The sequence below is a fragment of the Nyctereutes procyonoides genome, unplaced genomic scaffold (assembly GCF_905146905.1).
Source record: "Nyctereutes procyonoides isolate TBG_1078 unplaced genomic scaffold, NYPRO_anot_genome, whole genome shotgun sequence".
Classification (NCBI taxonomy): domain Eukaryota; kingdom Metazoa; phylum Chordata; class Mammalia; order Carnivora; family Canidae; genus Nyctereutes; species Nyctereutes procyonoides.
In genome coordinates this window covers 29,473,405-29,545,493 of record NW_026575082.1, presented here as the reverse complement: position 1 = coordinate 29,545,493, position 72,089 = coordinate 29,473,405, and positions in this window count along the sequence as shown.

The following is a 72,089-nucleotide window of genomic DNA, read 5'->3' as shown; positions in this document are numbered from 1 at the left end:
TTAGCTTTCCTAACTTATTTGTGTATAAGGAAATCAGGTATATGTTATAATTCCAGTGAAAATCACTCCTCCAATAGCAGAAAATGAAGATTCTGAATCCAAGAACCTGAGCCATGCTGTGCTTATGCAGGAGGTGAAAGGGAGTACACAAATTTACTGGGGCTTCTTTAACAAGTGTTGGCAACCGTTCTTCTGGTTATCAGCTCATTTTTCCTCTTAGCAGCCCTGAGTGGGATAGAGAACTGCTTGTTTAGATAGCCCTCGGTACTCATTCTTGGCATCTCTTACATCAGGACTACCAAATGTACTTGGCAAGTGAGGTGTACTCCAGTTTATACTTGACAAATAATGGAACCAGCTCATCTTAGCAAGAGGTGCTGATAAAGCCATTATACAGCCAACTCTTTATAGCCATCTCTTTTTCCCAGCCTACACTTTCTTGACCTTGAATAACTTTAGAGATCTATTTTAAAAGTTTAAAAACATATTTTTTGGAACTGATTCCGTCTGCTTATTATCTTACAGACATCACTCAATTGTTTTGGTCTGAGAATAACACCCCATCTAGTTCTGTGATGCCAATGAAGTATTATTTTTATATTGCTGCATGCTATTTTATTAAAACTTAGATATGAACAAAAGGTAACATGTGGTAAGACAACTATTTTGTCCTGAAAATCTTCATTTGTTTGTTTTTGGAAAAAGTAAAGACATACTGTACTTCAGCTCTATGACCTCGTGATCAGTAGAAAGAACAAAAAGATGATATGAAGGAGATGGGAAAAGAGTAAAAAATTAGAGAGCTATTGTTAACGCAAGAGAGAAATGTAGAGGAAAGGGATTTAAAATAATAATTCATAAATATAAATATGCCCTTAACTTCACAAGGAAAAAGATAGCTAGAGAAAAATAGAAAAAAAAAAAGGAAGGGCAAATATAGAGGAGAAAATTGAAAAGATGTCTTTAGATACAAATGGAAGGACAACGATGAAAGACACACACATGCAAACACAAATACACACGTGAAAGCACATGGCATGCAACCAGCTACGTGGAATGATTTAGCAGCACATCAGGCATTTCCAGGGTGAGAAGTTCATTTAAGACTTACTCAGGTTCATGGGTGCTAAAAAGTTTAATACCAGCTGTTGTTTTGATTTTTTATTAAAAAAAAAACAAACTGAATTCCAGTAGGGTTTAACATACAGTGTTATTGTTTCAGGAGTACAATATAGTGACTCAACAGTTCTATATATTACTCAGTGCTCTTCATGATAAAAGTACTCTTAATCCATTTCACCTATTTCACCCATCACCCCACCCAGCTCCTTTCTGGTAACCAACAATTTGTTCTCTATAGTTAAGGGTCTCTTTTTTGTTTGTCTCCTATTTTTTTCTTGGTTTATTTCTTAAATTCTACATAAGAATGGACTCATATTACTTAGCATCTTACTATCTAGGTCCATTCATGTTGTTGCAAATGGCAGAGCTCATTATTTAATGGGTAATATTCCATTGTATATATCCATCTATCTTCTTCCTCATCTAATCATCTATCGGCGGACGCTTGGGCTGCTTTCATAATTTGGCTCTTATAAATAATGTCACAATAAACATAGGGGTGCACATATCTTTTCAAATTAGTGTTTTTGTATCCCTTGGGTAAATACCCAGCAATGAAATTGCTGGATCATATGGCAGGTATTTTTAACTCTTAGAGGAACCTCCATACTGTTTCCACAGTGGCTGCACCAATTTGCATTCCTACCAACAGTGCACAAGCGTTCCTTTTTCTCCACATCCTCACCAACACTTATTTCCTATGTTTTGATTCCACAGGTGTGAGGTGATATCTCATTGTGGTTCTGATTTGCATTTCTCTGATGATGAGTGATGTTGAGCATCTTTCCATTGTCTGTTGGCCATCTATCTGTATGTCTTCTTTGGAGAGATTCTGTTCAGGTCTTCTGCCCATTTTTTAAATTGAATTATTTGGTTTTGGGTTGTTGAATTGTATCAGTTTTTTAAAATATATTTTGGATACTAACCCTTTACTGGATATGTCATTTGCCGCTATTTTCTCCTGGTCAGTAGGCTGCCTTTCAGTTTGTTTCCTTTGCTGTGCGGAAGCTTTTTATTTTGATGTAGTTCCAATAGTTTATTTTTGCCTTTGTTTCCCTTCCATTAGGAAACATATCTAGAAAAACGTTATGGTCAATGTCAGAGAATTACTGCCTGTGCTCTCTTCTACAACTGTTATGGTTTCAGGTCTCCCATTTAGATCTTTGGCCCATTTTGAGTTTATTTTTGTGTGTGTTGCAAAAAAAATAGTGGTCCAGTTTCATTCTTTTGTATGTACATATTTTTCCAACACCATTTGTAGAGGAGACTTTTTCAATGATTATTCTTACCTCTTTTGTGGAATATAATTGACTACATAATTGTGGATTTATTGCTGGACTTTTATCCTGTAACTTATGTGTCTATTTTTGTGCAAGTGTCATATTGTTTACTACAGCTCTAGTATATTTTGAAATCTGAAGCTGTGATACTTCCATATTTGTTTTTCTTTTTTTAAGATTTTTTCACATTCATGTTCTTTTGTGGTTCCACAGAAATTTTAGGATTGTTTGTTCTTGTTCTTTGAAAAATGCTGTTGGTATTTTGATAGGGATTACACTAAATCTGTAGATGGCTTGGATAGTATGGACATTTTAACAATATTGAGTCTTCTGATCTGTGAACGTGACATGTATCTCCATTTGTTTGGGTTGTCTTCAGTTTCTTTCATCAATATCTTATAGTTTAAAGTGCATAGGTCTTTCACCTCCTTGGGGTACTTTTAGGTATCTTATTATTTTCTTTTGGTGCAATTGTAAATGGGATTGTTTTCTTAATTTTCTACTTCTTTATTAGTGAATACAAATGCTACAGATTTGTGTACATTGATTTTGTATCTTGTGACTAATGAATTCATCTATCAGTTCTAGTGGTTTCTTGCTGGAGTCTGAGGGTTTTCTAAGCATAGTAACATGTGATCTGCAAATAGTGAACATTTTACTTCTTCCTTCCCAATTTGGGTGCTATTTATTTCTTTGTGTTTTCTGTTTGCTAAAGCTAGGACTTCTAGTACAATGTAGAGCAAAAGTGGTAGAAGTGGACATCCATTTGTTGTTCTTGACCTGAGGGGAAAAGTGGTCAGTTTTTCAATATTGAGTATGATGTGAGTTTGTAATAAATGGTCTTTATTATGTTGAGGTATGTCCCAGGTAAACCTACTTTATTGGCTTGTGTGTGTGTGTATGTGTGTGTATGGATGTTATTCTTTGTAAAATGCATTTTATGCATCTATTGAAATGATCATGTGGTTATTTTTTCTCATTGATACGATGTATCACATTGATTTGTAAATATTGAACTATCCTTGCATTTGAGGAGTAATTCCTACTTGACTCTGGTGAATGATTTTTTAATGTGCTCATATTTTATAGAAGATTTTTGTATCTATGTTCATCAGAGGTATTGGCCTGCATTTTTTTTTCTAGGCTCTTTATCTGGTTTTGGTATCAGAGTAATGCTGGCTTCATAGAATGAATTTGGAAGCTTTCCTTCTACTATTTTTTGAAATAGCTTGAGAGAAAGAAGTATTAACTCTTCTTTAAGTGCTTGGTAGAAATCACCTATGAAGCTGTCTGGTCTTGTACTTTTTTGGGAGTTTTTTGATTGCTGATTCAATTTCTTTGCTGGTGGTCAGTCCATTTAAATTTCTATTTCTCCATTCAGTTTTTTAAAAAATTTTATTTATTCATGAGAGATGGGGTGGGGGCAGTTGGTGAATGCAGAGACACAGGCAAATGGAGAAGCAGGCTCCATGCAGGGAGCCTGACGTAGGACTCAATCCCAGGACTCTGGGGTCATGCTCTGGGCTGAAGGTGGTGCTAAACCAGTGAGCCACCCGGGCTGCCCTCCTTCATTCAATTATGAGAGGTTATAGATTTCTTGGAATTTATCCATTTCTTATAAGTCTTCTGATTTGTTGGCATGTAATTTTTCATAATATTCTCCTATAATCCTTTGTATGTCTATGGTATTGGTTCTTATTTCTTCTCCTTCATTTCTGATTTTAGTTTCTTTTTTTTTTTTTTTAAATGAGTCTGGCTAAAGGTTTATTGGAGGGTTTTTTTTTTAATGTCTTCAAAGAAGTAGCTCTTTGTTTCATTTATCTGTTTTATTGTTTTGTAGTTTTTAAACTTTATTTATTTTTGCTCTAATCTTTTTTTTTCTTTCCCTCCTTTATTGGTTTTGGGTCGTTTGTTCTTTTTCTAGTTCCTTTAGGTGTAAAGTTAGGCTGACATTTTTCTTGTTTCTGGAGGTAGGCCTGTATTGCTATAAACTTCCCTTTTAGAGCTTTTCCTTTTTAGAGTTTTTAGGACAGCTTTTGCTGCATTCTAAAGACTTTACATCATTCTTTTTTCATTTTCATTTGCTTGTCTTCTTTAAAATTGCCTCTTTGGTTTGCACATTCAGGTTAGTAGCATATTATTTAACTTCCATGTATTTGTGATCTTTGCAGATATTTTTCTTGTGGTTGACTTCTAGTTGCATATCATTGTGGTCAGAAAAGATGCATAGTATGACTTCAATCTTTTTTAATTTGTTGAGACTTGCTTTGTGGCCTAAAATATCTCTTCTGAAGAATGTTCCATGAGCAGTTGAAAAGAATGTGTATTATGCTGTTTTAGGATGGAATGTTCTGAATATATCTGGTAAATCCATCTGGCCCAGCGTGTCACCTTTTTTTTTTTTTTTTTTTACTTTTCTGTTTGGATGATCTGTCCATTGGTTTAAGTGGGGTGTTAAAGTCCCCTATTATTATTGTATTACTATCAATTATTTCCTTTAGGCTTGTTAGTAGCCACTACATGTATTTGGGTGCTCCCATGTTGGGTACATAAATATTAACAATTGTTATATCTTCTTGTTGGGACGTCCCCTTCAATTATAATATAATGTCCTTTGCCTCGTTACAGTCTTTGTTTTACCATCTATTTTGCTCAATAGAAATAATGTGCCTCACCTTTCTTTTCACTTCCATTTGCATGATCAATGGCTTTCCATCACCCCACTTTCAATCTGCATGTATCTTTAGGTCTGAAATGAGTCTCTTGTAGACAGACTATAGATGAGTCTTGCTTTTTGTCCATTCTCTAACCCTATGTCTTTTGATTAGAGCATTTAGTCCATTGACATTCAAAGTAACTATTGACTGGTATGTACTTATATTATTTTTTAAACTTGTTTTATGGTTGTTTTTGTATTTCTCTGTTCCTTTGCTCTCTTATCTCATGGTTTGCTGCATTTCTTTAGTGATACACAGGATTCCTTTCTCTTTGTTTTTTGCATGTCTATTACTGGCTTTTGGCATGTGGCTACCAGCAGGTTTATATATAACTTCTAATACCAATAGTAGTCTATGTTAAGTTTTTGGTTGCTTAAATTTAACCCGTTCTTTTCTCTCTCCCACCCCATGTTTTAGGTATATGCTGTCATATATTACATCCTTTTATTTTATGAAGCCCTTCACTGACTTTTATAAATATACTTAATTTTACTGCTTTTGTGCTTCCTACTTTTCTTATTCCTCTTTGTGGTCTTTACTTTCCACTCGAAGAGTCTCTAATATTTCCTGTAGGGCTGGTTTAGTGGTCATGAATTACTTTAAATTTGTTTGTTTTGGTAAACTCTTTACCTCTACTATTCTGAATGATAGCCTTGCTGGATAGAGTATTCTTGTCTGCAGTTTTTTCTTTCAGCACTTTGAATATGACCTGCAAAATTTCTTGTGACCTGAAAAATTTCTCCTGAAAAATAAGCCTTATGGCTTTTCCCTTGCATGTGTTTTCTTTTCTCTTACCAATTAATTTTTTTCTCTATCATTACTTTTTGCCATTTTAATTACTATGTTTCTTAATGTGGACCTTCCTGGGTTGATTGTTGGGAGCTGTCTGTGACTTGTGGATCTGGATTTCTGCTTCCTTCCCTAGATTAAGGAAGCTTTCAGCTATTATTTCTTCATATAATTAATTTTATGCCTCCTTTTCTCTCTCTTTTCCTTCTGGGATTCTATAACCACAAATTTTATTACCTTTGGTGATGTCAGTGAGTTCTCTAAGTCTATCCTAACTTTTTGTTATTTTTTCTCTCTTGTGTAGCTTAATTGCTCTTCATTACCCTTTCTTCTAGGTATATGATCGATTCTTCTGTTTCCTCTAGGCTACTATTTATTCACTCTAGTGTATTTTAAATTTCTTTTCTTTTCTTTTCTTTTTTTTTGTATTTTAAATTTCAGTTATTGGGGCACTTATGTAGCTTAGTCAGTTGAGCATCTGACTCTTGGTTTTGGCTCAGATCTTGATCTCATGGGTCATGGGATTGACCCCCAAGTCAGACACTGTACTTAGTGGTGAAGTCTGCTTGAAGATTCTCTCCTTCTGCTCCTCCCTTCACTTGTGTGCATTCTCTCTCTAAAATAAATAAATCTTTAAAAAATAAATTTCAGTTATTGAATTCTTCATCTCTGATAGGTTCTTTTGTATGTTTTCTGTCTCTTTGTTGAGGGTCCCATTGAGATCCTCTACTCTTTTCTCAAGTTCAGTGAGTATCTTTATGATCAATATTTTAAATGTTCTATTGGGCATATTACTTACCTCTGTTTCATTTAGGTCTATTGCTATGATTTTGTACAGTTCTTTCATTTGGGACATTTTCCTCTTCTCATTTTGTCTAGTGTCAGACACTCTCTCTGTGTCTGTTTCTATATGCTAGGAAATTAACTACATTTCCAGCTCTTAAAAGCAGTATACTGCCTTATGAAGAAAAGGTCTTGTAATGCCTGGCATACAGTGTCACCATTTACCGGAAACTGGGCCTTCAGTGGTATCTCCTATGTGTGCTGTATGTGCCCTACTATTGTGGCTGTACCACATTTGCCTTTAGTCCAGCTGTCTGCAGTGGCTCTCTTTGCCTATTATGGGTACAATTCCATATTTCTTGTTAGTGGGTCAGCCCAGGGTTTTCTTGGTCTTGATTTGAAACAGACTATGTTTACCAGAGATGCAATAGCACCGAACTTCAGGACACTTTCCTTGTATTGTTTCCTGAGATTCTTTCATTGGTGTGTAGAACCCACTGCTGTGGTCACAGCTGGAAGGGTGTGAATGGTTATCTTCCTCTCTCTCCAGGACAGGAGTCACTTTTGAGTACTATGGCCCCTGTCAGGGCTGCTTGCACACTGACAGGCATGTGACACCATGTTGGATGAGCTCCAGACAAAGGGTATATTGCAGGGGGCAGGTCTGCAGAATAATGATGCCAGTGAGAATTGCACTGGTCACTGCTATTGGGGACCAGTAGCCACCCAAACTCCTGCTAGGCTGGCATGTTGGAGGGTGTAGATCTACAGAGGATCATGGGAACGTGAGTGCTGGTACAAGTTAGTTGAAAAATTTTGATCCTGTACTAGTTCCCACAGGTGTCTGTGTGACTAGGCTGGGGATTGAGGGTGGGAAGAGAATAGGTTCCTGCCAGCTTCTTTGTTCCTGAAGAAGTCTCCAATGATCTCTGCCCCATAAGTACATGCTCTGAGATTAGTAAAAAAATTTCCCTCCTATCTGCCACAAGAGATCTTCCACACTGCTGCTTCTGTGCTGTATCTCAGCAAGGCTAGTTGTTGGGCTCTCTCTTTAACGGTGGGGACTCAGTTTCCTCTTGTCCTCTTGGCTCTACCAGAGCCAAGCCTGCTGATTTTTGAAATTCCACATATTGAGACACACTGATTATACAAATTTGCAAAATTATGCTCCTCTAATTTTCAAAGCCAAATATTTTGGTGGTTTGTGTTCCCCTGTGCCTGGAGAGTATGATGTATTTGTTTCTTTCCCCTCTCAATGCCTGTGGTGTTACATTCAGCTCCTGATCATGTCTCTGCCCTTCCTATCCTCTTTGATGGGGCCTCTTCTCTATATTTATAGCTGTAGAGAATCTGTTCTGCCTTCTTCAGGCTGTTTTCTGGGTTATTTACACTGATGTGGGTATTATCTAGTTTTATCTGTGGGACAAGGTGAGCTTAGGATCATCCTACTCCACTATCTTCCCTGGAAATCCTAGGCTATTGTTTTACTTTTATTCTCCATGTTAAACTGTAGAGCTTTTTAACTTCAGATTGTCAATATGAAAGAAAATGCAAAAGGAGACGGAAGTTGTTAAAATCATTGAAAATAACAGAGTAGTAGAGATAAGGAATCACTAAGGCATTTTCCCAGCGGTTTTTCCAGATGTTCCTTGTGCATCCAACAGTGATCCATCCAGTCCCTAGTGCACTCCCCACTGGTGATAGGAAATTCCCTCAGGATCTGATACATGGTTCCATCTGTAGCATAGCCACATGATAAGGAAGATGCTGGGCCTCTGATGGTTAGGCAAATTATGTGCCACTGTCACCAGCAATACACATGTATAACCCCAGTGTTTTTTTGTGGATCACTTTTTGTACTTTATAGGAGGTGGGGAATCAAAGGTGTGTTCATCAAAGGCTGGTTACCTGGCCAGTGTCAAAAGTGAATAATAAATCAATTATTGGCTGCAGCTGTGTTCTCAGAAAGCACTGCACATGGAAATTAGATAAGAGAAATGGGAGAAGATTAATGTAGAAAGTAGATGTTATTGTTGGTTGTACTACATATTCCAAAGGTAATCAAAATATCCCCAGGGACTGCAAAAGTAGATCCATACATTAAAACCTCAACTACAAAAGCAACCTTTCTCTCATATTTGGTGCTAAGACATTAAATCCATTTTCTTAGGAGTGTGTATATTTACAGTCCAGGAGTGTGTATATTTAATATAGGAACAGTAAGGGGAAGATTCAAGCATCTCCTGGACTAAATACATTTCTGTCTTTTGGCTACCTTGTTTCTGTTTGCAATAACAAAATGAGAAAGTTTCATATAAAAGAAAACCTAAAAACAGCATACAGGTATAGATTCATTTCTTCCTCACATAAAAGAACTCTGGAGCTGGGCAGTCCAGAGTCAGTTATCACCTCTGTGGTTCTCAGAGACATAGGCTTGGGTTTTACTCAAATCATCTTCAGTATGTGACTTTTAATCTCATTGATATTCTAGAATAACTGCTGGAGCTCCATCCATTGCATCTACATTCCAAGCCATAGGCATGAATTATAGAGGCTATGCGTGCAAACGCTTGCCTTTGACTTTTCTTAACCTTCCTGGAAGCCATAATTAATTAATTGATTAATTAATTTTATTTTTCTTTTCAATGGTCAGATTTAGTTATATGGCTACTACTTCTTGTAAGACTGAGAATTATAGCCCAAAAGGCCCAAGTAGCACTCCAAACTATATGGTAGATTTGTTACTAAAATGAAAAAGAGATGAAAGTCACTGTTATATTATCTGATTAAAAAACATGAAATCAGGTTTAAATTTGATCCTAGGTTGAACAATGCAACTTCCTTAAATATAAAATCTGTATTTCAGGTGAATTTGAGCTTGGAAAAGAAAAAAAAAAGGACTGTTCATATAGTAGATTCTTGATTTATTTAGAAAGTATTCTAGTAACAATTCAAACGAGGAGACCATTAATAGATGAAATGTATCAGTGCAGCGCTCTTAGGTGTGCCACATTCAACCTAACGGAAGGGACATGGTAACCATCTATGCGGAGTGGTGTGGCAAGACTTAATTTTGTGATTTGTCACAGTCCTTTTACACCTTGAGCTTATATTTCTATTCAGAAAGAATTTATATAATCTATGCCCTAGACACTTGCATTTAAGGTTAATAGGCATGACATTTGCTTGGTCCTGTAACCAAACTTATAGTGCTTGGGTATCACACCCTTATGAGAGCAAGGGGGAGGAAAAGTCATCATCCCATTGTCCCTGATCTCATTCTCAGTCTCCAGTTACCTTCCTCCTGGAAAGCATACCAATTCAAATAATCCAAACACTACTCCTAGCTTTAATGGCCTTGGAAGTAAGTAAAATGAGAAGACAGGGTATTGGGTATCTTATGAAGATTCTACTTCTACTAACTTATCACTCTGCCAACCCTAGGATTCACTATATAAGAAGTCAGACCAAATTAATGACATACATAATGGCTTTTGACAGAATCTGATAAATGTTTTATGTTAAAGTTTATATACTTCTTCATTAAGCAATGAAACAGTTGCACAATGATGGGAAATGGAGAGTATAACTTAGTAATGACCATCTCTTAACAGGTTTCAGTCCAGAGATTTGAGTATATAAGATTAAAAAATATGAATGGAACACTTAAATAGGATAGCCACATGAGAAATGGTGAATTGACCATTAAAATATTATATTAATATATGCAAATAACAATATATTAATGTTTGAATGCATAATACCATTTTTTTTCTTTCTAAAGATATTTCATTCTCTAAGAGCTTCAAATTTTGTTATAAATCATTTTTCACACCATCTCTGAGAGACATGCCCTCTCAGGATTAATAGACTCTGGGCTTTTCCTAAAGTTCTTTTAGACAAATGACAGAAGATCCCCAAATTATGCCACTAGCACAATTAGTATGTTAGGCACAGAAACTGATACTGAGACAGAGTTAGAGCTATGCATTCGTAGATCATTTGTTCTGAATGTGTATTATTTAGCTGGTTGTTATGGAAATTTTAGTGGTAATCACAGCTTGGATAATTTTGATATTGTTTGTATCAGAGATTATTCTATCAATTAGACCTAATAAAGATAACCAGTCAAGAGGGGGAAAAATCCTGAAAGAAACTATTTAAAAGGCATACAATAAAGGATTAATAAATGTAAAACATAAAGAAGTCCTAAAAATAAAAAAATACATTTGCAATATTATTCATTTGAGCATTGTTTATGGTCATAAAAATTGGAAACAGTCCAAATATTTATCAACAGAAAATAAGTTTTAAAAATAAAGAATGGTCATTCATACTATGTAACATGTAAACAGTAAGGATTTATGGGGTTTTCTTTCAATATTTTAGCTTAAATAAAATTCAAGTTCATTTATTTATCACTTTATAGAATAGTCTCTAGAATAAATAGCTATCATAAGCCCACACTGATTCATAAATGTTAATTTCCTGATATGCAAACAACATGGAACCAAAAATATGACCTTGATCACAAAGTAAAGGGCATAAGGTATGAAGTTGTTTTTTTCAGTCTTGATGAGAAATAAATCTCTTCAAGTAGAAAACATGACAAACTTAGCAATGATGAATCCTCAAGAGGAAATTTTAAGAAATAAAATAAAATCTTAAGAACTGCCCTGATAACTGCCAAGACTACTGAAGATTTTTGTTCAAGCATTCCCAATTATCTACCAGCCCAGTTGCCACCTCTTACTGTTCATCGCATGTTGAAAGGACTGATCAGAAATGTTAACTGAAAGTACAATAACTTAAGAACCCCCAATTGGGTAAATTGGCATCTCATGAAAGAGAAAAAAAACAACAAAACAACTGATCTTTCTCCCACTGAGTTTGTAATCTGGTGGAGACCCTATAAACATATAGGACACCACTTCTCTAAATTTAAATCCATTTATTAAGAATAGCTTTCATCCTGACATTAGTAAAGTAGCCAATCAATGACCCATGAGGACCATTTATCACAATGATGAAGACATAATCAAATCCTCAAGTAGCAACTGTCTTCCTAAACTGTGCTCTTATGTTAGCATATATGTATAGCAGTTTTCCACTCTCTAGGTCTTTATTCATTACTTTAGGGAGCACAGTCATAAGCACTAGTTTTAGATGCTTATTTTTTCCCTCAGTTTCCTCTTCCACTAATAGACTCAAGGCTCTTCCAAACTTTTATTCTCCTGATCCTTCAGTGCCCTGACAGCAAACTCCAGCTTCTGATATTAGTCTCATAGGCTACAGAGCAGTCCTCAAAGTTATTTAGAGGACCAGTTAGGCTCCATTTTCTGGAAAAATTATTTTCACTCCCTCACTCAATCAGAGAAACACTGACATGAACGGGTTGTTGCCTTTCCATCAGATCAGTTTCTACAATCCACCATAATATGATAAACTCAGAACACAACATCTCCATTTAGTATGGAATAGTAACATAGGGTACAACTATACTGTGACTTCTTCAATGATGGTTAAAAGAGGGTAAAAAAAAAGGAACATGCTGGTCCAATCTGTACAAGTGTCAGGTTTATGTGTCATAATGAACTGATCACACGATCAGGGTCAAACTCCCACTCTCACATACAAGTTCCCCCATCTCTGTGGAAATATACAGCCTTGTAATTACAGTAGTATATCTCTTCCCCCTTGCCTTAGTGCCTCCAAATATTCCCCTTCCTCTTAAATCTACTCCAGTTAGACCTTTGATTCCCAATGAATCCCACATATCAAACAGTTCCTTTCAAGATCACCAATAAACTGTATGTAATTAAGTCAAAATACTTAACTGTCACTCCTCATCTTGATCTATAGCAACGTTTTCACACAGTTAAATATCTCCCTTCTCTTTAACATACTTTTGAACTTTCTTCCAGGCCACGATAATCTTTTTTTTTTTTTCTCCCTCTTATCCATTTGGCCATTTTTTCTCATTCAGCACTATGGAGTTCTCCCCTTTCCCCCAGTTTCTAAGAGGTGTTGCCTAAGGCGCTGTCTTTGGTCCTCTTCTCTTTTCTATCCATACTCACTCACTAAGGTAATATCCTGAAGGCTTGTAACTTTAAAAATATCTATGTGCCAGTCTTAAATTTCTTTCTCCTCCCAAGACCACTTCTGACTTTCAGATGGTTTACTTGACATCTCCATTTGGATGTTTAATATACATCTCTAGCTTAACAAGTTCCAAACAAGTTGGATAAACATCTCCAACTTAACAAGTTCCTTCTCTCTCAAGTCACATCCCCTGCAGCTTTTTCCCATCCAATTGTGGCAATTTCAACTGTCTGCTTCCTCAAAACAACATATTTTGATTCCCTCTTGATTCCCTACCTTCTCCCCTTAACCACACCCATTCTGTTGGGAATTCCTGTTAGTTCTACCTTCAGAATGTATCCAATATCTGACAGTTTCTCACCATCTCCACTGTTTCCACCTTAGTCTAAGCTATAATCTTATCTAGGGCTGCTGTAGCCTCCTAACTGGTTCCACTGATTTCATTCTTGTCCCCTACTTATTTCAGAATGATCCTTTTCAACCTAAGTCAGTACACATAGTATCTTGTAGCAAATACTATAATCTTTCTGAGGAGTACATGGACCATATGAAAAATCTGAGTAAAAGAAGATTCCACCATCCATAGCTTTGCAGATGCCAACCTAACCTCTGGTCCTACTTATAATCAGGGAGATCAAGACAATAACCTTTGAGGTTTTAGAACTGGATACTAACAGAACTGTGAGTACAATTGGATTAATGCTTTTTCCTAGAAAAGGAAGAGCCAGCCTGTTTTATATACACAGCAATAATCATTATAGGTAACACTTCTATAGTATTTACTATGTTTTAGAAATGGTTTTTAGTACACATATTAATTCATCTAATCCATATAAGCATTCTATGAGGATGAGGAACTTGAGGTTCAGAGGGATTAATTAACTTGTCTTAGGTTACATTCATAGTAAATGATAGTTCTGGGATTAGAACTTGAAAAATCTGCTTTAGTGTTTTTGCTCTTAACCACTATACCATGCCATATAAAGCCTCATAAGAATAAGATAGTTAACAGAATGTTACCTCACAATTAAAGTGCATCGTTTATATACTAAGAAATTTAGAGAATGGGAGCAAATTAATTAATTCAGTGTTGGAAATGATTGGAGTTAGTGTTCTATACCTAACAAGTTTCACAGTTGGGAAACTAAGACACAGTAGCCAAAACTTCAGAAAGTTGATAAATAAAATCCTAACACCAATATCAGTAAACACTTAAAGCAACTTAAGATAAATTCAAATGGCAAGAAAGAAGGTCCTTTATAGTGGTATACAGGACGTGTGGTAACACGCATTTCCAAGCCGGACAGACATCTGTGGGTGTACCTGTTAAGTCATTCAAACCAAATTGAGGCAGAGAGAGTGGGCAACACCACATTTTACAATGAGGCACTAGCACCAGCTATGATGGGGTTAAAAGTTAATGCTTCAATAAGGCCTTGTTTCCCTAGCTCATTTGCCAATGTTGGACTAGTATTTGCCAGGAAGCAAGCCCTCGTTCAATGTTTCTTTGCAGGTTCCTATCAATCAAAAACTCTATAAAAACCTGGATAAGACTAAGAAGGCGGACAGGTGGGCCCTGGGTAAGACAATACTCTCCACATGGAATTTTATTACAAACTACTATTTACTGAGCAATCACCATAGCAGGGACTGCCCTTGATACTTCACTGCATTTAATCCTCACAAGAAGCATGCAGAGGACGTTTGATTATCCTTGCTACATGTGAAGAAATTCAGGCTCTTACCCTTAAGCCAAGACCTCACAGCTAGTAAATATTCAAGTTTGGATTGAAACCTAGTTTTTTTTTATTTTTTTATTTTTATTTGTGTGTGTGTGTGTATATATATATATATATATATATATTATATATATATATTAAGACTTTATTTATTCATAGAGATGCAGAGAGAGAGAGAGAGAGAGAGAGAGAGAGGCAGAGGCACAGGCAGAGGGAGAAGCAAGCTCCATGCAGAGAGCCTGACGCGGGACTCGATCCCGTGACTCCAGGATCATGCCCTGGGCTGCAGGCGGTGCTAAACCGCTGTGCCACCGGGGCTGCCCGAAACCTAGTCTTTTATTACACAAAAACTTATGCTCTTTACCACAAAGCTATTGAGAAATAATTGATTGTTGATATTAAGCGTAATTCTTTTGCCTTATTTGTTCAGAATGTTGAGGCAGAGAGGTTGAAATTTCTTTTTAAAGTATCCATTCCATTATCTTCATTCACCACCACTTAGCAATATTTGCATACAACCTTTAAAAATAACCACATATTTTTATCTCTACCCCAGTCCCTTTACTTTCCTCTGTAATATGTAAGCTGTGTAGGTTAGATGGATCTGAAAAGGATTTGTAGAATTGAAATACTTCCTGAAATGTCATTGACTTAAGCTACTGAGAACTGCCTTTATATGACTCTTGCTAAAACAGCTGTAGGCTGTGTTCTTTCATGCCATTGACATGTTTCCTAACAGAGTAGAGAACAGGAAGATTGACTGGTCTAGCATAACCAGGGTTTAGGGACAAAGGAGAGTCTTGACCTTTCTGCAGTCTGTGACTTTACACTGACGTCATGCCTCCCACCCAAATGCACCCTGAAAAATACTTTCCCAGGCAAGGTACTGTGGGAAGAAACTAAATTCTGATAGGTGACATTTCAAAGTATCCTGAAAACTATGCAGAAAGAAAATGGCTCCTCAGACAGCTCCGGTGGCTCTGTACAGAGCCGTCACAAAGTGCGTGAAAGCCCAAGGCTATGGCAAGCTTATTGTATTGCTTGGAACAATGCCGTGATTGTGTGGGTATCACTCCCTTAGGATTCATATCACAAGCAGGATATGAATGGTTCCCAAGCAGGGTTTGACAGTTGTTTCTGAGCTTTTCAGATCAGAGGCAGAAACAGATATGATCTGCACAGCCTTCTTTTTGCATTACATTTCCCGATGAGGAGGTTGCCTTTCATGTTACACAACCAATCCCAACAAGTTACCCACACGCCCACCTCATTCACACTTCTCCAGCTCCACCTTGCTAGTCACTGCCATCTTTTCATAACCATTTCCAAGATACTCAGGATCATGTCAACACCCTGAAGTCCTGCGAGGCTCCATGTTGTGTAGCAGAATCACTAACACAAATATCTGTTATGGATTAACAGAGGAAGAAAGTCGGGCTCCTAGAAATTGTCTTAACAAATTCAAATAATTCTCTGGCTATCCTGAAGGCCATCTCTTCATTTAAATAATATTTGCCTAAAGATCTCCAACAAGCTAGCTAGCTAGATGCCTGGGATACACATTAAGCAATCATAATCCCATTCCTTAGAGAGTTGCAGTCTAATGATGGCTACGCTCTTCACAGAAGCAAACTCAGTAGAATGCAATGATAGTTAAGCAAGAAGTAGAGCCAAGAAGTAGCTACAGGACTAGAAATAACAAGTCAAGAACATGTGTAAAAATATTCCTTCTGCAGGGGCTAAAACAGACAAGAAAGATAAATACTGAATGGGTTTACCAAAAGCAAGAGCTGGCCAAAGGCTGCCTCATTCTATATCCATATGACTTTTATAGCACAGATGTCTACCTCCTAGGCAGTAGGTTGTATCAGGGGAGTGGGCATCTTACAGATATCTTCGTGGTCCAAATACACTAAAAAGAATAATGTTTTGGGCAACCCCGGTGGCTCAGTGGTTTAGCACCACCTTCAGCCCAGGGCCTGATCCTGGAGACCTGGGATCGAGTCCCATGTCAGGCTCCCTGCATGGAGCCTGCTTCTCCCTCTGCCTGTGTCTCTACCTCTCTTTCTCTCTTTCTTTCTCTCGTGAATAAATAAAATCTTTTAAAAAATCTCTTGATGTGACACTTTTTTATAAGGTGTCACATCAAGAGATTATCTTGATGAATCCACTTCTTTCTCCCTCTTAAGAATTATGCTGAGTGAAATAAGTCAATCAGAAGGACAAACATTATATGGTCTCATTCATTTGGGGAATATAAAAAATAGTGAAAGGGAATAAAGGGGAAAGGAGAAAAATGAGTGGGAAATATCAGAAAGGGAGACAGAACATGAGAGACTCCTAACTCTGGGAAACGAACAAGGAGTGGTAGAAAGGAAGGTGGGCGGGGGGTGGGGGTGACTGGGTGACGGGCACTGAGGGGGGCACTTGATGGGATGAGCACTGGGTGTTATGCTATATGTTGGCAAATTGAACTCCAATAAAAAAATAAAAATAAATTTAAAAAGAATTTTAACTGAGAAAACTGGAAAGGATTTGTTACTTGGTAGTGGGACAGTTATGGAAGATATCAGAGGGAGTATGGCTCTGTGCTAAAAGTGAGCACAAGAGTGAGGCTCATGCAGTTTTTCTGAAGTTCTGAAAGTCTTCTTGAATCCAGAGTTCACCCACTGGGTGAAGTTCCTGGGAAGCCAGGCTGTACTTGGGATATTGTCCCTGGGTCTTCTGCAGTCATGGCTCACTTATTGCAAATTTCATATACATATGCTAGTCTGAGTCATTTATGTTCCTTATAATAAAGGAACAGAATATATGGGCCTGAATGAGAATAAAGTGTTCAATAGTCAAATTCATCAATAAAGATTAAGTTTTTAAAATTTTTTTAAAAAATTTTAATTTTTTTTAAATTTTTAATTTTTAAAAGATTTAATTTATTTATTCAGGAGAGACACACACACACACACACAGAGAGAGAGAGAGGCAGAGACACAGGCAGAGGGAGGAGTGGGCTCCATGCAGGGATCCCGACATGGGACTTGATCCTGGGTCTCCAGGATCATGCCCTGGACTGAAGGTGGTGCTAAACTGCTGAGCCACGGGGGCTGCCCAAATTTTTCGATTGATTTTTGTGGAAAACCACATATATATAAATAAAATCAATAACCTCTAATTGAAATTTCTTCTAATCCCACCATTATCTCTCCAAAGTAGACAACATAGAATGATCATCTATATCTTTTTCCATACTTGTAAAACATATATAAAATTATTTATTTATATACATACACACATAAGGTATTTTTGGTCTGGTTGTAGACATTGCTTTTTAAAGCATTTATGTTCATAGCATTTATATTCATAACATTTGTTTTAAGCTCTTTTTTAAAAAAGATTTTATTTATTTATTCATAAGAGAGAGAGAGAGGCAGAGACACAGGCAGAGGGAGAAGCAGGCTCCATGCAGGGAGCCTGATGTGGGACTCAAACCCTGGACTCCAGGATCACGCCCTGGGCCAAAGGCAGGCACTAAACCACTGAGCCACCCAGGGATCCCATTTAAACTCTTTTTGAGACTATTTAGGGTATTGTTCAACATGGTTAGAGCTTAAAGAAAAACAAACAAAAAACACTGCTAGGAGCACCTGGGTGGCTCAGTCAGTTGATCATCTGACTCCTGATTTTGGGTCAGGTCATGATCTCAGGGTCATGGGATTGAGCCCTTCATCAGACTCTGTGTTCAGGGCAGAATCTGCTTGTCTCTCTTCCTTTGCTTGCCCAACCCCAGCACTGTATCTCTAAAATAGATAAAGATGTTAAAAAAAAAAAAAAAAACAACCCTGAATTTTAATTCCAACTTTGTCACTGGTTCTCTAAAACAAACAAAAACCCAGAATCTTAAACATGGAGAACAAATAGTTGGTTGCCAGGAGATGGGTAGAGGGATAGGTGAAGGAGATTAGGAAGTTATTTCATAACTTCTAGTTATAAAATAAGTCGCAGAGATGCTTTGAAGTACAGCATAAGGAATATTGTCAATAATGTTGTAATGTTGTAGGGTGACGGATGACGACTACACTACTGTTGTGAGCACTGAGTAATGTATAGAATCATTGAATTCTACGTTGCATACATGAAACTATTATAACATTGTATGTCAACTATGCTTCAATAATAAATTTTTAAAAAGATTATATAAAAATCAATTCAGTTCCTCCCGAATTAGGGTTCTGATCTTTTAATCAAAGACAAAAGGCAATAAAATAGCCCTGTGCTCGATGCTGTGCTAAGTAAATTTTAACATTTCCATCCTTGTCCGTGGGCGCCAACACAGCAGAAAAACAACAATGAAGAATAACCTGAGAGTGATAACAAAACAGCATGCTCAGAAGAGCGTGGTTAGAAAGTTATACCCCTCACTTACCTCATGGAAAGAGACAGAGAGAAATACTTAACCCAGATGAGGGTCATAGCATTATAAATTGTAAGTAGTTCGAGAACTCTTTCTGGGTCCTTGCAATGAATCCACATGTGACTTAGGCAAATTGCTTATTATCTTAGAACTAAGTCATGTATGAAATTCAATTCACTAAATTTTGTGAACTAAACATCCCTCCGTGTTAGGTAATAGGTATTGAGAAAAAAAAGGTTTAAGACAGAATTTCTGCCTTAGATAGCTTGTAACCCCAGTAATGGTGGGAAAGGTGACAGAGCTGTGAACTATAATGCATAATAAAATACAACCACTACCCTCAAGGCCAAAATGAAAATGGGAAGCTCCAAAGGAGGAGGTCTTGCCTGGGAGCCCTGGAGTTGGGAAAGGCTGGCAGATGTTTCTATTGGGATGGAATAGTTTGGAAGTCATTTACCAGAGTAGAGAGCTGGGCAGAGTCTCCAAGGACCCTTCCAGCCCTGACTCTAAGCTCAGAAGACAGTGACAGAGGTTATATATGTTTCCCCATCTCCACATACACAGAATCAGAATACAGGTGTATGGGTAGCATCTTAAGTTAGGTCCAAAATCTAAGACAAGCTCTGCTCACCCATTATAGTCCAGCAGTCTTCCTTATCCATGGGGGGATACATTCTAAGACCCCCAGGGAATGCCCGAAACCAGATAATACCAAACCCGGTATACACCATAGAGTTTTCTTCCCCCCTAATACTTATGACGAAGTTGAACTTTTAGGCCCAGTAAGAGATGAACAACAATAAAACTAAAATAGAGCAATTATAATAATATACAATAAAAGTTATATAATGTGGTCTCTCTCAAAATATCATATCAGACTGTACTCACACTTCTTGTGATGACAGGAGATGAAAAAATACCTACACATTGAGATAAAGTAAGGTGAGCGATGTATGACCTGTGAGATAGTGTTAGGCTATTATTGACCCTCTGGCGATATGTCCAAAGGGGGGATTATCTGCTTCTGGACCATGGTTGTCTACAAGTAACTGAAATCACAGATAAGGGGGGGGGACTACTATATGTCAGTCCCCTCCCCATGTCCTCCTACCCATTTATCTATAAACCATAATCATGACTATTTGAGACAAGGATAAGGTTAGCTCCTTTTAGGTTCTATGCAACTCCCACTGCATTTTATTGTCTCTCATGAATGGAGAAGAGATGCAACAGAGACAGTGTCTGGTTATTGAGGACACAGATTGTAGACTAGGCTTTGAGTGACAGCTTCATCATTTACTACCTACTTACCTTTGACCAAGTTATCTAACTATGGTGAGCTTTAGTTTTATATCAAAGTGAGAAAAAAATTAAAAGCATAGGACTATTAATATATGTGTGTGTATAAACATACACATACACATATGTTTATGTTTTTAGTTTCTGGAATGTAAATGAGGTACCAATAAATGATGAAAACTGTGATGATGGTGGTGCTGGTGATGACAGCCCCGATTCCTTCGTGCACTCTCATAGTTCTCCACAATCCTCAGAAAAGCAGGGATAGATAGATCTCAGCGAGCATAGCCAATGGTTCCTCTACCTTATCTGCTTCCAGTCTTTGCTGACTTTTACCAATCACATCTAGATTTTGATCCAAACCTATCTGCAGTTAACTCCTGATTATTATACTTTGTGTCTTCACCTTCATTTCTCAGCCCTGAGTCTATTTTCCACTAGCCCTGCTACATAGGGTTACTTCTGGGTTTCTGTTAGTCAGTTCAGGCTTCTATCCTAAGCTCTCTCTCCTCATGGATCTCTCACCTACCCAAGATGGTTTTTAATTTAGCTTCAGTTCTTCCTCTTGGACACCTTCCTGACCAACACTCATTCACGTGTGCTTCTGTTCTGGTGGTTTCTTTACCAACTGCTCTTGGTTTGTGAAATCAGGCTTTAAGACCTTATATTTACATAGTATTCCCTTCAAGACCTCTAGTAGTAGTAACTGTGGAAGTGGAAATCTAAGGCTTAGCCTTTTAAATTCTCACTATAATTATCTCCCTCTAGCACTTTACATCATTGTCTCCATAGAAGAAGTTGTTAACAATCTCACAGGAAAATCAACAGGAAAGGCAAAATTTTTATCACAGTGCTGAACCAGTACATAGAACCTCCACAGCGATTGGACTACCCAGCCATCTAAACTTAAATGTCAATTTTATATTTTAGAGATGCAGAAAACATTAATTATCCTATTATGTTATTGGGCATAAAAAGTTTTTAAATTGATACCCATCTCCTATTACATATATATACATATATATATACACACACACACACAATATGTGCATACATGTGTGCATATGTACATGTAGTCTGATAATTTGATACCATATACATTTATTGTCTGTATATAGTATATGAATATTATACATTCATTTCACTATTTTCAAACCTATGGATCAATAACAAAAAAACTAGAACAAGTTTTTTAGAAAAATTTTTATATAAATTCACTTAAGAAGCAAACATGCGCTTACAACAAAACCACATCAAAATAGTGTCCGAACGAACTTTCAAACAATCTTGTATTTTCATGCTGATGACTGTGCTTGGGAAGCACAGCGTCAGTAAAGCAGAAAGCCAGGGAAGTGTGTGGTTCACTTTTAGGCTGGTGGCAAAGAGGACTACATTTGGTTTTTAGCTTATCTTCCTTTCACTGAACCCTACCCCAGAGTCCATCATCATACTTGCACATTTTCTTGCCAAGACGTTTTTTTCCCCTCAATACCAAAAAATTTGTTAGGAATTGGCACATACAGTTTTAACTACCAAGATAAGAATCATACTAAGATGCCAGGAGAAGAAAAGAGAACTTAAGATACTTTCTCTGGGCAGGGAGAACTTGGCCTGGTTCTCCTTACTGGGCCTGGTTCATAGAATTCTCTCTCAACTCTTTGAAAATATCTACTGAGAAATGGGTGTGTGGGAAAACAGATACCAAACAAGGTGTGTATCTGGCTCAGGCTTGTGATTCACCAAGATAAGCCTGTACCTTCATTTCTGCCCCGGACAAGCCTTGTTCCAGATAGGTTGAAAGGGTTTACATTGTGTAATTAATGCAAATATACACTCACTTATGCAGTAAGAACCATCAGTGAAACACAATCTGGGCGCAAAAAGGAGAAACTATTTTAATACCTTATGTAATTACTCTATTGAAATTATAATCATTTTCCTAATGAAAAATAAATACCACTACTGACTCTTACTAACATCACTTGTTTGTTTCATCAGCCAAGGTTTCCTGTACAAGAGCTAACAGTGAAAATCTCAGTCTCATGTGAATCTTTTTAATAACACTTTACTGAGAGAGAATTCACATACCATAAAATTCACACTGTTAGAGTGTAAAACTAAGCATTTTTTGGTATATTCACAGAGTAGTGCAACAATCACCTCTAACTTCAGAATATTTTCATCATTACAAAAAGAAACCCCATACCTACTAGAATGATATTTCTTCTTTCCTCAAGCCCCTCACAACCAATAGTCTACTTTCTACTTTTTTAAGATTTTATTATTGTAGATATTTCAGATACATAAAATAATAAAGTCAGTCTTTTGTGCCTGGCTTATTTCATGTAACATAGTGCTTTCGAGGTTCATACCTATTATAGCATGTTTCTGTATTTCATTCTTTTTTATGGCCGAATATTCTGTTTTATGAATATACCACTGTGATTTATCCATTTCATCAGTTGATATGAATTTGATATAAAATTCTTTCCCAATTACATGACTATAATTAATAATGCTGATAAGAACAATTACGTATAGGTTTTTGTGTGGACCTATACTGTCGATTCTCTTGATTATATAACTAAAAATTGTGGTATTTCTCAGTCATGTGGCAACTATAGGTTTAACATTTTGAGGAACTGCTGAGCTTATCTTTTCCAAAATGGCTGAACCATTTTATGATCCCATCAAGAGGGGAGGGAAGGGGTTCCATTTCTCTAAATCTTCAACAATACTTGTTATTAAGTTTTAGCCATCATTGCATTTATGAAGTAGTATCTCAGTGCATTTTTAAAATCATTTTTTTGTAAATTGTGATAAAATATACATAACATCGAATTTACCATTTTAAGTGTGTAGTTCACTGGACATTATGTTTTGTACAACCATCACCACCATCCATCCTCAGAAAACCATTAAGTTTGCAAAACTAAAACTCTGTATTCATTAAACAATGACTCCCCAATCCCCTCAGTCTCTGGCAATCACATTATACTTTTTATAAGTTTGAGTTCTACAGCTGTTTGTGTGTGTGTGTGTGTGTGTGTGTGTGTGTGTGTGTGTGGTTACTATAGGGATTACATTTAACATCCTAAAGTTATAAGACTTTAATATCAGGGGATCCTTGGGTGGCTCAGCGGTTCAGCGCCTGCCTTTGGCCCAGGGCAAGATCCTGGAGTCCTGGGATCAAGTCCCACATTGGGCCCCTGCATGGAGCCTGCTTCTCCCTCTGCCTGTGTCTTTGCCTCTCATGAATAAATAAATAAATAAATCTTTAAAAAAGACTTTAATATCAGTTTATACCATCTTAGTGTCAATATGAAAAAACTCTGCTCCTATACAGCTATCTCCTGACTCCTTTCATTGATGTAACAAAATTACATCTTTGTATGACTAAGACTAATAATGTGTTTTTTATGCATTAATCTCTTAAACTATGTGGAAAACAAGTGGACTTACAAACAAAAGATTACAATAAAACCAACTTTTATAATCTTAGTCCATCCTGGCTGCTGTAACAAAATACGACTGATTGGGTACTTGTAAATAAAATGAATTTATTTCTCACAGTTCTGGAGGCTAGAAATCTAAGATCAAGGTGTCGGCATGGTCAGGTCCTGATAAAGGCTTTATTCCTGGGTCATATCTAGTATCTTCTTACTGTGTCCTCACATGGTGGAAAGAGCAAGGGATCTCTCTCATCCCTCTTTTATAATCTCATTCATGAGGGCTTTGCCCTGATGACCTAGTATCTCCCATAGTCCTTATCTCCTAACAACATCATATTGGGCATTAGGATTTCAACATTTGAATTGGGGAGATGGGCACAAGCATTCAAGCCATAGCATAGTTAGTTGTTCATCTATTTACTTTGGCCAGAGACCTTTATTTCTTCCTAGGGCTTCAAGTTATTGTCTAGCGTCCTTTCATTTCAAGCTGAAGAACTCCTTTTGGAACTTCTTATAGGGCAGGTCTAGTGGTAACAAACTGCCTCAGCTTTTGCTTATCTGGAAATGTCTTAATTTCTCCCTCATTTTTGAAGGACAGTTTTGCTATATACAGAATTCTTGGCTAATAATATTTTCCCTTCAGCTCTTTGAATATGACAACCCATTTTCTTCTACCCTCCAAGTCTTCCAATGAGAAATCTGACATTCTTATTGGGAATCACTTTATGTGACAAGTAGCTTCTTTCTTGCTGTTCCAAAATTCTCTTTGTCTTTCAACAGTTTGATTATAATGTGCCTTGGTATGAGTCCCCTTGAGTTAATCATGCTTGGAGTTTGTTTTGCCTCTTCTATGTTTGTATCAATGTATTTCATCAAATTTGGGGAGCTTTCCACAATTATTTCTTCAAATAATTGTTTGTCCTTCTATTCTCCTTTTGGGGCTTTAAAAATACATATGTTGGTCTGGTGGATGGTATTCCACAGATCCCTCAGGCTCTGTTCACTTTATTTCTTCTGCATATTCAAATATGTTTTTGAATCCCTCTAGTGATTTTTCATTTCAGTTTTGCACTTTTTCAGCTCCAGAATTTCTTTTTTTAAATGTTTTCTCTCTTTTTAGTTGATTTTCTGATTTCTTCATACATAATTTTATTGACTTTCTCCATGTTTGCTTTTAGGTCTTCAAGCATCTTTAAAGCAGTTGTGTTAAATTCCTTGCCTCCTAATTTTACCATTTTTTTTTCCTTAGGGCAGTTTCTTTTTTTTTTTTTTTACTTTTTTTTTAATTTTTATTTATTTATGATAGTCACAGAGAGAGAGAGAGAGGCAGAGACACAGGCAGAGGGAGAAGCAGGCTCCATGCACCGGAAGCCCGATGTGGGATTCGATCCTGGGTCTCCAGGATCGCGCCCTGGGCCAAAGGCAGGTGCCAAACCGCTGCGCCACCCAGGGATCCCTTTAGGGCAGTTTCTGTTGATTTTTTTTCCCTTTAAATGAGCCATGCTTTATTTATTTGTATAGCTTGTGATTTTTTGTTGTTGTCGAAAACTAGACATTTGCATTTTATAACATGGTAACTAGAGATCCATTTCTCCCCTTCCCCAGGGTTTACCATTTTGTTTTTGTGTTTGCTTATTGTTGTAGAGTGGTTGTGCCATGGACCAGTTTGATGTATAAACTTAAGGTCTTCTCAGCTCTTCTCTGAGACCATACCTTTCCTTAGGCAAGCATGGTGACTTTCTAAATTCCCTCATATATGTGGTTGCTTTTGAATGTCTTAATCCTTAAATATCAGGAACACAAAAGGAGAAAAAGAGAAAGATGAAGGGAGAAACAAACACCAATTCTTTATATCCCCTATAATTTCACTATAGCTGAAGGAGGGACCCTTAACAATGGCTGCCCAATACTCTATCTGCACCCCCATAGCTAGAAGCAAATGTTTAGTGATAAGAACACAAATCTTCAATATTTAGAGGACAAAGTCCTTATTGCCCACCCCGGCTCCCATTACCTATGGACAAGCTGCTCCAGAAACATGTGCATAAGTTGCCTACCATACAGCTGGGTAGGGAGACCTATGGTCACTACCATGTTAAGAGCTGCAAATGACCAAAATTAATGACAGGTTATTATTAAAGTTTTCTCCTAGAAATTGCAAGACTTCAGTAGATTACAGAGTTCCAAAATAGTTATATCAGTCAGATTGTGCCAATACAGTTATTCTTTAGGTGGGGAGACTCATTTCTGGTGCCTCCTACTTAGCAGTCTTCCCAGAACCTTCCTTCAATGTGGCTTTGATTTTTATTTGCCTAATAACTAATGATATTGAGCACCATTATATTCGATCTTTAATCTAGTCTTTACTGAAAGTGAAATACTGAAGTCTTCAGAAATTATGTCTGAATGATATACTGTTCTTTCAGCTCTATTAGTTTTTGTTTCATGTCTTTTGAGGCTCTGTTGTTAGGTCATATATTTTTATATTTGTGATTATTCCCAAATGGATTGACACTTTCTTTATAGTAAAATGTCTTTTTGTCTCAACTAATTTTTTGTCTTAGATTTTATTTTGTCCTATCTTAATGTAGCCCCTCCAGCTCTTTTTGCATTGTATATCTTTTTTCCTTTTAAACCCATTTGTATCTTTGAATCTCAAGTGTGATTCTTATAGGTAGCATGTAGTTAAGTAATGTGTTTTTACTCATTCTTCCTATCTCTGATTTGTAATTACAATGTTTAAAGTAATTATATTTCATATACTTACTTTTAAGGAAGGATTTACAGACATTTTTGTATTTTCTATATCTCATATATATTTTTATTCCTTCATTAGTACCTACTCTTATGTTAAATAGTGCTTTTGAGTATACTTTATAATGTATCTCCATGTGGATCTCATCAAGTGTATCCTACTTGGAGTTCATTGAGCTTCTTGGATGTGCAGATTAATGTTTTTCATCTAATTTTGGAAAGTTTTTAGTTCAAAACACTGGTGAGAACCTCCAGTGAATTTTTTTCTTTCACTTATTGTACACCTTTCAACTGCTGAATTTAAAAAAAAAATTTCTTTTTTATATTCTCCCTTGGCAAGGTGTCCTTCTCATACTCTTCTACTTTTATTTAGTTATATAGACATGACTTTATTTAGTTCTTTGAACTTTGGGGAGCGCCAAACTAGTTTTGCCTTTTCCTGTGAATCTTAGACTACTGTTTTCATGGCTATCATGATTTCAAGGCTGTTGTCTTTCAAGATTACTGTGGAACTAGGAAGAGAGCTATTAAAATAGGACATGTTAAAATTCCAGAAAGCTCACTGTATTTACCAAGATTCAGTGGGTTTCTTGGATAAGCTCTCTGTAAATTGTTCTAAGACTTTTGTTAATTTCCAGAGTTCTGAAAAATTTGATTTTGATAATTTTTGGAATCATATTCCTTTTATGGAGCAGTGAATTTTGGTAGGTCTTTACTCCACCATTCTGGAAGTCTGATCACCTTCACTTGAATTTTGATAAAATCACAGCCTTTATTAACTTGATGCAAAATATCACCCATGCTTAATCCTGCATATGGCTAGGTAAAACCTTGAATATTGTTTTTTGTACTTAAAGTTATAGCATCCTTTCCTAAGCATTGTCATAATTAGGGGTCAAAAAGATAGAGAAATCCCCATTTGAGTTTGCACAAGTCTGTCCCCATGTTTTCTAGTATTAAAGTGATTATTAAACCATTTGTTTCTGTCCTAATAGTAGCTCCACAATTTCTTTGTAGATTGGCAGCAAGCAGGTTGGTACTGGAGCACTGGAGAATCTGTCTTGAAATCAAGTCTACATAGCTAAGACACTTTTTTTTATTATTTATATAGAATGTTTATTTGGGGTGATGTAAGAGAGGCTTTGACCAGAAGCTGTACTTATATTGAAAATTTATTTTACTGAGGATGCCTTTTTATTGAAGGCCTTTATATGAGTGCAATTGATTATTTCCCAGGAACCACCCATTGGCATAGCTACTGCCTCTATTTACCCACATTATTACTATAAGGATGAAAGAGAGAGCAAGGCCTATTTTATAATAATAAAGCTACCCAAAATATAGTGTAGCTGGAGACTGTAATTATGTAATGGCTTTTGCAGCTCCCATAAATATAACAACTGAAGCAACTAGACATTCACTGTTGCAAGGGGCATGGCCTACCTGAAGACTATGCTGCATTCATTATATAGACTGTTTCTGAGTTAGAGCAGCCATCCAAGGACCCATCACTTTTGTGCTGAGTTCTTAATGGGCATTGTTAGCACATGATTTCCTAAAGATAATCTCAATTGACATTACTGTATCAACAGCTGAACAGACTGCCTTCAAAAGTACATGAATAAACATGGTCAATCAGTAAAACATTAACTTTTTTTTTCTTGTATTATCATGTATTCAGAAAATGAAAGAACTTATAATACATGAAAATACATTGAGCAAGATGAGGGGATCCTAAAGATGGACACAAAGTCTTCTCATCTTTTATCCCATCATTCCCAAGGATTCTGATGTTCTGTGAGAAATTGGTGTGGCCCTGTGATCACTCCTAAGAAACCAGCATGACTGAATTGCATAACTTGGCTGAGGAAAGTACTACAGTGCTTAAGCTAGGATAAGTGTTTTGGTGATCAGTTAAGTGGTTCAATTGTTCCTTTAATTTGGATTCAATGCAGTAATAGATCTTTTGAGTTGAATATTATGGAGGGGTCGAAAAATTATTTTGAGGGTTAATAGTTCAATACTGCTTTACTTGGAGCTTTCAAATTTCCATTAGAAAATGATTTCCTTGAATAAATCTTTCCTGATTACAGCCAGCTACTCTGATTTGTTAATAATTGTCAACCTCAACACTGTTAGTTTATATGACTCTTTTGCCCTTGTTTCTTATTGAATCTATGTCAGATCTGTATCTAAATGTCTGTGTTCTCAATAATATGGTGAAGTACGTGATAAAAGGGGCCAGATTTGCTCCGTATCCACTTTAAGGATTCAAGACAGTGTTGTGCTTTTATTGAGTCCTTAGAACAAGTCATTGACCCAATCACATTGAATTTTCACTGTACTCTGTCATTTCAAAAACATTTTCATCTCCACCATTTGCCTTGATTGGATTCCAAGTGATACCAATATTGCAGAGAACCTTAGCTAATTGTATAAATTACTAAGATTATTGGCATCCTTTACTTTGCCTTCTGAGAGACATCCAAATTACTCCCTTTTGGTCCTAGTGGTTTAACTGGGAAAAGATCTTATCTAAGTCTCTAAAGAAGGCATATGACCCAGGGATATTCTGGCCACAGTAAAAAAAGCTCAGGGATGGTATTTAACAATAATGACCGTTAAAACTTAAAAATGTGCTTGGCACATATGGCATAAACTCCCAACAAGCTCAAAAAGTAAAAATTATTATTCAATTTGCAGATGTGGAAACTGAAGCACAGAGGGTCAATTTCCTTCCAGATGTCAAGTCTGACCTGGTACTGAGAGTCTAGCCTTTTGCTAGAATCACTGGAAAGTACTGCAAAGGTAAACTGAAGCAGGAGCTGCTTGACACCATTATGTAGAAATACTTGCCTCGGGGCACCTCGGTGGCTCAGCGGTTGAGTTTCTGCCTGTTTGGCTCAGGACATGATCCCAGGATCCTGGGCTGGAGTCCCGTATTGGCTCCCTACTCGGTGGGAAGCCTGCTGCTTTCTCTCTCTCCCTGCTTGTGCTCTCTCTCTCCTCACTCTCTATCACATAAATAAATAAAATCTTTTTTTAAAAACCAAACAGCCAAATAAAAAACCAGTTGCCTGAAGAAAAGTCTTGATAGAGGAAATCAAAGGAAAGAATAGACCAAGTTCCAATGATATTGATGGAGGCCTTGGCTCTTAGTTTCAGAAGACTTTAACCTGGGACTTGACAGTTTTGTTAGCTAATAAATTTCCTTTTTCTTTGTAACTTGATTTCTGCTAGATTCTTCTCACAACCCAAAGGTACTCGCTAATAAAACCAAGAAATGGCAAGCCCAAAGCCTAAAGAAAACTAAGAAATTTTAAATTAAATGTGCACAAACAGCTATCACTCAGAAGAATCATCACAGAACTAGGAAAGTGTGGGAAGAAAATTATATATATAATTATATATATATATAATTTTATATGTATGGAAGTGTAGGAAGAATATATATTACACATATATGTATACATATATATAAAGAGATATTCGATATATATATTTGATATATATTTTAATTCTATAAATATTTATTTAGGCAAAGGGACTGGGACCTGGGAGATGCATGGTCTATTTTATGAATTAGGTAGAAAAAACTTAAACCTTGTTAGGAGCTAGAGAGGGAATGATTCTTAGCAATCAAAAAAAGCCACATTCTTTGAAAGGACAAAAATTGTTTAAGATTTTATGTATTATTAATGAGAGACACAGAGAGAGAGAGGCCGAGACAAGGCAGAGGGAGAAGCAGGCTCCATGCAGGGAGCCCGATGTGGGACTCGATCTCAGGACTCCAGGATCACGCCCTGGGCTGAAGGCGGTGTTAAACCGCTGAGCCACCAAGGGATCCCCTGAAAGGAAAATTTTTAAAAAAGAAAACCTAGTGGATCGATATGAAATACCAAGTTAGAATAGAATACAACGACACTGCAGTCCAATAGGAAAGCTTTGTGCAAAACGGGTGCATGCTAAGGGCAGATGTGTGGGAAAAGATTTTTTTTTTTTTTCACTTTATGATGCGTAAGTCTCCAAAAGTGAGTAGCAAATTGTCGGAGAGTTTTCTGAGTAGAAATAAACGTTCTGAGTTGGATGTGCAACATGGGATACTGTATTTTGATCCTTGGTGTACAGGATAGATTCCTGTCCACAAAGACCCTATCATATAAAAATATGAACTCCTTGCTGCTTTAACCTCGATGATCTCTGTCCACCCTCCAGGAGGGCAAAGGGTGCCCAACCAATAATAGAAGTAGCCAGAAACAGTCTTAATATTATCAGGGCATCATTCCCTCCTGCTGCCCAGCAATGTCCCTTGGTACCTGCTACCTGAAAGTGCCCCTCTTATAATCTGCCTCTCCGATATGCTTGTGCTGCCAAAGACAGTGCCCCTAAAGGCACTTAAGGGGCTTGAGGGCTATATGATTACAGAATCAGTTTCATATTTGAAGGATTCCTATCTACCATTATGTCAGTGTTTGAGGAGGGGGGAAATACCCAATATAATTGCTTTTATGAAAACTAGAGAAAGGCCACCTCCTCCCCTTTCTCGCCCGATCCTAAGCAATTTGTGCAGTATTACTGCCTGCAACCTGCTTTCTGATTTCGTTTATCACTTCTTTTTTTCCCTTTCTGATTGGACAATTTTATCTAGACTAGTTATAACAGCCAGCACAGCATCGGGTCCTCTAATTTATGTGTTAATGTGGTGCTCTGGAAGCTTGATGTTAAAATGATGAATATCACCTGGGAAGAAGATTGGACGAGAGCAAAAGAACTGGCAAGTTGCCTTGTGGAAATAGCTTTCGACTTTATCAAACCATGGGGTAACATGTCAGATTATATTACGTATAATTAATTATTAATGCAGGCCGGGCCTTAGTTTGAAAAGCACAAACATGCACTTCGAATAATTTCCTTCCCATGGAAAATCTGTTGTGTCCCTCAAATTGAGCAGCAAAATACCCCTCACAAAATACCTTAAAGCTTTCGTTTCTCCAGATTTAGCATGCATCTGAGACAAGAAAGCTTTCACAAGCCTCCTTGCCATGGACAAAACAGAGATGTGTTTTTGCTTAATTAAAATTCTTTTTTGGCAACAGATGTCCTTGCAAAAATAGCTCAGAGCTCGGTGAAGCATTTTTATAGGCTGGAGTTCAGCGACTAGGAGCCCGTCATCTGCCTTCTCCGCTCTGAGAGCAACACAAGAGACCAGGTGGCTGGTCACAGTTTGAAAAGTGAACAAATGTATTTATTCACTCTGAGCAATTTGCAACCCACTGGGAGAGCAGGAGCCCTCTCCCAGCCCTTAGCTCCTGAGAACTAGGACTGTGGGAGAAAGGGGCTGTTTAATTGCTTGCACAGTCTCTCTCACTAAAGCAATTAGCACCCAGAGGAAAGTCCGGGAGAAGAACACAGCCAGGCCTCACACCCATATGGTGGCCTGAAATCAGCCTGCCTGCTGTCCAGGCACACGGATGATTCAATCAGCAATGCAGCCACAGGCCCCAGAGCTCTCCTTCCTAGTTTCTGCTGGGGAAATCTTGTCTTCCTATTCCTGAGCTTCGGATAGGCTGACGAACTAGTGTATAGTGGGTAGCAGCTCCTCAACTTCACACCTAGTTAACTCTACTTGGAAAAAGAAAAAAAAAAAAAAATTAAGCTTGAAAACTAAAAAAAGACCACCTAGATCTGTGCTTAGGACTAAACGATTGCTGCCTGGCAGGTGAGAAGTCAGACCAACAGTGGTCAGCTGGCCAAGTGTCTGAATGGAATCAGAACCTGGGTCTTAAATAAATCAGAAAGAGGACATAGACTTTTAAAAATAAAAAAGAGACACTTGCTAAGGATTCTGTGGTTAGGGCGCAAAGCTGCTATGCATAACAACATCCACTGGAAATTATGTGAATCAGTTTTGTATACATTTGGTTTGTTTTTAACCTAGTTGCAAGGCTAGTTTAGAGCAGAGGCATACTGCTTATTTTTAGTATGTCCTATCAGAGACCCAACCAGATAATTCAATAGAGAACAACTCATACATTAACCAACTTCATTACATAAAGTTATATTTCATGTTGGTAAATTTTACTGATAACTGAAACTTTTCCTAAAGATTTAGGGCTTTCTAAAAATATTTAACCACTTCTGTTGGAAATTATTCTAAAATGTATTATACACGTCTCTGTATTGTCACCCAAGATACAGAGAACAATTATCATCCACAAAGGGACAGATTAATTATTCTTTCTTTTGTACAAACTGTATAAATTTATGTTATCTTTGTGGTTAAGCTACTTATTTTTCATTTTTCAAGAATATAATAAAAAAATTACTTCCTCGAATGGGGAACAGCACTGGCACCATGTGTTCCAAAAGACTGATGAGGTGGGTGGGGTTACTGAGCAGTGTTATTCATACTTTAACAGCTACTTAGGGATCACTTACTCTGTCAGATACTATTCCAAGGGCTGGGGATTCAACAGTGAACACATAAACAGTGAATACATAAAGTTCTGGGCACCAGGAAGCTTGCATTTTAATAAGGCAGATAGCTAATACAACATTAAATTCATATGCAATACAACATCAGAGCCAAGTGCTACAAAGGAAAATAAAGAGGATGAGAGAGAGATACAGTGGTCAGGGAAGGCATCCCTAGTTAGGTGACATTTGAACAATGATCTGATTGAAATGAAGGAGAAGCCATGTAGGTATGTAGGAGAGGAGAACTCCAGATGGAAGGAGTATTGATAGGGAAACAATTGTCCATGATGCTTCTACATATCTTGTGACAACTTTGTTGGAAAGGACTTTCAAGGACATTTGTATAGCAAACAGCCTTGGAAGCTAGAGATAGTGTCTCCCTCTGGGGCAAAGGGCAGACTTATTTACAGACTAGGACAATAAAGATCATCTCTTCCTATCGGACAAAGGTTGGGCAGGTTTGCCAGTAGCTACTTTTAAAGATGGGGGTTTTCTGAGTTCAAAGTCCTAAAGCTGGGACACAGACAATTATGCATACACTACTCAGGTTTACCTTTGCAACAACCCCAAGGAACATGGAAGACAAGAAAAACTAATGCAAATAAAAAGCTCATACTGCCTGCAGTGCCAGGAATAACAAAATGTCTGGATCCTTTTGGGTGCACTGTGAGGGGGAAAAAAAAAAGTATTGAAGAAAGAGGAAATAATCAACTGGGTCAAAGGCTGGGTATGAGTTAATGAAGATTGAGGACTGACTAGTTGATTTGACAATGTGGGTATCACATTGCCAAATAAGAAAGTTTTTATGAACAAAATCTTTACTGTAGTAGGTTATAGAGAGAATGAAATGAGATAAAGTGGAAATAGTAAATATAGAAAATCCCTTCAAGAAGTTTTGCTGTAAACCAGAGTAGAGAAAAGGAGAAAAGGCTGGAAGAAAATATGGGAGACAAAAAAGGGATTTTTGTTTTTCTTCTTTTTTAAATATAAGAATAGTATAATATGTTTGTATGCTAGGAAATTATCTAGTAGACAGTGAAGAATTAATGACATAAGAGAGAGCTAGCATCATTGCAGGAACAGTCTGAAGCAGAAAAGGAAGGGTTTCACCATGCCAGGTGCAACATTGGCCTGACACCAGAGTATGGGCAACTGATTTAATAACAAGAAAGACGACAGCATTTAAGGCACAGGTGCAAGTCATGTACTAAATTTGACTAAATTTGTGATGGAGAATATAGAAGATTTCTTCTGATTGCTTCTGTTTACTCAGTGAGGGGACCCTTGGGGGGCTTAGCAGTTTAGCACCTGCCTTTGGCCCAGGGTGCAATCCTGGAGTCCCGGGATCGAGTTCCATGTCGGGCTCCCGGCATGGAGCCTGCTTTTCCCTCTGTCTGTGTCTCTGCCTTTCTCTCTCTCTCTCTCTCTCTCTCTCTCTCTCTCTCTCTCTCTCTGCCTATCATGAATAAATAAAATATTTATATATATTTTCTCAGTGAGTGAAGTCAGAATCAAGTCACTAGTACAGAGTGAGAGTGGAAGGGCTACTGTAGGTTTGAAGGAGAGACAATGGAGGGAAACTATCACCTAAGAAGATGAGAGAGGGCATTGATTTGGAAAAGTAGTGGTACTGCAGGATGACCTCATAAAGCATTAAATTCATGTTTTCTCATCTGTGGTCTAGAGAATAGTAAAATATATTAAAAGGTATTTCTATTGGGGAGGGGAAAGATTATTCAATGAATTGAATTCAATGCAATTATTCAATATCCCAATTTTGTTGGGATATACTTGGTATAAAAACTAATCAGATATCTTTACTGAAGGAATTCACAGGGCCTTCAACGAGTTATATAAATGTTGACTTTCCCTAAAGGACTATAGTATGCAATGTATCACAAATTTATTTTATTGTGGGATGTTAGTAAGATTTTAGGAAACAATTTGAAAAATAGTTGTGCTAAATCACTTGCTGATTTCCAGCTACATTTGTTCACATGGCCTGATAAAGTACGCCTCTGTCCCTCTGAAGTAGAAATAGAAGAATCAGGCATGGCCTATCAGAGAACAGGACTCTAAAAGTAGTAATTAATGAACCTAATGAGACGCACTAGTCATTGTGAGATGTGTCATGGCCAGCCTTCTGGGAATTCCATGTCTTCTAATGAGGCTAAGATTAGATGTGGATTTTTTAAGTAAGTGAAAAAAACCCAAGCAATGTGGAAAGACTAAAACAGCTTCAACAATCCACTGGTGTAATTACACTTGACAGAAAGATCCAGGCCAAGGGAGATCTCTACTGGGGTTTCCAGAAAGGTGACTGCAGGACAGACTCAGGGGAGGGATCTTTAGACCAGATAGGAAAGAGCCTTTCCCACCTTGAGGGATCTCCAAGGGAAGTGATTATAGAATACATAGGATCCCTGCAGGGAGAGTCCTTAGTACAAGGGTAAAAAGATATTTTCCTCATCAGGAACCTTAAGGGGTCAACAAAAGGGGTTCTAGCACAGGAGCAAGATTAGTAAATGGGGTTTATCAGAGGTGGGAGTCTTCCACTGAGCCAGCAACAGTTCTAATCTGATTCTACTTTGGGCTGAAGGCTACATAGCTTAGTTTAACAAGATCTAAAATAAAATCCTTGTTATGTTATTAAAAGTTTCAATTCTATGTAAGAAGGGGATTTCTGGAAAAAATGAAAAATCTGACTAGGATTTCAATAAAATTTTAATTTCTTCAAGTATTGTGACTAATTTTGTCATTATCCCCCATATTAGAGGTTGGAAATGCATACATACACACACACACACACACACACACACACACACACACAAATCATGTCCACAAATTGAGAATGTTCTGCAGTCTGAAAGACAGCAAGACCAAGCTAATGAGGAAGACTCTCCTCAAGCAGACAGAGTGGATGAAAGTAACCTCAGAAACATTAAGTGGCCACTGCTTTAGATAAGAAAAATGTCTATGGAAAAAAAAATGTATGGTAAGACATGATCTTGTCCAACCCAGAAAGGTGGGTAATAACAACAGGTCCCAAAGATCTTTGCAAATAAAAAGTAAGTTGGCATTCATTCCTTTTATGAAATACTTCTTGGAATCATCTCTATAGAGCTCTTCCTTTTCTTCTGAATCCCATAATGCTATTTAATACAAGGGATGAAAATTCAAAAGCCTTCAAAGTCCTGGAGTGTAATTTAAATAAGGAAAACTCTCTGGTATTACAACAGTAAGGACAATAAAACTGGAAAGGCATTAAATTCAAATCACTTAAGAACATTGTAATTGGGCCTGCAAGACAACAGTTGACCTCTGCTTTAATGTCTGCCTACCTCCTTTTCAAAAGTTAGATGTGCAACCTCCTAAGGAGCCATCGTAGCTCCCAATCTTTCCACTGTGTTGCTTCCAATGGGTTACCTTACTTAATACATGATTGTCTGGAAGATGAAAATTATTTTTCTTTCTAAGAGTACAGAGGGTTTTTTTTTGTTCTTGTTTTTAAAGATTTTATTGATTTATTCATGAGAGACACAGATGCAGAGAGATGCAGAGAGAGGTGCAGAGACACAGGCAGAGGGAGAAGCAGGTTCCACGCTGGGAGCCCAACGTGGGACTCGATCCCGGCCTCCAGGATCAGGCCCTGGGCTGAAGTCAGTGCTAAACTGCTGAGCCACCTGGGCTGCCCAAGTACAGAGGTTTTATGACAGTTTTTAAATTCTTATTCCCAAGTTCACAATTATATTCTAAATGCTCGTATTGCCAAATACTTGATTTCCACATAAAGGAGATGGTGGGGGGAATAATGGTAGATTTCACGCCCCTTATAAATATATAATTAGCTATTACATGTGATCGTTCTTTTTTTTTACATGTGATCGTTCTTATACAATATATGCAATTATGACATATACACATATGTACACGTTTAATATTCATGTAATACATATGTAATAGAATATAGAACCACATATTATGATTAACCAGCATGATGAAATTCTTTGTTATTATTTTAGTAAAGCAAACAGGAAGTAAGAAGAAAAGGCAAAAGAAAGGAAGGAATAGTTTTGAGAATGATTAGGACATTTCTTCAAAAGAAATTTCTGGTACATTCATTTAATTATCATCACATTTTATCTTACTTTATAGAACATGTTAAAGAGAAGATCATGAACCCAATCCAATTTCCAAAATTTGTTCCATGTCTTTTAAAAGATGTTTGATTAGAAAACTTTATTTCTAAACTGAAACGTTTCACATAAATTCATATTTTTCCTGCTCCCTTCTGACATGGTTCCTACAGCTCATCTACCTGACCACCACAAGGATACAAAACACCCACTTATATAATCTAAAGTGATCCAGTTAGGCGTTTGAGTTTATAGACCCTACATCCAGAGTATATGTAGAGACTTATCAGCTCTCAAAAAGACACATCTTGCAGATAATATCCAGAGAGTGCTATAGGCATAGACACTTAGAAACTTGAAGCAACATCTTCAAGTAACTGAGGGGCCCATGAGGCACTGTCACTGACTTTACACAACAAGACACGGACTTCTGGGAAAGATGGCAGAGCAGGAAGACACTAAGCTCACCTCATCCTTCAGATACAACTAGATAGCATCCACATCAGTGTAAATAACCCAGAAAATGATCCAAAGCCTTGTAAAACAGAATCTCTATAGCTAAATGTAGAAAAGAGTCTATATGGAAGAGTGTAGGAAAGGGCACAGATGTGGTCAAGAGCTAAAGGACCTGTCGTACTGTCTGTGGGAGGTAAGGATGCCATGGGAGCAAAGAGGAAAAAGGAGAGGATCCCACACTGGGCATCCTAGCCTTGGGGGGCACACCCTGGGAGAACAAATCCCTGTAACACTTGGCTCTGAAGGCCAGAGGAACCTAGCTTCACAAGTTTTTACAATCAGTGTGTCTTAATACCTGGGACTTTAAAAAATCAGTAGGCTCAGCTCTGGAAAAACAGCAATAGGAAACTGAGTCCCTGCCCTTAAAGAGACAGCACAACAAAGAGCATCACTGAGATACAGCATGGAAGCAGCAGTTTGAAAAACACCTGGATATGTTTAATAATTTCAGAGCATGTACTAGAAGGTGTAGTAACTTTGGGAAACTTCTCTAAGAGCAAAAGAGCTGGTAGTTGCTATTTTTCTCCCCTGACTCCTGCCTACACAGACACCTGTGGGAGCCAGTATAGCACCAACACTCTCCACATAGTTTACGGACAGCATGTCCCACCCCTGCACACTTCTGTGGATCCACCCCACTCAACCTGGCCAATATCAGCAGGAGTTTTTCCTGAGTGGCTGAAGATCCTCTCTCACAGCAGACCAGCATGGATCTTGCTGGGACCAAGCATCCTGGCTCTTGCATCCTGCAAATCTCCTGTGCACTTGCCCCCTCCAATATGACCTTGGCCAGAGAACATCCAAAGTGGTCCCATAAACCTAGCAGTATGTAAGCAGTCTGACAGGGGCTACACAATTCAAAAGTTATTCTTGCCCTGGGGAGAAGGGAATATAATCACATACACCAGTTTATGCCCCAGCAGTGCAATGGGAGCAGACATCTTGTCTGACTGCAGGCCTCACCCATTAATGAAATCTTCCCAGGGGACATCATAGGGAGAGCATCCTGAAGGTCAATGCAATGCACCTCTGGCTAACAGCTGGTCTGACTCAAGCCCAAGGTGGCCCCATAGAGACACACTAAAAACACAAGGACCAAACTATTACAGATGACTGGACTGAAGGCAAACATGGCTCAGCAACAACAATAGGTCACATGCAACATACATACTAGATTCTGGTGAATGTGGGACATTGTACTACAGGACCTTTCTTCATAAGGCCACTACTTTTAAGAGCAGGAGATGTAGCTGACTTTCCTAACACATAGAAATAGACACAGAGTTAGACAATGTGAGGAACCAGAGGAATATGTCCCAAATAAAAGAATAGGATAAGTCACAGTAGGAGAGCTTAATGAAACAGAGATGTTATAGTCTGATGGAGAAGTTAAAGGAATGATCAGAAAGATACTTAATGGACTTGAGAAAAGAGAATACCACAGTGACACGCTCAACAAAGAGATAGAAAACATAAAAAAAAAAGAACAAGGATTAAGAACTCAAAAACAGAAATTAAAAATACATTGTAGTGAATACACAGTAGACTAGAGGAAGCAGAAGAATGGATCAGTGACCGGTAAGACAGAATAATGAAAGACAAGATGAACAGGAGAGAGAAAAAAATAATAAGAAAAGAAAATAGACTTTAGGAACACTATCAATGGTAATAGCATTTGCATTATTGGGATTCCAAAGGGAGGAGAGAGACAAAAGTGGGGAAAAACACTTAGTGGAGGAAATATGGATGAAAATGTCCCAAATCTAGAGAAGGGAACAGAAATCTGAATCCAAGAGGCACAGAGAGCACCCCCCCCCAAAGTCAACACAATGAGGTCCACACCAAGACAGTAATTCAAAGAGCAAAAAGTAGTATTTAAGAAAAATTTAAAAGCAGCAAGAGAAAAGTAGACACTTATATACAAGGGAAAGCCCATAAGGCTATCAGCTCATTTTTTAGCAGAAACTTTGCAGGCCACAAGAATATAGCATAATATATTCAAAGTGCTGAAAGGAAAGAAAAAAAAAAAGAAAATAAAAAGAAAAACCCACAGCCAAGAATGCTCTATCTAGCAAGATATTCATCAGAATAAAAGAAATGAAGAGTTTCCTAGACAAAGTTTAAAAAAATCAGCTGTACAAGAAATATTAAAGGGGACTCTTTGAATGGAAAGACTCTAAGGAGACATGAGAAAGGTAGGAAGCACATAAATAGTAAAATTGAGTATACCTATATAAATCAGTCAAGGAAGTCACAAAAATAAAAGAATGTAAAGTATTACACTATATATCTAAAATGTGTGGGGGAGGGTAGAGGTGTAAAAACTGGGTTCAAACTTAAGCAACCATCAACTTAATATGTTCTATATACATAAGATGTTATAATGAAACATAATGGTAAACACAAATCAAAGCCAGTAATAAATATGCAAAAAAAGAGAGAATTCAAATATATTGCAAAAGAAAGCCTACAAAGCATCAGAGAAGAGAGCAAAAGAAAGGAATAAATAACTGCAAAAATAACCATAAAACAAGCAACAAAATGGCAGAAAATACATACCTATCAATAATTACTTTGAATATAAATGGACTAAACACTCTAATCAAAAGACAATGTGATGAAATAGATAAAAAAGCAAGACCCATCTATATGTTGCCTATAAGAGACCTATTTTAGACTTGAAGTCACAAGAATATTGAAAGTGAAAGGATGAGAAAACATCTATCATATAAATAATGGTGCAAAGAAAGCCAGGGTAGCAAAACTTATAATGGACAAAAATGGACTTTTTAAAAAATATTTTATTTATTTATTCATGAGAGAGAGAGAGGCAGAGACACAGGTAGAAGGAGAAGCAGGCTGATGTGGGACTTGATCCCAGACCCTGGGATCACACCCTGAGCCAAAGGCAGATGCTCAACCACTGAGCCACCCAGGCATCCCTGGACAAAATACACTTTAAAATAAAGACTGAGGAGGTCCAAGATGGTGGAGAAGTATGAGACCTTAGTTTCATCTGGTCCCAGGAATTTAGCTAGATAGCTATCAAATCATTCTGAATACCTGCAAACTCAACCAGAGATCTAAGAAAATAATAGAGACAATTCTACAAATAGAAAAGCAATCACTTACTGCAAGGTAGGAGGTGTGGAAAAGTGAATTCAATATGTAGGAAGATAAACTTCTGAGGGAAAGAGCCTCCATCAGCTGGCTACCAGGAAGTGATATAGCAGCAAAGTGTAAAATCAGAACTTTAAAAGTCTGCTCTGATGAGTGATGTCCCAGCCAGAAAGATGCTCAGGTGGCTCAGTGGCGCAGATTCCTAGGTGGGACAGTGCTCTCAGGAACCTTAGGGTCACAGGAAGACCAGGGGTGTCTGACAGCAGCAGAGTTCCCAGGCATCAAATCAGGGAAACTGGCTGCAATCAGTAGGCCCAGGAGTGGGCTCTCAACTTGGGGTTGCCATAAACTACCAATGACTACATGGTCACTGCTCTCTGACCAAGGGCCTAACAAAGGGCAGAACCATCCTGAGACCTTCCACCTTCTAGGCACCCCCACTCCATCTCCCCGGAAGGAGCAGCACAGCCACAGGAGTCTGCAGGGTTTGGATAATGGAAGCAGGGTTGCATGCCTGAGACAGAAATGCTCAGTCACAGGCTGGATGAGCAGATGGAGACCAAACAGAGAGGAGTCATTGACTGCTTTGCCCTGAGGGCGCACTGAGAAGGCATCCCAGAGCTTTCAGCTCCAGGGCTGGACATTGGGAGGCCACCATTTCCACTCTCATCCTCTAATGCTGTGCAGAATGCCTTCAGGGAACAAAAGCCAGGTAGAGCAATTTGGAACAGATTACTTAGCCTGGCCCCCAGGCAAGGGTGATGCAGGTCTGCTTAGGGCAAAGACACCTGAGAATCAACACAACAGTACTGTCCCCCAGAAGATGAGCAAGATCATTGGCTGAGACCACATAGGGAACTACAAAGCTCCAGGAGAGGGGAAAATAGTACATAGAATTCACGGGTTGTTTTGTTTGTTTTTTGTTTTGTTTTGTTTTGTTTTCCCCACCATCCTTTAGTCTTTCAATTTTAATTTTTTCTCTTTCTTTTTTCAACGAATTTCTTATTTTATCAACTATTTTTAAAAATCCTCTTAAATTTTCAGGGTTCCTGGATGGCTCAGATGGTTATGTATATACTTTTGTCTCAGGTCATAATCCCAGGGTCCTAGGATAGGGCCCCACATTGGGCTCCCTGCTCAGTGGGAAGTCTGCTTCTCTCTCTCCCTCTGCCCCTCCCCCTGCTTATGTTCTCTCAGTATCTGTCTCAAATGAATAATTTCTCTCTCAGTATCTATTTCAAATGAATATAATATTTTTAAAAAATCTTTTTTTCATTTTTACAGTTACATTCTATCCTTTCACTATATTAATTTTATTTTTGTATAAGTTTTTCATTGTTTACAATTTTTGGATACAGTTTCTTATAACAAATAGACCAAAATACACCCAGAATCTAGTATATGGCTCTGTTCTCTGCAGTATGTGATCATATTCTCTCCCTTTCTTTCTTTCTTTTTTTTTTTTGTGAAAGTCTTTTTTAACTTTACACTTATATTCTATCCTTTCAATGTATTTAATGTTATTTTTTTGAATATATATATAATTTTGAGATGTAATTTCTTTTAACAAACTGAGCAAAATATACTCAGGATATAGTGTATTGCTCTGTTCAATCCACCTGTCTGATTATATTCTCTCTTTATTTAATCTTTTGTTGTTGTTTTTTTGGGGGGGGTCTCTTTTGATTTGTTTAATATATTTTTCTCTAGGGTCATTGTTGCCATTTTAGTATTTTGTTCTCTCATTCATCTATTCTCTGGACAGAATGACAAAACAGAAAAGCTCATCTCAAAAAAGAAAACAAGGGGCAGTACTGACTGCCAGGGACCTAATCAGTATGGACATAAATTGTAGGAAATAGTTCAGAATAATGATTATAAAGATACTAAGAGGGCTTTAAAAAAAAGCACAGAAGACATTAGAGAGTCCCTTTCTGGAGAAATAAAAATCTAATCAAGTTGAAATAAAAAAGACTATTAATGAGATGCAATAAAAAATGGAGGTTCTAATTGCTTGGATAAATGAGGGAGAGTAGAGATTTAGTGATCTAGAGGACAAAATGATGGAGAATAAAGAAGCTGAGAAACAGAGATAATAACTACTGGATCACCAGGGGAAAATTAGAGAGATAAGTGATACCACAAAGTAAAACAAAATTAGAATGATTGTGATCCCAGAAGAAGAGGAAAGAGAGAGGTTGGAGCAGAAGGTATATCAGAGCAAATTATAGCAGGGAACTTCCCTAATCTGGGGAAGGAAATAGGCATCCAAGTTCAGGAGGCACAGAGAACATCCCTCAAAATCAATAAAAATAGGCCTACAACCCGACATATAATAGTGTAGCTTGCAAATCTCAGACACAAAGATAAAATCCTGAAAGCAGCTTGAGACAAGAGGTTTGTAACCTACAAGGGTAGAAATATTAGACTGGCAGCAGATCTATCCACAGAGACCTGGGTGGTCAGGAAGGACTGGCATCATATATTCAGGGTGCTAAATGAGAAAAGAGCCAAGAATACTTTATCCAGCTAGGATGTCATTAAAAATAGGAGGAGAGAGAAAAGGTTTCCAGAACAAACAGAAACTAAAAGAATTTGTGATCACTAAACCTGTCCTGCAAGAAATATTAAAAGAGATCCTTTCAGTGAAGAGAGAGCCCGAAAGTAACATAGACCAGTAAGGAACAAAGACAATATACAGAAACAGTAACTTTACAGGTAATTCAATGGCACTAAATTCATATCCAATAATTACTCTGAATGTTAAAGGGCTAAATGCCCCAATTAAAAGACACAGCGTATCAGATTGTATAAAAAAAAAAAAAAGCAGACCCATCAATATTCTGTCTGCAAGAGACTCATTTTAGACCCAAAGACATCTCCAGATTTTAAGTGAGGGGGTAGGAAACCATTTATCATGTTAATGGACATCAAAAGAAAGCTGGGTTTACAGTTCCTTATATCAGACAAATTAGATTTTAAACCAAGGACTGTAATAAGAGATGAGGAAGAACACGATATCATAATTAAAGGATATATCCAACAAGATCTAACAATTGTAAATATTTATGCCCTTAAGATGGGAGCAGCCAATTATATGAACAAGTTAATAACAAAATTAAAGAAACACATTGACAATAATACAATAATAGTAGAAGACCATAACACCCCACTTACTGCAATGGACAGATTTCTAGGCAGAAGATCAACCAAGGCAACAAGGACTTTGAATGACACACTGGACCAGGTGGACTTCACAGACATATTCAGAACATTCCACCCTAAACCAACATACTATATATTCTTCTCACGTGCACATGGAATATTCTCCAGAATAGATCACATACTGGATCACATAGAAGTTCTCAGCCAGGATCAAAAGATTGGGATCATTCCCTGAATATTTTCAGACCACAATGCTTTGAAATTTGAACTGAATCATAAGAGGAAATTTGGAAAGAACTCAAATACATGGAGGCTAAAGAGCATCCTCCTAAAGAAAGAGGGGTCAATCAGGAAATTAAAAAAGAATTTAAGAGGGGAGGGGCAAGATGGCGGAAGAGCAGGGTCCCCGAGTCACCTGTCCCCACCAAATTACCTAGATAACCTTCAAACCATCCTGAAAATTTACGAATTCGGCCTGAGATGTAAAGAGAGACCAGCTGGAATGCTACAGTGAGAAGAGTCCGCGCTTCTATCAAGGTAGGAAGACGGGGAAAAAGAAATAAAGGAACAAAAGGCCTCCGAGGGGGAGGGGCCCCGCGAGGAGCCGGGCTGAGGCCGGGGCGAGTGTCCCCAGGACAGGAGAGCCCCGTCCCGGAGGAGCAGGAGCTGCACCAACCTTCCCGGGGGAAAGGGGCTCGCAGGGAGTTGGAGCAGGACCCAGGAGAGCGGGGATGCCCTCGGGCTCCCGGGGACACTAACAGACACCTGCGAGCGCAGGGGAGTGCTCCGAGCTCCCTAAGGGCTGCAGCGCGCACGGCGGGGACCGACCGGAGCAGCTCGGAGGGGCTCGGGCGGCGGCTCCGCGGAGGGGGCTGCGGGGCGGGAGCGCGAATCCCACAGCGCAGGCCCCGGAGCACAGGGCGCCGGGACACAGCCCAGGATCCGGCCTCCCCCGGGACAGGCAGAGGCCGGGAGGGCCCGAGACAGCGAGGACACTCCTGCCCCGAGCTGAGCAGATCAGTGGCCCCGCCCCGGAGCTCAGGCCCTGCGAACGGAGAGCCGAGAGCCCCGAGCCCCATAGTTCCTGCGGAGGCTGAATCCAGGCTTCCAGAGTTGCCGTAGCAACTGCTGCTGTTCCTCCTGGGGCCTGGCGGGGTAAACAACCCCCGCTGAGCCCGGCAGCAGGCAGGGGCAGAGCAGCTCCCCCAAGTGCTAACACCTGAAAATCAGCACAGCAGGCCCCTCCCCCAGAAGACCAGCTGGACGGACCAGTGATACTCCCCCGTGTTCCAATACAACTTGTTTTTGGCCACTCTGCACTGAGCAAAATGACTAGAAGGAAAACCTCACCTCAAAAGAAAGAATCAGAAACAGGCCTCTTTCCCACAGAGTTACAAAATCTGGATTACACTTCAATGTCAGAAAGCCAATTCAGAAGCACTATTCTACAGCTACTGGTGGCTCTAGAAAAAAGCATTAAGGCCTCACGAGACTTCATGACTGCAGAATTTAGATCCAATCAGGCAGAAATTAAAAATCAACTGAATGAGATGCAATCCAAACTAGAAGTCCTAACGACGAGGGTTAACGAGGTGGAAGAACGAGTGAGTGACATAGAAGACAAGTTAATGGCAAAGAGGGAAACTGAGGAAAAAAGAGATAAACAATTAAAGAACCACGAAGACAGATTAAGGCAAATAAATGACACTCTAAGGAAGAAAAACCTACGTTTAATTGGGGTTCCCGAGGGCGCCGAAAGGGACAGAGGGCCAGAATATGTATTTGAACAAATCCTAGCTGAAAACTTTCCCAATCTGGGAAGGGAAACAGGCATTCAGATCCAGGAAATAGAGAGATCCCCCCCTAAAATCAATAAAAACCGTTCAACACCTCGACATCTAATAGTGAAGCTTGCAAATTCCAAAGATAAAGAGAAGATCCTTAAAGCAGCAAGAGACAAGAAGTCCCTGACTTTCATGGGGAGGAATATTAGGGTAACAGCAGACCTCTCCACAGAGACGTGGCAGGCCAGAAAGGGCTGGCAGGATATATTCAGGGTCCTAAATGAGAAGAACATGCAACCAAGAATACTTTATCCAGCAAGGCTCTCATTCAAAATGGAAGGAGAGATAAAGAGCTTCCAAGACAGGCAGGAACTGAAAGAATATGTGACCTCCAAACCAGCTCTGCAAGAAATTTTAAGGGGGACTCTTAAAACTCCCCTTTAAGAAGAAGGTCAGTGGAACAATCCACAAAAACAAGGACTAAATAGATATCATGATGACACTAAACTCATATCTGTCAATAGTAACTCTGAACGTGAATGGGCTTAATGACCCCATCAAAAGGCGCAGAGTACCATGGACTTTCTTCAGAGACTTAGAACAAATTATTTTAAGATTCGTGTGGAATCAGAAAAGACCCCAGACAGCCAGGGGAATTTTAAAAAAAGAAAACCATATCTGGGGGCATCACAATGCCAGATTTCAGGTTGTACTACAAAGCTGTGTTCATCAAGACAGTGTGGTACTGGCACAAAAACAGACATATAGATCAATGGAACAGAACAGAGAATCCAGAAGTGGACCCTGAACTTTATGCTCAACTAATATACGATAAAGGAGGAAAGACGATCCACTAGAAGAAAGACAGTCTCTTCAATAAATGGTGCTGGGAAAATTGGACATCCACATGCAGAAGAATGAAACTGGACCACTCTCATGCACCATACACAAAGATAAACTCAAAATGGATGAAAGATCTAAATGTGAGACAAGATTCCATCAAAATCCCAGAGAAGAACTCAGGCAACACCCTTTTTGAACTTGGCCACAGTAACCGGAGAAGGACAAACAGTGTATGTTCTCATTCATTTGGGGAATAGGAATAATAGCGAAAGGGAATATAAGGGAAGGGAGAAGAAATGTGTGAGAAATATCAGAAAGGGAGACAGAACATAAAGACTTCTAACTCTGGGAAATGAACTAGGGGTGGTGGAGGGGGAGGAGGGCGGGGGGTGGGGGTGAATGGGTGACAGGCACTGAGGGGGACACTTGATGGGATGAGCACTGGGTGTTATTCTGTATGTTGGTAAATTGAACACCAATAAAAATTAATTTATAAAAAAAAAAAAAAGAATTTAAAAAATTCGTGGAAACAAATGTTCTTATAATTGTTCATATATGTTCTTATGTATGTTCTCATATATATGTTCTTATAGCAAATGAAAATGAACACACAACTGTTAAAAACCTTCAGGATACAGCAAACATGATTCTAAGAGGGACATATATAGCAAAATAAGGCTTTCTCAAGAAACAAGAAAGGTCTCAAATATAAAAGCTAAGCTTACACCTAAAGGAGCTAGAGAAAGAATAGCAAATAAAGCCTAAATCCAGCAAGAGAAGAGAATTAATAAAGTTTAGAGCAGAAATCAATGAAATAGAAACCAAAGAACAGTGGAACAGATCAATGAGACCAGATGCACGTGCAGGGGAAGGGCGAGAAAAGCCATAGTCAATGGACTGGCATGCACTGGGAGACACGACGATCCCAAGATCAAGCATTTGTTGCTCATATGCCAACAAATTAGGCAATCTAGAAGAAACAGACACATTCCTAGATATGTAGGAACTACCAAAAATGAAACAAAGAAGAAATAAAAAATCTGAACAGACCCATAAGCTGCAAGAAAATTGAAGGAGTAATCAAAAATCTCCCAAAAAATGAGATTCCAGGTCTAGCTGGCTTCCTAGGGGAATTCTACCAAACATTTAAAGAAGAACTAATACCTATTCTTCTGAAGCTGTTTCAAGAAATAGAAATGGAGGTACAACTTCCAAGCTTTTTCTATGAGGCCAGCATTACTTTGATCCTAAAACCAAAGACCCACCAAAAAGGAGAATTACAGATCAATATCCCCGATGAACACGGATGCCAAAATTCTCACCAAGATGCTAGCCAATAGGATCCAACAGTACATTATAAGGATTATTCACCATGACCAAGTGGAATTTATTCCTGGGCTGCAAGCATGGTTCAATATCCATAAATCAACCAATGTGATACACAACATTAACAAAAGAAAGTAGAAGAACCATATGATCCTCTCAGTAGATGCAAAAAGAAGCGTTTCACAAAGTACAGCATCATTCCTTGATTAAAACTCCTCATAATGTAGAGATAGACGGTACATACCTCAATATCATAAACCCTCTATATGAAAATCCTACAGCAAATATTATTTTCAATGGGGAAAAACTGAGCTTTTCCTCTAAGGTTAGGAATATGGTAGGGATGTCCACTATCACTGTTGTTCAACATAGTACTAGAAGTCCTAGCCTCAGCAATCTGACAACAAAAAGAAATATAAGGCATCCGAATCGACAAAGAGGAAGTCAGACTCTCAATTTTCACAGATGACATGATACTCTGTGTGGAAAACCCAAAAGACTCTACCCCCAAATTTCTAGAACTCATACGGGAATTCAGCAACATGGCAGGATATAGAATCAATGCACAGAAATCAGTTGCATTTCTATACACTAACAATGAGACAGAAGAAAGAGAAATTAAGGAGTTTATCCCATTTACAATTGCACCAAAACCCATAAGATACCTAGGGATAAACCTAACTAAAGAGGCAAAGGATCTGTACTCAGAAAACTATAGACTACTCATGAAAGAAATTAAGGAAGACACAAAGAAATGGAAAAATATTCCATTCTTATGGATTAGAAGAACAAATGTTAAAATATCTATGTTACCTAGAGAAATCTATACATTTAATTCAATCCTTATCAAATTACCATAAACTTTTTTCACAGACCTGGAACAAATACTCCTAAAATTTGTATGGAACTGCAAAAGACCCCCAATACCCAAAGGAATGTTGAAGAGGAAAACCAAAGCTGGGTATATCACAATCCAAGACCTCAATCTCTATTAGAAAGCTGTAATCCTCAGACAGTGTGGTACTGGCACAAAAACAGACCCATAGATCAGTGGAACAAAATAGAGAACCCAGAAATGGGCCCTCAACTCTATGGTCAATTAATTTTCAACAAAGCAGGAAAGACTATCCAGTGGAAAAAAGACAGTCACTTCAACAAATAGTGTTGGGAAAATTAGACAGCCACATGCAGAAAAATGAAACTGGACAATTTCCTTACAGAATACACAAAAATAGACTCAAAATTTATGAAAAACCTAAATATGAGACAGGAACCCATCAAAATTCTAGAGGAGAATACAGGCAGCAACCTTTATGACCTTGGCCACAGAAACTTCTTGCTAGAAATGTCTCCAAAGGCAAGGGAAACAAAGGAAAAATGAACTATTAGGACTTCATTAAGATACAAAGCTCTCTCTTTTTTTTTTAAAGATTTTATTTATTTGTGTATTCATGACAGACACAGAGAGAGAGAGAGGCAGAGACACAGGCAGAGGGAGAAGCAGGCTCCATGCAGGGAGCCTGAAGTGGGACTCGATCCTGGATCTCCAGGGTCACACCCTGGGCCAAAGGCACTGGGGCTGCCCAAGATACAAAGCTTTTGCACAGCAAAGGAAACAGTTGACAAAACCAAAAGACAACTGACAGAATGGGAGAAGATATTTGCAAGTGTCTTATCGGATAAAGGGCTAGTATCCAAAATCTCTAAAGAATTTATCAAACTCAACACCTAAAGGACAAATAATCCAATCAAGAAATGGGCAGAAGACATGAACAGACATTTCTCCAAAGATGACATCCAGATGGTCAACAAACACACGCGACAATGCTAAACATCACTCAGCATCAGGAAATATAAATCAAAACCACAATGAGATACCATCTCACATCAGTCAGAATGGCTAAAATTAACAAGATAGGAAACAACAAATGTTGGTGAGGATGTGGCAGAAGGGGAACCCTCTTGCACTATTGGTGGGAATGTGAACTGGTGCAGCCATTCTGGAAAACAGTGTGAATGTTCCTCAAAAAGTTGAAAATAGAGCTACCCTATGGCCCAGCAATTGCCCTAGTAGAGATTACCTTAAAGATATGAATGTACTGATCCAAAGGGGCACCTGCACCCCAATGTTTATAGCAGCAAAGTCCATGATAGCCAAACTATGGAAAAAGCCCAGCAATCCATCAACAGATGAATGGATAAAGAAGATGTGGTACACACACACACACACACACACACACACACACACACACACCATGGAATGGTATACCATGGTATACCATGGATGTGGTGTGTGTGTGTGTATATATACACACACCAAGGAATATTATTCATCCATCAAAAAAATAAATCTTGCCATTTGCAATGACATGGATGGAACTAAAGGGTTTTATACTATGTGAAATAAATCAATCAGAGAAATATAATTATCATATGATCTCACTCATATGTGAACTTTAAGAAACAAAACAGAGGATCATAGCGAAGGGAGGAAAAAAATAATAAAACAAGACAAAATCAGAAAAGGGACAAACCATAAGAGACTCTTAATCATAGGAAACATCAGAGTGGCTGGAGGGGAGGGAGGGGTGGGTGGGGTCACTGGGTGATAGACATTAAGGAGGGCATGTGATGTAATGAGCCCTGGGCATTATATAAGACTGATGAATTGCTGACCTCTACCTCTGAAACTAACAATATATTATATGTTAATCAATTGAATTTAAATAAAAAACAAAGACTGTAACAAGATATAAAGAAGGACACTATATAAACATAAATGGAACAGTCCGACAAGAAATATTTGTAAATAATTTATGTATCCTCCCAACATAGGAACACCCAAACACATGAAGCAGTTAATAATAAGCTTAAAGGAAATAATGGGTAGTAATACAATTAATACTAGGGGACTTTAACACCCCACTTACAATGGACATATCATCCGAACAGGAAATCAACAACAAAAGAGTGGCTTTGAATGACAACTTGAACCAGATGGACTTACCAGATATATTAAGTTCAATCCTACAATAGTAGAATATACATTTTTTTCAAGTGTACATGGAGTATTCTTCAGTAGAGACACCGGTTTAGGCCACAAAAGAAGTCTCAAGAAATTCAAAGATCAGTCATATTATGCACCTTTTCTGACCACAGTGCTATGAAACTGGAAATCAACCACAAGAAAAATCTGGAAAGAACACAAATCCATGGAGGTTAGATAACATGCTACTAAACAATAAATGGGTCAACCAAAAATCAAGGAGGAAATGAAAAAATATGTGGAGACAGATATAAATGAAAACACAACAATCTAAAATCTTTGGTATGTAGCCAAAGCAATTCTAATGGGGAAGTTTATAGCAATATGGTCCCAACTCAAGACACAAGAAAAATCTTACACAACCTAATGTTGCACCTAGAGAAGCTAGAAAAAGAACTAACAAAACCCAAAATTAGCAGAAGGAAGGAATTGATAAAGATCAGAGCAGAAATAAATTAAATATAAACCAAAAAAAAAAATAGATCAATGAAATCAGGAGCTGGTTCTTTGAAAAGAGGAGCAAAATTGATAAACCTTTAGCTTAAAAGGGGAGAGAAAATTTTAAATTATAAATGAGAGAGAAGAAATAACCAATACCACAGAAATACAATTTAAGAGAGTATGAAAAATTATTTGCTAACTAATTGGACAACCTAGAAGAAATGGATCAATTCCTATACATATAACCTCCCCAAACTGATTGCCAGCAATGAATTTGAAATACTAATCAAAACTCTCTCAACGAAGAAAAGTCCAGGACCAGAAGCCTTCATGTGTGAACTCTACCAAGCATTTAAAGGAGTTAATACTTATTCTTCTCAAACCATTCCAAAAAATAAAAGAAGAAGTAAAGCTTCCAAATTCATTCTATGAGGTTTCATTACCCTGATACCAAGACCAGATAAAGACATTGCAAAAAAATAAAACGAAAGATGTAAAAATCCTCAACAAAATATTAAAAAAAGAATCTAGGGGCTCCTAGGTGGCTCAGTTGATTGAGTGACTGACTTTTGGTTTCAATCAGGTCATGATCTCAGGGTCATAGGACTGAGTCCAGTGTTGGGCTCTGTGCTGAGTGTGGAACCTACTTAAGATTATCTCTTTCCCTCTCCCTCTCCCTCTCCCTCTCCCTCTCCCTCTCCCTCTCCCTCTCCCTCTCCCTCTGCCTCTCCACCCCCAACCCCCTGCTCACAGGTGTACTGTCTCTCTCTCTCTTAAAAAAAAAAAAAAAAAAACAAAAACAAAAAACAAACAAAAAACAAAACAACGATAAAAACAACCAATGGAAACCAACAATACATCACAGCATCATTCACCATGACCAAGTGGATTTATTCCTGGGATACAAGGTTGGTTCAATATTCACAAATCAGTCAATGTGACATATCACATCAATAAAAGATTTTAAAAAAGTGATTATTTGATAGATGCAGAAAAGGCATTTGACATAGTACAACATCCATTCTTGATAAAAGCCCTTAATGAAGTAGGTTTAGATGGAACATACCTCAACATAATAAAGGGCATATATGACAAACCCACAGATAATATACTCAATGCTGAAAAACTGACAGATTTTCCCCTAAGATCAGGAACAAGACAAGAATGTACACTCACACCTCTTTTATTCAACACAGTAGTGGAAGTCTTAGCTGTCACAATCAGACAGGAAATAAAAAGCATCCAAACTGGTAAGGAAGAGATAAAACTTTGACCGTTTGCAGATGACATGATGCTATATAGAGAAAACCCTAAAGACTCCACCAAAAACTACTGAAATTGATAAATGAATTCAGTGAGGTTGCAGGATATAAAACCAAAATACAGAACTCCATTGCATTTCTATACACTAATAATAAAGTAGCAAAAAAAGAAATTAAGAAAACAGTCCCATTTATAATTGCATCAAAAATAATAAAATATTTAGGAATAAACTTATCTAAGGAGGTGAAAGACCTATACTCTGAAAACTACAAAACAATGATGAAAGAAATTGAAAATGACACAAATGGAAGGTTATTTTATGCTCATGGATTGGAAGAATATTGTTAAAATGTTTATATTACCCAAAGCAATCTATAGATTTAATGCAATACCAATATAATTTTTCACAGAACCAAAAAAATCAAAATACCAATAGAATTTTTCACAGAACCATAAAAAATAATCATAAAATTTGTATGGAACCACAAAAGACCTTTAGTAGCCAAAGCAATCTTGAAAAAGAACAAAACTGGAGGTACCACAATCCCAGATTTCCAGATATCCTACAAAGCTGTATTAATCAAAACAGTATAGTACTGGCACAAAAATAGACACATAGATCAATGCAACAGAATTGAGAGCTCAGAAATAAAACTATAATTATATGGTCAGTTAATCTTTGACAAAGGAGGCAAGAATATGCAATGGGAGAAAAGACAGTCTCTTCAACAACTGGGTTTTGGGAAAACTGGACAGCTACATGCAAAGGAATGAAACTGGACCACTTTCTTATTCTATACACAAAAATAAACTCAAAATGGGTTAAAGACTTCAATGTAAGACCTAAAACCATAAAAAGCCTAGAAGAGAGCAATGATTTCTATGACATTGGCCTAGCAACATTTTTCTAGCTATATCTCCTGAGGTAAGGGAAACAAAAGCAAAAATAAACTACTGGAACTACATCAAAATAACAAACTTCTGCACAGCAATGGTAACAATCAGCAAAACCAAAAGACAACCTACCGAATGTGAGAAAATATTTGCAAATGCTATATCTGATAAAGGATAACTACCCAAAATATGTAAGAAACTTATATAACTCAACAGCAAAACCCCCCAAATGATCAAATTAAAAAATGGGCAGAGGACATGAACAGGCATTTCTCCAAGGAAGATACACAGATGGCCAACAGACACTGAAAATATGTTCACTATCACTCATCATCAGGGAAATGCAAATCAAAATCATGATGAGATATCACCTCACACCTGTCAGATGGCTAAAGTCAAAAACATAAGAAACAAGTGTTGGCAAGCATGTGGAGAAAACGGAATGCTTCTGCACTGTTGGTCAGAATGCAAATTGGTGCAGCCACTATGGAAAACAGTATAGAAGTTCCTCAAAAACTTAAAAATAGAATTACCATATGATCCAGTAATTCTACTACTGGGTATTTACCCAAAGAATACAAAAACACTAATTTGAAATGATAATGATATATGCACTCCTATGTTTATTGCAGCATTATTTACAAAAGCTAAATTATGGAAGCAGCCCAAGTATCCATGGATAGATGAATGGATAAAGAAGATGGAGTATACACACAATGAAATATTACTCAGCCATAAAAAATAAATGAAATATTGCCATTGATAGGGCTAGAAAATATAATGCTAAGCAAAATAAGTCTGTCAGAGAAAGAAAAGTACCACCTGGTTTTACTCATATGTGGAATTTAAGAAAAAAAAAAAACAAATGGACAAAGGGGGAAAAAGGGACAAACCAAAAAACAGACTCTCTTAACTATAGAAAACAAACTGATGACTACCAGAGAGGAGATGGGTAGGTAGACAGGGGAAATACGAAGGTTGATTAAGAGAAAAGTTGTTAAGATGAGCACTGAGTAATGTATAGAGCTGTTGAAACACTGTATCATATACCTAAAATTATTATAACGCTGTATGCTAACTATACTTGGGTTAAAATAAAAATAAGATAAAAATATAAGATCTTTTAAAAAGCATGAAAAGTTAAAACTAACAGAAACATAAAATATTCAAGCATTAGAAGATGCAATCTCCTGTCTGGAGAGCAAGGGATCATTCTTAAATGAGAAATCATGAGAATCATTTCTGGTGCTGGTCCATCTGGTCCATGTGGCCAAAGGAGGAGCTTCCAAAGAATTCTACCTCCAGGTCAGAGGTGCTTGAATTAAATTTAACCACCTTCTGATAGTCAGATTCCAGTATCTTTTCTGCAAGTGCTATGTGCCTTATTACAAGCCCAACAAATTCCTTCCTAGAAGAACCCAGTACATGTCAGAGTCCCACAAAGGATCAATGTTCCTTCAAGAATGGGTTGTAGTTTTTACTTTGGCATTCTTCTATTTAGTCAAAATACAGAAAAACACGATTAGAGAGAAGGTAGGAGGACTGAAGCATGTCATTTCCTTTTTCCAATTCTGTTTCATGAGATTGAAAAATCTGCCTTGGAGCATGTTATCTAAGTCAAAACAAATTAGAAATTGACAAAGAAATACTTTCTATAAGACTTTCTTTAAAAATACCTCAATTTATTCTCATTTCTAACCATTTTACATTTGAATTATGTAGGAGTGTCAAAACTATAAGAGGCTTAAATACACATATTTCAGGGTGAAGATGAGGGATAAATAGAAAAAGAAGAGACTATCCAGGGAAAATAAAAATTCATTCCTGAATAGGCCATTTTTAGGTGTAAGAAATTTAGGGGCTGCTCCTCACACATGTTTGAAGGTTCCCTTGCATATATTTTAGGCAAGTTCAAACTACTATAGTCCTGATTTGAGTTGTCTAGGTTCTTGAATTAATGCTAGGTGGGAGAGGTGATAGGGAGCTGTGCAACATTCAGACTCTCCTCCCTCTGTCTAGGCTTCCCGAAATTCACTTCTAAAGCTCCATTCATTGCTAAGCAAGTTTCCAGAAGCATACCACAACCGGACAGGTTTTTTTGGGGGGTGCTTTATTAGTGAGAATTTTCCAAAGAAACAGAACCAATAGGAAATATATATTTATATTTGTTGTATTATTTATATATTGTAAATATATTAATATATATTTTATATTTACATATATTTAATAGATAATATATAAAGTATATTTTAGATAGATATTAAATGCAGTATATGTGTATATATATACAATATATATTCATATATATAATATATATTCATATATATATGAATATATACAATATATATTCATATATATATATGTATATATATATAAATGTAAAATAAAGAGTTGGCTCATGTGTTAAGGAAGCTGAAAATACCAAGATCTGCAGTCAGCAAGTTGGACACCCAAGAAAGCCAGTGGTGTAGTTACAATTCTAGCTGGCAGTCTTCAAGATCCAAGAGCAGCTGATGCTTCAGTTTGAGTCTGAAAGCAGGTCAAGAGCAATGTGGATGTCCCAGATTAAACAATTAGGCAGGCAGAGTTCTCTCTTAGTCATGGGATGGTCAGTTTGTTGTTGTTACTGTTTTTCTATTCAGGCCTTCAACTAATTAAACGAAGGCCACCCATGTGGGGAGGACAATCTGCTTTACTCAGTCTACTGATTCAAATGTTAATCTAATTTCCCCAAACCCTCATATATACCCAGAATAATGTTTGACCAAATATCTGGACACCTTGTGGCCCAGACAAGTTGACACATAAAATTAACCGTCACAGTTGCTATCAACTTTGATTCACTCCATGACAATTCCCAAGTTTTGACAGTTCCAAGCATGGCCAGATGCAAGAATGCAAGTCAGACCTATATCTGCCTAACTCCAATGAGGCCATAGGATGAGGGAGAGACTTTTGCTAACTTGCGGGGCAACCATGCATATATAGTGCAACAAATAAATACACAGGATACATCTATACCAGATATACACTGAAATACATATGAACACAGAATCAGAGTTATAGAACTCCAGACCTCGACATGGCCTCACAATTCACTTGGATGAACCTACTTGTTCTTCAGTTAAATATGTAAAAACACCATAGACACATAATAATATACAGACAGGAAGACACAAATGCAGAAACATATGCCAGAGGTAAAAGACATTCAGGCATGAATGAAGCAGAGTTTTGCCATAGCCCTCCTTTACTCTGCACAGAATCAACTAAGTATCTGCTTATACACTCAGACTTCCTCTCATTTTTGCTTCTTATTTATTAGGGTGTTTTTATTCTGTGGCAAATCCAGCCATAGTTAATAGCCTCTCCTCAACCTCCCAAACACGCATCCCTCCCATTCATCTGCAAATGCACATCAAAGGCCAAGTTGATGGTAAACCTAGTACCTTCGGAGAAGGATCCAAATTCAATACTTGACAGCCCAAAGTCTGTGTACTGACCTAAAATAACTGCTTTTCTCTGGAATGTAATATAAGAAAAAAAAAATGCTACAGAGATAGGGTATATATAAGAACCAAAATCTTAAAGGAATTGATACCATAATTAACTGAAATAAATAATGCACGCATATGTACATACAAAGTAAAGCCGTTGATGATTTTGAATCAGTACAGCAACCCTTTGGAATGAATTCAAAGTAAATCTATGCTACTAATTGGAGTCCCTTTTCTATCTCAAGAATATTGGTAACCCCTTCCAAGTGTTCCAGACTCTTCAACCTGCCAATAAATCTGTCTTCTTTCAGTCAGTTCCAGCCCACTTCCATGTCTCTACACCTGCTTCGGAAAACTTCCTTTCCCCCAGAATTGCTTCCTCCTCTTAAAATTCAAATGCTAAGGGGTTGGCAAGTTGCACTCATCTAATTTAGTTAAATATATAAAAACAAAAGAACTGTTTATTTCTCAGATCATGATAAGCCCTGAAATAATGTATTTAATTGTATTCTTTAAGATCTCACGGTTGTGTTATTTGAAAATTTGGAGATGACATGAGGGGGAGTAAAGAGATTGGATCATTTTCTAAGGGTTATACTTCAAAATGGAAACAGAGTTCATAGTCTATTCTGTCTTGGGGACAAGACAAATACTGTCCAGGAGGCTACCTTCAATGTCACCTTTTAATAAAAGTCAAATGCCAAAAGAATAAAAAATCAGAAATAAAAACTTGTCCATCTCACTGTTTAAGACTCTTTAGTTAATAAATCAGCCCTCAGCTTCCTGATTTGCTCCTTTGCCACATATTAAACTCCACATTAAAGTAGCATCTGGATGAAGTCACCGGTAATCATCTGCCTTGGTAGGGCTCTGAGGTGGAGATTTCCATTACTCCTTCCAATAATATAAAATGATTTTACTAGTTAAAAATTGCAGTCATTAAAGGGAATGAAAGAATGAATTAGGTCTGTATGGTCTAACATGAAAGAAATTGATGATATTATATATATTTCTAAAACAATCAGAATCCTGTAGATGATCCCCCTTTTACATTTTATATGTTTGTATATGTGTGTTTATTTATATCCAAATATTTGTCTGAATATCTATGGTATGCATAGGGATGCATATATACATATATGTGTAACATGTGTATACATGTGTGAGTGTGGATATAGATACAGATATATATATATATATAGACATTTTGACATGAATAAATAATATAAGCATTTAAGCAAACTCAAAATTGTGATTTCCTCTTTTCCCTGGGGAGAGACTTTAAAAAAAATAATGGAATTATTTTTATTGTTTAAAAATCTAATAAAAATTTAAATGGTAATTGAAAAATATTCCAGGTTTCAGCTCTTGCATGATCAAAATCAAACCAATCAACAAATGTGCATATAAGTAGTTTTTAAAACTATAGAATGGATTTAAAAATGTGTAGGCTAAAATAGCAGGCATGGCTGAGTCAGGAGTAAATTTAGATTTCATTGGGCTTATATAATTATCCTCTTCAAGGATAATTGTGAATATTTATTGATATAAAATTAGGTACATTAGAATGATAAATTAATTACAATAACTTACAGATGTAAAAAGAAGGATAAATACTACCAGCATCACAAAATCTGGAGAAACTGTGTAAGATTTACAAGTTTTAACTGTCTGATCCAATGTTAGATGCTCATTTCTCCTATTTTTGTTTGCATCTTCCGATTGCCTTTTCATAATGCAAAGGTCTTGTAATACTAATTTTCACTGGGAGAATAAAAAAGTAATTGGGGCTTTCCTCTAGTATTTTTTTTTCCTCCACTACCCACAGACATCCAATGCCAGAGCCACATTTATTTCACAGTGCTACCTTTGCCCTGCACTCTCATGTCACAAGAGCAAATGAGTTGGCTACTGGGACAACTGGCAACAAACTTACTAACCAGACATGACTATGAGCTATATAAATGTAAGCCACTAAATCCAAAGGAAACAGGTCTTCCACACAATTTTCCTTTAAGCAGATTCCAAAAGTGCTCATAGGTAATCCATTACTGCTGAACATGATGGCAGGTGTGATGGGGAAGTTAGGATGGAAAGAGACTATTGCCTCAACTCTTGTGGTTAAAATAATTTACCTTTGCAAATTTTGCAAAAACCTATAACCATGTGAGCCCTTTGGGGATTTGGAAAGTGGCCATGTGATAGAGGAGTTCTGAAGCGTAGATTTCCCCAGCCTCTAGTTCAACTAAAGGAAACTATAAAGGAGACTGAAGAGGAGTTGTTAAAAATAGGGTAGAAAAATCAAGAAAGTGAGATAGCTTAGAAACCAAGGGATCAGGGACGCCTGGGTGGCTCAGCGATTGGGTGGCTGCTCAGGTCCATGATCCCCCGGGATCTGGGATGTGGGCTCCCCGCAGGGAGCCTGCTTCTCCCTCTGCCTATGTCTCTGACTCTCTCTCCCTCTGTGTCTCTCATGAATAAATAAATAAATTAAAAAAAAAAAAGAAACTAAGGGAACAGAATTTTTCCAAAAAGTCATGAGAAACTGGCAAATTTCACTGACAGGTTGAATAATATAAAAAGAAAAATAAATCACTCAATTTGGCAACATGGTGGTCACTGTTGACATTAACTAAGCTATTTAAATGAAATAGTAAGGATGAAAACAACGTTAGAGATAGTTATGGAATGTATGAACAATGGAAAAAGCTGAAACAAATTCATTCAGCTACTTTTAAGGCAAGACTTTCTGTTCATGTCTGGAAAACTTTGATTACACTAGTATGGGAGTAACTTTTTGGTGCTCTTATCTACCATAGTAAAATTATCTCTATATGTTTTGCCTCTTTTATAGAGAGAGCTCCTTATGAATAAGGACAAGGACTGCATGGAAGATCCTGCGTGAATATTTGTTGAATGAATGAATGTCTTTCAGATATGATTTAGTCTTCCTCTTGTTCTCTAGGATTTTTTTTTAATATCCTCCAAATTGAAGGAAAAGAGTTTACTCTTTTAAAAGAGGAATAAATAAGATCTCACATCATTGCTTATCTCTCTCCTAAGTGATATAAAAAATAGAAAAAAAGAGATTAAAAAATTCATTCTGATGAAACTCAATTTAGCTAACAGCTATTAAACACTACTTTGTTCACCCCCAAAAAATAAAAATAAAAAATATATTCTCCAGATGAGAAATGAAAACTGTTTAACAGGGGCACCTGGATGGCTCAGTCAATTAAGCATCTGCTTTCGGTTCAGGTCATGATCCCAGCATCCTGGGATTGAGCTCCGCATTGGGCTCCCTGCTCTCTGAGGAATATGCCTCTCCCTCTCCCCTGCTTGTTCTTTCTCTCAAATAAATAAAATCTTAAAAAAATAAAACAGTTCAACATAAATTGCGAAACAGTCAGATAGATGCCCAAAAATCCCGTTTGCGGGCGAGGGAGAGGGTGTGGTATGAAGACTCTCTGGAGAGATGTAACCTGAGCTGAAGTTATTTTTAAAAAGTAGAAATTATCTATCCAAGTGAAGGAAATTTTGTTTCAAGGAAATTGTACATGTTTCAGGAACTCAAGAAAGTTGGTAACATGAGAGGCAAGCAGGATGAATCTCAAAAACTTTCAGGAGCCTGGGACACCTGGGTGGCTCAGTGGTTGAGCTTCTGCTTTTGGCTCAGATCATGAACCTGGGGTCCTGGGATCGAGTCCTGCATCAGGCCCCCCTGCTTCTCCCTCTGCCTATGTCTATAATGAATGAATGAATGAATTAATTAATTAATTAATGAAATCTTTCAAAAAAAAAAAAGCTTCAGGAGCTAGATTGTGAAATGGATTGCAAAGGATTCAAAGAAACTTGGAAATTAGCCTGAAGATGACAGGAAAACACTGAAAAAGGTAAACAAGTCAGAATTGTATGGGAAGCAGAAGTTTGGCTCCCAAGTCTCTCTTGAAAAAAGCCTACTTATTCACTAGGGATCTTGCCTGGTATATCCTGTTCCCAAGAGATGAAAAGATTCTTTGCTCTCCTTTTAGAAATTAGCCTGTCCAGGTAACCATTGCTATTTACTGCTCCATAGTCCTGAGAAGTTATGGAAGTAAATCAGCCACAGTGTGTCTGCTGACTACTGGGGAATGAAAACAAACAGCATCCACGTGCTGGCCACACATTCCAGTGGGGATCCTGCCATCTGTCTTTGTGTTCACACAGCCACTCACATTTCCAGTTCATACCAATGTGATGTCACTTCCAAGCAGAACATTGAACAGTTAGAACAGAGAGAAGGCTCGTGGACAACATCAAGCTCCCCGAAGAGTGGACACACCCAAACAGAAGCAGCACTGTTAAGGCAATATTGTGTCATAAATTACAAGAATGATGATACTGATTTTCCCAGATTAACAAGTGGACTTGAGCTGTGGTAGCAGACCTGTGGCGTGAATAAAGGCCAGAATCTCTCTTTATTACAAAGCTACGCATGATGGATTTGGGGAGCCCATAAGCTGTTTCTTTCATGGACACAAACCTGTTCTCCAGGGGTCTTTGCATCATTAATTTATTTAATCCTTCTCTTACTGCTTTGAGGAAGGTATTTGATTATTATCCAGTGTTATGGTTGAATTTGTGTGAATTCATTGTGAATGTGAACTTACTTGGTAATAAGCCTTGTGAATGTGAACTTATTTGGTAATACAGAGATTGCAAATGTAATCAGGTTAAGGTTAGGCCATCAGGGTGGACGTTAGTTCAACATAACTGGTGTCCTTATAAAAAGGGGAAATTCAGAAAATGTACATTGGGCAAATGTCATGTGAAGAGAGTGAGAGATTAGGGATGCACCCACAGCCAAGGAACACCAATGACTGTCAAGTCCTCACCAGAAGCTAGGAAGGACACATGGAACAGATTGTCCTTAGAGCCCTCTAAGGGAACCCACCTGTTGATACCTTGATTTTGGACTTCTAGCCTCCAGAATGGAGACGATAAATTTCTGTAGTTTTAAACCAGCCTGTTGATGGTACTTTGTTATGGCAGCCCTAGTGAATCTTTACATCGCTTGTAACAGATGAGGAAATAATATCCAGGGTGCCAAGTACTTGCTTAGGGTGATGGTTAATGAAGAAACAGGTCTGGAATGCTGCCTGACTGTAGGGCTGAAGTTTCCTTTGGCTCACAGTGTTGCCTTCTAATGGGGGTACTGCTCTTAGGAAAAAAGATATTCAGGTTCCCAGTATCCTCTTTTAAATACATGTATGTTTTGATTTTTTTTTTACCACCTACAATATCAAATATTGGTGCAGTAATTTTAAAGACAATGGGAAAGAATGTTACATATATTTTCATTTTCTTCATATGAGACTGAATATCAAGATTAAATATCGTCTTAATACTTTTATCAATTATTAACAATTTTTAATCCTTAAGTTTTTCCATCTTCTTAAGAAGAAACCCTGATTTTGAATACATGTAACTCAGTATAATCATACACAACTATGAAAATGCAATTGTATGGTATCAACTTCCAGTGAGGAGCACCTAAAAATAACCATTAACCATATACTCTGATCTGGTTTTATATTTAGTACTTATTAGTCTAATGGCATAAACTGGGCTTGGGGAAAAAAACTCTTCTCCAAGCTTTGTCTTGAATTTTTCCCTAATGATGTTCCTCTCTCCAATGTGATTTGCAAAATGCTGGCTTCTGCTTTCCTAGCTGAGTCAGAAATGGCTTTCTCTGTTTAATCAGACTGTTGTGTTTCTCCACATTCTCAGAGCTCTTTAGCACTCTCTCTTCCTCTTGGAGGAAGAGAGATAGGGTGTTTTGAACTCCGCTGCTGGAAAAAGAGCCCCCTTGGTAAGAATCTGAGATGAAACCATTTCCTCTGCCCAGCATCAGACTTCTGTGTCCCACCATTAAACCTCCTTCTGTAAATAAGAGCTCATGTTGTATGTTTGTAATTGCTGAATGCTCACTAGAATTTGTGGTATGATGCTTCACCTCTCATCTTCTAGAGTTTCTAATAGTGATCACCATCACAAGCAACAATTAAAACTGAACATTCAGATCCCTCTGTCCTGAAGGTTCAGAGACACAAAATTCTAAGATTGAAGGGTGATTTTAAACACTTTGTTTATTCTCACAGTCATTCCTTCTCTGTTAGGAAGAGAGGAGAGAATGGCAGATGGGCTACTAAACCCGTAACAATGCTGTTTGAATTTCTTGTTTCTATTTCACACAAATTGGAATTTAATGAAAACATTTAAACATAATATGTACACAAATAGATGAACCTTGGAAAAACCTTTTCTCTGAGTAAAATGGAAGATAGACTACAAAAAAAAAATTAGTCTCAAGACCTTTGGTGGAAACTGAGAGCCCAAAAGTCTTTACAAAATTAAACTATATTTAGTCATAGTTTGCCACTACCATCAACACTCCTCAATATTTCCTTGTACTGAGTGAAATGTTTTCTAGATTGCTGAAATCATGGATCTTAGAAACCTAGAGATTTTAAAATGCCAAACATATATCTAGTCATGCATTCTTTCTGAATGTAAAACTTGCAAATGAGTGTGTGTGAGTGTGTCCGTGTGTGTATATGCATGGGTGTACGTGAGTGTATGTATGCGGTGCTTGCTGTGAATCTGCCAACTCTCATTCTTTCAGAATGAGGTGCTTCCATTTATTGTCTCAATTTCAATCTGCCTGGGGCCTAAAATAAAGAGAGTCACAATTGATTTTGGTTGGATATTTAGAAACTCATTCAGATTCTTTCTGAGTCAATTAGATGATCTTAAGTTGGCAGCTCAGTAAATTTCCTGCTGGGAACTAGATTGCAAGGGGGAAGAAAACAAATAAAGATATTATGTGCAATTGTCCATCAAGAATCAAGAGTTCTGGATAAAACCATAATTGAAACACCTGTTCTCTTACTTGCTGAGGCCCATTTTTGAGTACAAAGATGAGGAAAATATATTGATATTATATTCATAAATGTATCTTTTATACACAAAGTGGGCATGGGTAGTAGTGGTGTTTATGTAACAGTATTTATTACATCATAAGGCACATGGTGAAATTGAAGCAAAAGCAACTCACTATCTTTTTTTGTGCTTGCTCCACACTGAGGTGGATAAAAGGTCCTGTATGAAGTTTTGAAGATATTCAGAAGCACTGTCAAATATAAGCTACCATGCCATATGACATACTTGATAATCGAACAAGACAATGACCTCTAAACAATTTCATATGATTCTATCATCTTCACAGCTATGACTCTTGCCGTGGGAATAATTTTGTCATGCCTCTTATCCTTTATAAAACTACTGGCAAAAAAAAAAAAAACTTAAACATGGGATGATGATTTGAAAATTACTGATTCAATAGCTTCCAAGGGATTTTCAGTCAGGTTATTATTTTAGGTAAAGAAAAACTACATTTGGTTATCTAAACCAAGGTCAGCAAACTTTTCGGTAAAGGGCCAGAGATTTTTACATCTTGCAGTCTCCGCCTCAACTACTCAATGTGCCATTACATTGTGAAAGCAGCTATGGACATGTAATGGATGAGCGTGGTTTACATTCTAATAAAACTTTGCTTATGGACATTGAAATTTGAATTTGATATCACTTTTGCATGTTACAAAGTTAATTTTTGATTTGACAAAAATGTAAAACCATTCTTAGACCACAGGCCATATAAAACCAGGCAGGATTTGCCCCATGGGCCATAGTAAACCATCCACTGATCTAAGGAAATAACGCTGGTTTGGAATATATCAATTCCCTGTATTGCCTAAAACTCAATTCTAAATATCATAGAAATAAAAGGCCATGGCAGTCAGAAAAACAACACTGCTTTGCATGCCAGAAAGTGTTAAAAATTCCTTTCCTTCCCTTCCTCCAAATCACATAATTTATTGACTATCCCTTTGTCAATGATTGAAGGATCTAAGGAAGAAAATTAATACCTCAATTATTTGACAAGTTCAAGGTGAGATATGTTCAGACTAATGAAGTATTCTAATCAAGTAAAGGTTGTCCCATTTATGTATGAAATCACTATGAGGACTTCAGGGACATGTAGAGGTCTCTTAAACATGAAAACAAATATTTAACCAGCCATAAACCTTCCATCTAGAAATCTTTTTTTTTCCATCTAGAAATCTGATTATTTATCGATGATTTTACCAACTTACTTTATAAGAAGACTTGAATTAATATCTAAGAGGGCTAAACCTAAAAATATATGAACTGTATTCTATGTAAGGGAACACTTGTGTGCTCTTGGTAGGAATGTAAACTGGTGCTGCCACTGTGGAAAACAGTATGGAGGTTCCTCAGAATGTTAAAAATAGAAATACCATATGATCCAGCAACTTCACTTCTGGGAATTTATCCAAAGAAAATGAAAACATCAATTTGGAAAGATACATGACTCCCTATCTTCATTGCAGCATTATTTACAATAGCCAAGATATGGAAACAACCGAAGTGTTTGTTGATTGTTGAATGAGTAAAGATGACGTGGTGTATATATACGCATGATGGAATACTACTCAGCCAGAAAAAAGAGTGAAATCTTGCCCTTTGTGACATGGGTAGACCTTGAGGAATTGTGCTAAGTGAAATAAGTCAGGTAGAGAAAGACAAATACTATATTATTTCATTTACTTGTGGAAACCAAAATACAAATGAACAAAACAAAATTCATAATTAGAAACAGATTTGTGGTTGCTGAAGGGGACAGAATTTGGGGATGTGAGCCAAATAGATATAGGGGATCAAAAGATTCAAATTTTCCAGGTATAAAGTAAGTAAGACATGGGGATTTAATGTACAGTATGGTGACTTCAGTCAATCATATTCTATTGCATATTTGAAAGTTGCTAAAAAAGAGTAAATCTTAAAAGTTTTTATCACAAGAAAAAAGTTTTTTCTTAAGTTTCTATGGTCACAGATGGTAACTACACTTATTGTCGTGATCATTCCACAGGGTATACAAATATCAAATCATTATGTGATATACCTGGAACTAGCATGTTATACATCAATTATACTTTAATAAAGAAGAAAAAATTAAAAAGAATAGACTATATTCTATGTAGTGTGTTAATATAAATATAACATATACAATACATAAATATAATGTATAATATAAATAAATATATAAGTAGAATCTGTTTCAAATTTCTCTCCAAACAAGTAGTTAGTAGTGGCTTCTGATATTCATGGAAAAGAAAAGGTATTTTCATAATTGAATCTGATTTAAAATGCAAAAGACAAACAGTGACTTAAAAAATCATGAGATATGTCAGAAGAAGCATTTAAATATTGTACAAATTAGAGAGTTTTTGCTAGAAAACTTTAATGTGCAAAGTTGTCCCTGCTGTTAACTAACAAATCCAAAATGTGACATATTTTTCCATGTAAATGGGAGGAGACGATAGTGTCTCCTCTCACCCCTAAATTATATGGAGAGAGAGATAATTGCTTTATTACAATCAGTGAATGGGGAGCAGATGGTTAGTGTCCATGTCACTGTAGGCTTTCTCAAGTCAAGATGCTATTTTAGTTGTGTCTGTCCTGGGTGTGAGGTGGTTAAATAGTTCCATCCTGAGGTGGTCTTGCCAGAAGGATAGTGATGTTACAAGAGAAATCTTCCAGAGATTTGTAATGGGGGAGCTGTTTTCATCACAGATCCCAGCAAAGAAAAGATGTTCTGAAGTAAACAGAATAAAAAATCTTCCTCTCATCGCCAACATCACCAGCAGTCCCTGGAATGCTGTTCATGGCAGAGAATTCAGCAGGCAAACCATGATAGCAATTATAGTTAGAGAATTTAAAACAAACAGCAAACAAAATCTATGTTGTAAGAGAAAGGAGAACCTAAGGAATATCCTCCGAATACCTTCAACAGATTTTAAAAACATAAATTAAGGCCCTGGCAGAAACAAAAATGGCACCCTCAAGCTGCATAATCAAAGAGCATCTAAGAAAGTGGTTATTCATTATAGTGTGGGAAGAGCTTAGGAAAAGCAACCAGGGAGATGAAATATCTGAGGGTTCACATCCATGCTTACAAATCTCAGACCAGGAGGAGAAGGGAAAGAGTCAGTTACTAGAAACTTAGAGGGAAACTTCATGGTATAGGCTTTAGGCCCAGGAGCTGTACAATTCAACAGAGGAACATGGACAACCTATAACTACCTGGCAGGGAGGATGCTGGGGAATAAATATACCAACCCCACATCCCCCTTCTCCCCAACTTCCTGGTGTTTCCCATTGGCTAAACCAAATTATAAGCTAACAGGCAAGAAAGCTCTTTGCTGTAGTCCTTGCTTCCTGGGGCAAGAGCAGCGTGAAGAAAGATGAAGGGAATATGTCTGCAAGGGCAAGTGGAAGACATCAGCATCTACGGTGTATAAAGTGGAATGTGAACTGGTGCAGCCCCTCTGGAAAACAGTCTGGAATTTCCTCAAAAAGTTAAAAATAGAACGACCCTGAAATCCAGTAATTTCACTACTAAATATGTACCCAAAGAATAAAAATGTACTGATTCTAAGGGATACCTACCCCCTGATGTTTATAGCAGCATTATTTACAATAGCCAAATTATGGAAAGAGCCCAAATGTCCACTGACTGATGAATAAAGATGTGGTATACATATACGATGGGATATTACTCAGCCACAAAACAACAACAATGAAATCTTACCATCTGCAATGATGTAGATGGAACTAGAGAGTACCAGGCTAAGTGAAATAAGTCACTCAGAGAAAGACAAAAACAAAATGATTTTACTCATATGTGGAACTGAAGAAATGAAACAGATGTACATAGCAGAAAAAAAAAAGAACAAGAATCAAACCAGGAGACAAATTCTTAACTAGAGGACAAACAAGGTTATGGAAGGAAGGTGGGCAGGGATGGGTTAAACAGGTGATGAGTATTAAGGAGTGCACTTGTGGTGAGTCCTGGGTGTTGTACGTAAGTGATGAATTCTACACCTGAAACTAACATTGCGCTATGTGTTAACTGGAATTTAAATAAAAACTTGCAACTATAAAGTGAATGAATGAGTAAATGAATCAATGAATGAATTATTTCCCAACTGCCAAAATGGAAATTTGTCTGAAAATTACATGGCCAAAGAGGTCATATATGAAATCTTTAGATAATAGTTGATTAAACACATATTTTGAAATTCAAGTACACACCATTAAGGTCACAGAGATCTTAGATTTATAAAATGGAGATATACACAGATGAATTTAAAAAGTTGTCTCCAAGAAAGGAGACAGAGCATATTTATATGTATAATTCCCCATGTCCTTAAACTTGAAGACACATTAAAAGAACCAAATTAGAAGAAACAAACAAGTAAACTAGAAAAAATCTCAAGAATAAAATTTGAGAGTCAGCTGAATTGATAGGAAAAACCCTTTGAAAGGGAAGTTACAAATTAAAATTTTAAAAGTAGTGTCAAAATAGGTGAAGAACAAAAAGAATGTTTCAGAGTGAAGGAGAAATCCAAAGTTTTGAAAACAACAGAGAAAAGGAAAAGAAGGATGAAGACCATTGCCTTTGAAGATATATAAATGGTAGAATTAGAGAGACATCCCAAACTGCCACCCTGTACTCTCAGCTATTATTTGAGAGGGTTTTTTTTCCCCAAAAACATGTTTTATTTTCATAATGAAAGACCCAACAACACAACAAAAAAAGTAACTGAGCTCTAATTTTAATCCCAAAATTCCAGAGTATCTGCTCTTAGAATCTGTAAGCAATAAGGGAGCACATGGCAAAGCTTCTGGCACAAAGGAGGCCTTCAACAAGTGTCTGCTAAATTCATTGCATGAACAAAAGTGGTCACAGGTAAAATAACTCCCCAGGAAGCTGCGTAGATTGGTTAGTGGGAGGAATAGCAGAGTGGAACCTAGAGCTCTAACTTGGTTTGCATTGCCACAAAGAAGAATAAAATTATTTTCCAGGATATAGGATTTACTCATAATGGTCTACTTTTGGGGCCTGCATATCTTGCCAGCAGTCAGAGTAACCAGTAGACTCCTCAGTGAGGCATGTTGGATGCCTCTGAAAGGGAAGAAAGAAAATCAGGCTTAAGAGGGACTTCTATAGGATCGACCTTATTGGAAAATAATCTGGTGGCACAAATACCAAGCTGATATGACCCAAGTGTACACCGGGCCTGTGTCAATATCCCATAGGGTCATACTTAGGGACTGAGCGAGGCACTGAAGGTTCTTAGCAAGTAGCAGTGCTTGGAATTAGGTAGCAGGGCCATGGTTGTAGGTGATCATTTTCAGTAAAGATACATCACCAGTTGGTAGCTGATGCTCTGGGTAGAATTCCATGTAAAATGCTTTGCAGGGTTTGAGCAGGGTCTAGGAATCATCGAAGAGAAAGGCTACAGTTTAAATGATAGAACAAAGAAAAATGTATTTGGTCAAATAAATGATGGCAGGACATACTTATTCATTAGGCACAGTGTCCGGGGCCCATAATACTTCTATGGGCTCCTAACTTTTTTTTTTTTCATTTTAAAATTAGAAGACAGACATCTGGGTGGCTCAGTGGTTGAGCATCTGCCTTTGGCTCAGGGCGTGATCTCAGAGTCCTGGGATTGAGGCCCACATCGGGCTCCCTCGCAGGGACCCTGCTTCTCCCTCTGCCTGTGTCCCTGCCTCTTTCTCTCTCTGTGTCTCTCATGAATAAGTAAATAAAATATTAAAAAAAATAAAATAAAATTAGAAGAAAAATGAACATAATAGTAATAAATAGACACAAATGAATTTAGCCTGGCTTATATTTGTCTTTATACCAATATAGTTGTAAAAAGTTGTTAATTTTTTTTTTTTTTTTAGTGGAAGAAGGGACCATGAAGGCAAAAGTGCCTAGCACCTACCAAAGTCTAATGAGGTTACAGACAGAAGACTAAAAGTTAGTAACCTTGTGGGTTCCTGGGGCTCACCCAGGGAAACTGGGTCCCAGTTTTTGGTAGGGTTAAAGTCTCAGCTGACCACCTTTGCAACTTCAGAAGTGGCTCCAGAGAGAGTGGCACACAATCCTTCACCCCTTCAGGACTTAGGAGGCTAGGGCTGTTGCTCCAGATTCCTAAAGGACAATTTAAATACATGGAGCAGACTGACCTTAAGACATAGATCTGAGTAATCACCAACCACCGTGTGACTTTACAGAACACATATTGATCTTCACAGACCTTCCTACCCATGTGAACTAATTTGCAAAATCAAAGGTAATAATAAAATCTCAAGTGTCATCTCTCTCACATCTCTGGTTTTCAAAAGTGAGAGTAGTTAATCATCTAAGAACTCTGGAACAGAAGGTGAGGGTCTGATGAGGAATTAACAAGAAAGATTAGAGGAGAGGACAGTTTTCTGATTGAAAGATTTCCACGGTTTTCTAACTTGCTCCCTGAACCTCTTCCCACCCGTGAAAATACAAAACGGAGTAGCAAGTAAGGCAGTGTTAGCCTCATCAGTCATAAAACCTATCAACAAGTAGCCTCCTGTGTTCCACATCTGTGGGAAGGAAAACATTCTGACTGCTCTGAAAACATGCGAAGAAGAAACTGAATCCCCCTTGCAGGAATCACTTTTCAGCTCAGTGTACACTCAAATTGCATGATGCTCCAAGTGGGAAATGAGGATGTCAAAGTCCCTCAAGACAAAGAAAGATCACATTACAACAGACACCTGCACCAAAGCCCAGAATGGATATATCATGACCATTTTGAGCCACTGGGTAACCTTTTGAATGAGAAACTAAGTACTCAAATTCAGTGGCTTAATGGCATGTATCATTCATTCAAAAGTCAGTGGAACCCAAGAACAGTTTCCTTAATGAAACCCATGCCTCAAGGTATTGTAATTACATATAGCAAGAAGTATATTACAGGTATAGCAAGAAGGTTTCATATTAAACCTGTGTTTGTATATGCTTTTATTAGCTGAATAAAATACAAAATCAAAATAAGTGATCTTTTATATCCTTCAAAAAAAATCATGATACGATAAAATATCCAAGTATTTTAACATTGAGAGTTTAATGGGGTTCCACCAAGAAACCAAAGCATCTCTATCTATATTTGTAAACTTTCAATTGTCTTCTCACCTGACAGCATCAGACTGCACAGAAATGGAGTTAAAATTCCCATCAGATGGTCAGTGTTAGAAAAGTAAATACTGTTTGATCTCTAGACAGCCGAATAACAACCCAGGTTGTCAGGGTGGCAGCTGATCTGTCAATGATGTTTTTTCTCAATGAAAACTCTCTAGTGTAATGAAACTTTTTCTAGGGCAAAGCAGATCCATGAGTCATCCTACTAGAAACAAAATCAAAGAGGATGGCAGAGAATGCCATTTACTGGGATCTTGTCACTCACAGTAAGCCTATATTTAGATAAGTTAAAGCTGAAATCTGAGCTGTGTTTGATGACGGATCCATGGGCACAACTGGGCTACATTTGCTTGAAATGAAAACGGATAGCATCGTGTCCATTTTGGCAAAAAAAACAACTCAGCACCTAGAATTCCAAGTCATCAGACTCTATCCATCAAACTTTTTGATAAATCTAATGTGGTAACTTCAAACTAAACAGCTTAATTTGGGGAAGTCCTAAGATAAAATTGATCTGGGATGGCCTATCTTTTGACATTAAAAAATTCTGAGGCTAAAAGCTACAGGAGAAGAAAAGAGTCTTACCAAGTCTTTAAAAATTGCATGTGGATCATTAATCACCACTTAATGATAAATGCATGTAAAATATTTTGAAATTATATTTGAAGAAAGTTAATTATAAATAATAGAGAATATATAATGGGATACTCTTTGAAGGAAGAAGCTAGAAATTAAAATTAAATTTGCACAACTGAACATACTTACTCTACTAAAACACACAACACTTAACTAACATTAGCTATATGTATACCATGAAAAAGACTAGGTTAAAAATTAATCAGAGAAAGGGACAGAGTCCAAGACGGCAATGTAAGAAGTCTCTGAACTCACCTTCTCCATGGACACACTGCATCTGTATCTACATATAGAGCATTGCTCCTGGACAAAACTGAGGGCTGACTTAACAGCTTTCTGCAC